The sequence below is a fragment of the Gymnoscopelus microlampas genome (assembly GCF_963454915.1).
Source record: "Gymnoscopelus microlampas genome assembly, chromosome: 6".
Taxonomy (NCBI): Eukaryota; Metazoa; Chordata; class Actinopteri; order Myctophiformes; family Myctophidae; genus Gymnoscopelus; species Gymnoscopelus microlampas.
This window is the reverse complement of record NC_139943.1, coordinates 29567262-29639350: the sequence shown is the minus strand read 5'-3', so window position 1 is coordinate 29639350 and position 72089 is coordinate 29567262. Positions and strand designations below refer to the sequence as shown.

Genomic DNA, 72089 nt, shown 5'->3' with positions numbered 1-72089 from the left:
TCCTCTGGTGAGATTCGAACCTAGGGCCGGCTGCGGCAAGGACTGAGCCTTCCTTGATATCGTTGCTGTGGGGCAGAAACCTCTTATCTCCATATTCTAACTTTTTGTGTTTTTTTCGTAAATGAATGCCCTGCTTGATCACACTACAGCGTCACTCAAAAGCATCAAAAGTAGCAGATCTGCAACCTCGAAACGCAGCGCGAAGTGACACGTTTGGAGCTTGTCAATCTGCAACTTTGAATCCTGAAAAGTAACAGTTTTGGACATACAAGGTTTCCAACCGACAGAGACGATATAGTACATGCTCCAACGGGTGAACAGCCCAAAAATGAGATTCCTATCTCTCTTCCACTCTTCGTAACCCCCCATCTCTCTCTCTCTCTCTCTCTCTCTCTCTCTCTCTCTCTCTCTCTCTCTCTGTCTCTCTCTCTGGTTTCCTCTCTTACATCAGAGTAACCACAGAGCATTGTTGCATCGCTGGGCAATCAAGGGAATAACAAGGATATTTTCTTCTCTATTTATTTATTACGAATGTATACACTGGCAGTAAAGGGATCCACAATCTATAACCCAGGGGTGAAACAGCAGCTTCCGCATGCCTTGCGGGCACGGAACTGTGCCAGTAATAGCTGGGGTACTGGTACAAGTACGTTGAAATATGAGCCCTCTGCCCATTGTCTTTTTCGCCTATACAGTATACCGTTATGTAAGAAGATGGCAAAAAAAAGGCATTGAGAGAGGGAGGTCAGAGAGACAATGGAATCCTCTTATATGAGTCACTTATCCCATTCAATCCGGGAAAGCATCTGTGTCATTTTAGATTTGTGCGTCGAATATTCAAAAACAGCAGATATACAAGCTCACAGCTTTGTGCCGCACTGCAAATTTGTTTTGGAACATTTTTAGAAAAAATCTCGAAAGTGTGAGAAGTGAGAACTGATTTAGGACAGTGGTTCTCAAACTTTTTCATGTCAAGGACCCCCAAATTGACACTTATTAGCCCGCGGACCCCCATTTCAAAAGATATGCCAGGGACCCCCATAAGAGAAGATTTTTTTACGTCTCTAGCAGTGATTCTCAACCATTTTAATTTCAAGGATCACCAGTTTGACATGCATTAGGGCTACAGACCCCCATTTAATGGCATTTCAATCACTTGGACCGCAATTTATATTGTAAAATCTATGTCAATTTAACTCTGAGAGTGTACAAATGGAACCAAATGGACCCCTGGGGGTCCCCGGACCCCACTTTGAGAACCAATGATTTAGGAGGCATTTGTAGAATCGGACTTCAGGTCTTAATGGCTTATTGGGACATAGCCTTTTCTAGGCCAAGGGCTGCCTTCTCAAGATGTCATATGAACACAACAAGAGGGATCTCTCTCACTCACGGCACACACACACGCACGCACGCACGCACGCACGCACGCACGCACGCACGCACGCACGCACACACACACACACACACACACACACACACACACACACACACACACACACACACACACACACACACACACACACACACACACACACACACACACACACACACACACACACACACACACACACACACACAGATATAGTGTTACAGGAACAACAACTAGAGAACGGGGGGTGGGTGGGTGGGGGGGGCAGGCCAACATGGTCACAACAAGGCAGAGATGGATCTGTTGTTGTCGTCTCGTCCAGAGAGCAGGAGGAGGCAGAGAGAGAGGACCAGACACATGGGGGACAAAAAGTTTTCATTTATTGATTTATTTATTTCATTAATTCTCTCCTTCCATCATAAATAGATGGGGGAGCCACTGTGATGATGATGACGCTGGGTGGTCTGGCTCTGTAAGGTCCCGCAGGATTAGATGTTGTTTTTGAACCCCCTCCCCCGTCTTGTTTGTCTCCTGAAGAAGCGTTCCGCCGCGTGGACCAACGGACGGGCAGAGGTGGTGGACGGTGACCACGTTTACTTGAGTGCTGTGCTTAAGTACAGATTTTGATCTGTATTTATACATGTTGGATACTTTGGATGACTTTTCCCTCGACTACTATTCCAAAGACAAACATTGCACTTTGGACTCCACTACATTTCTCGGAAGGGGAACGATACATTTTGAATTAAGCACTTAAGCCTCATTTAAAATCCTACTGTATATTAAAATTGGCTAATGGGAGGCAGACCTCTTTCGTCACTCTGACTTAGCCATTACCAAGGAGTTCCAAATTCAGCTACGCCCTGATATGGAGCGTGTTGTCTAACCTCAATGTGTCGTGGCATCAGCCACAAACAAACCAGTCAGCTCCATACATGGGCACAAAAGGGGGCATGCCCATATATGGGCACATACTGATGACATCAGCAATGTCCATATATGGGCATAACAGGGACAAGGACTGACCATAGAGTTATTAAAAATAATAGAGAGGGCGCCCGAAATCCCCTCCCATCCACTTGCATTGAGTTGCTCACCCAGCGCATGAAGCGAATTCACCCCTTCTTCCGGGTTAAAAAGTGTGATGGGTGTAGCCTATTTGGGGCCACTGTGATACGTTCTGCGTCACAGAAGTGACGCGTTTTACGTCACAGAGGTGTGCGGTCCCGTGCGCAAGCTTGTGCGCAAGCTCGTGAGTCAAGCCCATTGGTCGAAACCGTTTTCGCTCGTACATTGTGCAGTGGCCCCGTCCGTTTAAGCTGCAGTACCTACGAATGGCCAGCATGTCCATTTCGCTTCAATGCAACCACTGGGTTCTGGGGGCTTGGGACTGACAGATACAGAGATCCAGTTGTCCAGAGCCGCAGATCCGACCACTATGCCCAATTGCCCATATATGGTCATGTGCATAAATGGGAACCCGACCGACCAACTTCAAACTTGGTATGCGGAGGAGTGCGGTGTCCGCCGTCAAGTCATCCGGATATCCAGTAGAACCACCGATACAACCATAATGCCCATATATGGGTATTCTAATATACTGTATATGGGCATCCTGATCCCTGATGATGACATCAGGGATCTCCATATATGGGCATAAAAGCGACAAGGACTGAAAGACACAGATATTTCCAAATATGGGTGTAAAAGGGACACAGGTAGACAGACAGAAACAGGCATCTCCATACATGGGTACAAAAGCGACACAGACAGATGGGTACAATGGGTACCCCGACACTATGACTCAGTCATATTGGTCGGATCGGCAGTGCGACGTAGGTGTTATAGTGAAAATAGCATCTACAAGCTTACAAGCTACAAGCCCACAACACGGTGCATCACAGAAAGAGACAGAATGCCTAGATTTATGCCTGAATCATACTACAGTTCCGTGCGGGTGTAGTATGAATTAAGCAGAGGCTGCACTCTCAATTAAAAGCTAATGCTATGGTCTGACCCCACATCTTACTTGACCAACTATTCTGATTTGCATTAGTGCACACACAGGTCTACTGCACAGTAAAATGCTGAGAGTGTATATTAAACATGTAACCAAATGGACCCATGTAGCACACAGATGTCTGTGTGTGTGTGGCGGGGGGGGGGGGGGGGGGGGGGGGGGCAGGCAGGCAGGGTCTCTTTGAAAAAGGGTCTCATGAAGATGCGGCACATGGGTACTACACAGATACGTGGCATTGGGTATACGTGGCATCGGCAGCTGTCCCACTTCCCTCCCTCCCGGGGCTGACTCCGACTCGGGCCCAGCCTTCCGAGACGTCGCACTGCTGGTGTTGATGCTGTTGTTGTTGTTGTTTTTCGTGCCGAGACCAGGAGTCCCGGGCCAAAAGCGTACTCCCGTTACAATAACAAGACCTGTAGGGCCCTGGAGCTGCGCTCTGTGCCAGCCTTTATTGGTCCAGGGGAGCACCGACAAACCATGTCTGCAGACAATCAACAACCAATTTGCTGAACGATGGGACGGGAGGGCAGCCAGAGACTGTACTGTTCCCTTCTGTCTGTTCTGTCCCCGGGGCTGTGAAGCTGTGTCGCTGCCTGGTAGAGTAGACAACCATCTCCTCTGCTCACTTCCTCTCATGTGTCGCCTATCACCGCAAAGCGAGGGCCCACACGTCGTGATAGATGTAAGGGGGCTATCTTTATTAAAGCCCGACCGATGCCTGTTTTTTGGGTCCGGTCTCAATTCTGGAGAGTCCTATTCCACCGATTACAAATGTTTCTGATATTTTGTCAAAAAGAGTTCAATCAATTGTAAGCCATTTGCAAATGTGTTTAATCTACAACTCACCAATGCGTCGTGGCACATTGTGAGCTTGCACATCTGCTATTTTTGAAAAATCTCACCTATAATGACAAGGACACCAGTTTGAAAGAGGTAAAAAGTTGAGCCACATCGGCTGCATAATCGCCAACACCGATGTCGTCCGAAAAGTCAAATAATGACCGACATATCGGCCAAACCAATACACTACATCGGTCTGGCTCTGATCACAATTGCGCGGCGGAGCATTGGGGCCAAGTTATAAACACGCACATGCAGGGGAGTGGACACACTGACATGCCCACACACACAGACATGCACAGGTAAAAAACAAAAGGGGTCTCTCAAAGACATGCCATTGGTACAGTCCTCCAGCCACCTAATTGACAGCCTCGCACCGTAAAGGTGTCATTAACGTTGACGCATAACCGGCTCTAATAAGCACCGTTCACAGTGGACTCCCACGGCTAACATGGGGCTAACAAAGGGGATAGTGATGGGTGAGGTTGGGGATTAGGGACACTGGTATACGGTAGTGGAGCCCCCGACAGACCCCGCGGTGCCCTTCGCATACTGGGGAAAGCCCGCTCATTCCATCACCCAAACTATTTACATAACTTCCACGGAGAAAATTGGCCCCCGTAGCAGTTAGCTTTTCCATGTGCGGTGCACAGTGGAGACACTGTTACGATAATCGTCCTTTTACACGAGCAAGGGGGGCATATACAGTGTAGTATTTACAGTAAGAAAATAAAGATGGGAGGAACGGAGGGAGAGAGGGAAAAAGGGGAGAGGCAGAGAGAGAGAGAGAGATACAGAGAGAGAGAGAGAGAGAGAGAGTGCTGATCGGGAGAGTAGTGTGAGGTTCCATGGATATTCCCCCACCAACACAAACACATCCAGTGTTGATTTTTGTCATTTTCTTGGCTCAGAGAACTACAGTAGTTGGCAGCACGGTAGACTCGCTGATGGTTTGTATGACTGGCTGTCACGGTTTACTGGTGGCCCCCCACTGCCTGAGAGTGTTCCCTTCCCCTCTTGTCTTATTATACACTGCAAAAAAAAATCCCTCAGTGTTCTTTTAACCCTGAGCCTTTGTACAAATGCAACCAAATGGACCCTTGCGGGTCCATTTGGTTTCATTTGTACAAAAGGCTCAGAGTTACAAAAGGCTCAGAGTTACAAATGGTCGTCGGCTGACCCCTAAGACTTGAGCATGGGGAGCCAGGCATTCTGCAAAAAGGCTAGCGCCTACCGGGGCCCATGCGGCATCCATTGCGCGCAATTAGAGCGCCGAGGCATGCCATGCGATGGCATGCGTACGTGCATGCCTGCACGGCCGCTTGGCTTGTGTAGCGCGCTCGCTGACGCCAGCGCGCTCGCATCTGTCTAGTGGCTTGGGAATACGCGGTGCAGGTAAGCACCTGTGAAGCGAGCAATGCGCCTATTATGAGCTATAAATCCCAAGCGGGTTCTTTATTTTCCTTGATTTTACTTTTTTACGTAATCGCCCCCCTATCATGCATGTCTATCGTGGCAGAAAAAACCCCGCAGGCGAGCAGGCGAGCCTGGGAACCCAAAGCGGGCGGCGCAGTCTCGAGCGCGGGTCGAATTATTAAGAACAATATTCGTCATGACGCGGAGCGGGTCCTGGAGCCGGCTCAGCAGAAAAAACATGGCAGTAAGAGGCAAGCGGGGGGGGGTTGGGTGGGGGGTTGGGGGGTAGTGTGGTTCTTACGAGGAGGGAGAGAAAAATCTGTCTTTACAATCCCCCTGCCTCGGCTCGCCAACTTTCTTCTGGCTGTTGGTAGTGCGGAAATTAGAGCGTGCTAGATTCTCCCCTCCCGAGAATAACACAAACCCCTCAAAGCTCAAATCAAACACACAATCCACGTCACAGGAAACCATTTTGAAGCGTAAAACCTCCCAATGGGAGCTCCATTTGAATGCTGCGGGTATGTGCTGCCTCGCTCGCCCCCTGCGCCTCCCTCGCTCCCCCCCCCCACCCCCCTCTCCCTCTCTCAAGGCTTCGACCACAGCCTAACCCGAACCACACCACCTCTCAGACGACAAGACTCCCTTTCTCTCACTCCCCCGTACGTTTAGCTTTTCTTTTTTCTTTTCTTTTCTTTTCTTCTCTTTTCTTTTCTTTTCTCTTTCTTTAAGGCTCTCCGCTCTCAGTTTTTTCATCCTACTATCAACATTTCTGATTGCGTCCTCAACAATGGGAAACAAAAGCAAGGCACTACAAAGCAGCTTCTTGATTAGAAAGGGGCTAGCAGCTGTATACTATATGCTTGTGCGCATATATATATATATATATATATATATATATATATATATATATATATATATATATATATATATATATATATATATATATATATATATATATATATATATATATATATATATATATAGTATATAGATACATACATATATACATACGTGCGTACGTATGTATACATATGTTTGTGTGTGTGTGTGTGTGTGTGTGTGTGTGTGTGTGTGTGTGTGTGTGTGTGTGTGTGTGTGTGTGTGTGTGTGTGTGTGCGTGTGTGTGAGAGCCCCCATTCCCATGCATGCCCAGCTTAGTGCCAGGGACGGGAACAAGCAAACACATATGGAGCATATGTAATGTGTATAAGCACGTATTTTCCTGCACGCACACTCTCACTCTCTCACAAACACACAAACACACACACACACACACACACACACACACACACACACACACACACACACACACACACACACACACACACACACACACACACACACACACACACACACACACACAGCTTAATCAGGCGAAGGGTCATGAGCCCCCCCCCCCTCTCAGTTGAAGTACCCAAGTGAACCCTCCTGCCACTACTCAGCCCCAAACCTCAAACCCACAACCCCTGAACACCCCCCCCCCCCCCCCCCCCCACAAAACCCTCCTCCCCGTGTGTCTAAACCACCTCTTCCTCCCTCTCTCTCTCCCATCACCCCTTTTTTCCTCCGCTTTGCCAAGGCATTTAAAAAGACAGAGGTCAGAAGGGCATATGCGGGGAAGGCAATCAAAGTGGTTTGTTTTGGCTCTGGCGCCCCCCACGCCAAGTCCTTGGCTGTGCAGCGGGGGCCATGCCGCCACCTCGCCTGCTCGCTGCCTGGGAAACAAACACATCCTTAATCACCCAGAGGCCCTCTGTGTCCAGCCAAGGCCACGTCGGTTCAGTCCCCCGTCTGACAAAACCTGGGCCAGACGGATTGGATTGGACTCCGTCTGATGAACCCGGGCCGCTGCGCTGCAGCCGCCGCCAGACTGTCAAGTGACGGTCGCGCCGGTCGAGTACCTTTTGTCGAAACCAGGCCAGTAATGCCACAGTGGTCAACCCAGGCCGTGCTGACCGCTGAAAGCACTATTTTATGTACAAAAGGTGTCAGGTGACAAAACGTGTGTAGTGAGCGTGTAGATCATCTATTTGCTGTTTGCAATTGTGTTTTGAATTTGTTTTCTTGTTTTTTTTGTGGAATAATTACATGTCCTTGGAATTGAATTGAATTGAATTGAATTGAATTGAATTGAATTGAATTGAATTGAATTGAATTGAATTGAATTGAATTGAATTGAATTCAATATGTATTTGGCCACGGCCCCATCTGAATATATTTTGTGCCAGGGACCCCATACAAGATTTGTGTACTCCTCGGAGCGTAGGTCTCCGCCAGGTCAGGTAGGTTATTGTGGGCCAGGAATGTTCGTAATTCAGTCATTATAGAGGTGAGCGGAATGTATAGAAGTTGAGGGGTTAATGTTGATGAAGTGATTGCACAGATGCTGCGTTCATGATTTGAGACATTTTGTTCAAAACGAGCCACTCCTGCAAACTTTTAGATGCCAATCAGGATGGATATTAAAAAACGGACAGATCCGTCTTGATCACATGACTGTGGACATAATGTGTACCAATTTGCGTGATGTTTGGATAAAATGTGTAGGAGTAATATATATATATATGGCTCTATAATAGGCCAATGTGAAAAGGCTGGCAATTCTTCCTCGGCATTTCACACCAATCGAACACTGCGTTCATGATTTGAGGCGTTTTGTTCAAAGTGAACCACTCCTGCAAACTTTAGATGCATATCTTAGCCAATCAGGATGGAATATTAAAATCACATGACTGTAGAGATAATGTGTACTGATTTGCGTGATGTTTGGACAACATCTGTAGGAGTATAGGCGGCGGGTAATGAAGGCTAGGGTAGGGTGAAGGCTAAGGAATTGTGCAAATGATATATGATATATGTGCGCAGCATTATTTAGTTAATTGTTTGATAATAAATCAGCAAAATCAGGCAAAAATAAGAATTAAATAACCTAACCCTAACCCCGAAATAAAGTAACCAAAAACCAAAAAGAAATTAACACAATCTGCCCAGAAACCACACTTTTTTGCGCACACGCGCTGACCCCCAGCCTTCCCAATTGTCAAGCTCACCCACCGCCTATGTGTAGGAGTAATATTTTGTTGCAAAAATCGGCCTGCTGGTGGCGCTTCAATAGGTCAATGAAAAGGGTGGCATTTCTTCCTTGCCCTAGTGGGAATGTGCGTGAAAAGTTACGCGAGGCATTTCGTTCAAAACGAGCAACTCCTGCAAACATTAGATGCCAATCTTATAGCCAATCAGGATGGAAAATGACAGATCCGTCTTGATCACATTACTATAGAGTTATAGAGTGATGTTTGGACAAAATCTGTAAGAGTAATATAAAGAAATTTGTTTTTCAAAAGTCGGCCTCCTGGTGGCGCTATAAATGGCTGATGTGAAAAATGCAGGGCAGAGGTTTTTCCTTGGCCTCTAGGGAGTGTGCGTGAAATATTTCACACCAATCGGTGCAGTTATAGGTAAAACACCGACTGTTGAAAAAATCTGGGTGGCATTTCTTTCCTGGTCCTAGTGGGCGGCAATCGCACACTGTGTTCATGATTTGAGGCATTTTTTTCAAAACAGATCACTCCTGCAAACTTTGGAAGCCAATCTTAGCCAATCAGGATGGAATATGAAAAATCGGACAGATTCCTTTTGATCACATGACTATAGAGATACTGTGTACCGATTTGTGTGATGTTTGGACAAAATCTGTAGGAGTAATATCAAAACATTAGTTTAGCAAAAATCTGCCTCCTGGTGTCTCTATAACAGGCCGATCTGAAAAAATTGGGCCAGAAGTTCTGCTCTGGCATCCAGGGAGTGTGTGTGCACAGTTTCACGTTGATCAGGCCAACGGTGCTGGAGATTAGCTGTTCAGGCGGCAAAACATAGTCTCGGCCACGCCTTCGGCCTGGCGGAGACAATAATCCAATTGTTTTTATTTGATTGAAAATAGCAGATGTACAGACTGAGAGAGGAGAGGGGGGGGCGGAGAGAGGGCGGGGCAGAGAGAGCGACCCAAACAGGCCGGCGGCGTTCTAGTAACCATAAACAAACCTGATTGAGAACCACTGGCCTATTGAACCTGGGTGTTTTTTTAAGCCAGAGAAGTCTTATGGTCATTGTCTCAGTAGGAACATTTGTCGTTACGCGTCGGCTAACAGTGCGCTCCTCTTGAAGTAAGCGGAGCACAGCTAAGGGCCTGGCGGTGAAACCAGACGTAAGAGAGGATTTGTCTCCCGTGAGTTTTTTGGACATCCTGACCTGAGACAAGCTTCGTCTTACAGCACACAGCAAGCTCAATTAGGTTGTTTCTATCTAACTATACTCGTCATACAGCTTGATCTTTAGACACCCCCCCCCCACACACACACACACACACACACACACACACACTCTACCCCCGCCTGGTAATTGTCACCCACATGCCCACATATGAATGACCAGGATCAAATGAATGCATTCAGCATCTCAGATCTGTAAGTACTGTATTATACAGTAAACCACAACATTCTCAGACCTTAAGGAATCTCCCTGTTAGGATGTCCCATTATCATGTACAGTATCGCGCACACACAAACACACACACACACACACACACGCGCGCACGTAACCATCAACACTACACCCGCTGTGTCCTCATTTGGAGGTCAGACACAGGGTTCTTCCTGAGTGATATTGTATATAAAGTGAACTTCTGACAGTGTGTTTTGAAAGTGAAGCTTCATGAACAGAGAGGAGAATCAAGTACAGAGCGCGTTAAGATCTCATTACTCAGAGGAAATGAATTCACCCGTCATCTGAGACCCCGCTTGTTCTTCCTGGGGTGCATCCCCAGTCTCTCTAAATTGCATCCACGTTTCCCCTCACTTGCATCTTTACCCTCGCGCCTTAATAGTCCCATCCAAACCGAGGAAGCATGGGAGAGATGCAAGGAAAAACCACGTGAGAGGAAACGTTGAGCAAATTAATTCTAATGACATTAGAATCAATTATTATTGGAAGAAATTAGACGCTTCCTCTGAAGCGGCGTGTGAAGCGCCCTTTATCTGATTTGCGACGTATGTAGTGTATGCCGTTACCGTTATTCATGCTGACACAAGCAGTCGCATCCACGTTTCCTCACTCCTCACTTGCATCTTCTATCAGGAGACCACAAGGGAAGGTAAATGTAATTTTCCCCATCTCGTCGTGTTTGTAGTTGTTGTTGACGTGTATTATTGTTGATGATTTATCTTCTTCCTGCTCCTTTTCATTTGTGGAACATGTAAAAAAAAAAAAAAAAGGAGCGAAAAAAGGTAAAGTAAATTAATGTAATCATGTAAAACCATGAATGGAATACATAAAATGAATTAATTACATAGGACCACAATGGAAAAAAGTCCCCAGGATCTTTTACCACGTGCTGTTTACACATCAATGAATCAATCAACGCCTTATAGTCCCCTCCAAACCGAGGAAGCATGGAGAGATGCAAGGAAACCACGTGAGAGGAAACCAGCAAATGTTGAGCAAATTAATTCAAATTAAATTAGAATAAATTATTATTGGAAGGAATTACACGCTTCCTCTGAAGCGCCATGTGGAGCGGCCGCAGCAGCGGCCTTTTCCGATTAGCGACGTATGTATGCCGTTCCAGTCATTCACACTGACATGAGCAGTAGCATCCACGTTTCCCCTCACTTGCATCTTTTCCTCGCGCCTTATGGTCCCGTCCAAACCGAGGAAGCATGGAGAGATGCAAGAAAACCAGCAAATGTTGAGCAAATTAATTATAATTAAATTTGAATAAATTATTATTAAAATAAATTAGATGTCGTGTGAAGCGGCCACAGAGTAATTCGATTTTCCGATTAGCGACGCATGTACTGTACGCCGTCACTGTTATTCACACTGACACAAGCAGTAGCCCTCCCCCCACCCCCGTCATTCAAATTTGCCAGATGTAGGGGCGGAGTTGTGTAATGGCGTTCAGTGTAAAGTCTTCTAGGAAGGCTGCTCGTGTGTCCTCATCTTCGCTCCTCGACCCCCGAGACGTTCAGTTCGGTTCAAGTGAGGAGTGAGAAGCAAGGCAATTTAACGCTTCTAATGTTTGTCACGAACACCGGTGAGATGAATCGATAAAGATGAATACACAAATCACTCTTGGTCTGGTACACTTAAGGCATATTTTAAACTTTCTCGTTTGACGGTGTCATGCGGAAATAGCCAGTATCACCAAAACATTGTTTGAGATGTGAATGAGTTAAATTATTTATTTTTTTTGGAAATATTTGACATTTTTTGAAAAATCACCTATAATGACATGCACAAATAGGGCCACCAGCTTGAAAGTGGTAAATGGTTGCAGGCATTGGAAAACACACCACGGAAGAGTGTATCAGTGTCTCTCTGTACATTAGAAAATTACATCATATATACAGTAGATATTTTGGTTTTCACCTGATTTCACCAGCATATCCTAATACCATGAGGCTTACTGTGCAGCCAACCTTGACCTTGGCTGCACAGTAGCCCCAATAGAAAGCTCTGTTGTGGACACAAGATAAGAGAGAACTAACTAGAGGTTTATGTGTCTTGCTCAGGGACACCTCGACACATTGCTGGGGCAGGGGAATCGAACGTGGGACCTTCCACTTCCCAGGCGGCCTCTCTATCCATTCCGCCATGGCCGCCACAAATATCGGTTTCGATGTATTTTCTGTTAATTAGCCCGACCCTAGGCAGGAGCATGCGGCCACTCCGGCCAGGCCTCAAACCACGCGGTCAGGCAGCACCACTTAGTCGAGCACCTACACCACACAGCCCGGGCAGCACACCACACCACACCACACCACACCACACCACACCACACCACACCACACTGTCGGGCAGCACCAGGAGTGGTTGAGCAGGTACATGCATGGAGCTCAGACACAGGGACTTTCTGGAAGTTCAGCATCAGGGATCAGTCTGTTATTGACTTGGCAGAGCCTTGAGCCAGTATGTTTCCACTAGTGAGGGCCTCACTGACTGTACAAGTCAGTGTGTGTGTGTGTGTGTGTGTGTGCGTGCGTACGTGCGTGCGTGCGTGCGTGCGTGCGTGCGTGCGTGCGTGCGTGCGTGCGTGCGTGCGTGTGTGCGTGTGCGTGTGTGTGTGTGTGTGTCCGGACCAAGCGCTGTATGCTCTGTAGACCAGATGGGTGGCCAGGCCCCAGTTGATTTCTGTTATGACAATTGAACTCATTTGAACCATTCAACCCTTCTCTCACGTTCTCTCTCAAACACACACACACACACGCACACACGCATGCATGCACGCACGCACACACACACACCCACACAGAGCACGCACCCACACATGCACGCACATTCAAGATATTTCAAAGTTGACTCCCCTCCTTCCGTTTTTCTCTTCTTAAGTATCATTATTATTATTAGCTTGTTTAAAATGCAAATGTATGTGCGAAGCAGCTGGCGAGAAACAAGAGACCACCCAGCCGGTAGAGAGCATTGTGTTGACTGCAGATAAGCTGTAATGGAGTGTCAGGGGAAATCCCCCCCCCCCCCACACACACACACACACACACACACACACACCCACCCCCGTCTCAGACGGACGGCTGTGCGTAAAGCCTCACAAATAATACAGGAACGAAACAACAATACCCCCCCCCCCACCCCTCCCCCTGTTTACCATCACCAAATCTCTCCGTATGTACGCACGCGTTCGTCAATAAAAACAAAACAACACACGCAAGGGTCCCTTTGAAGCAACAAAGCCGTCGACCCTATTGACAAGAATTCTAATTGATCTTAATTGACGTAGTGACAATAGGATGGGGAGGGGGCTCTGGAGTAGAACAAACAGGGTTCAGCTGTTGACCCGGTGAACGAGGGTCAAGCTGTCAACAGTGCAGCGGTATCGGGGTCAACATGGCGTCCAGAGTTATGTGGAGTACGGTATGAAACGGTGGAAGATATATGACTTCAGATCAATATCACGTGTTGCAATGCGACATGTTGTGAGCTTGAAGATCGGCTATTTTTCCCTATTTTGTATGTCAAGGATAATACAGGCTTAAAAGGACGACTTCGGCCATTTTCAACCTGTCTTCGTATAATTGGTCCTCACTAATGCTCATAATAAAATGGTGCAGTTTTTTTCTACTCGTCTGTGGCTCATATGGGCTGTGGACACTTCAGAAACACGCCTACCGGTTACATCATCGTTAGGCAGGTTTTTTCTTTCAAATTGTTTACTTCCCAGGAATAGAAATTGGTTCTAAATTTCGTTTTTTTTTATTATTTTCTGTCAATTGCCAAGGCCCTAGGGGAAGGTACCCGATCAACACAAGGGCCATGTGTAAACCATACTAGCCACTTAAAGTGCTGTAACTCTTCTACCCCAGATTTGAACCCGGTTTCCTGCTTAAGTGCTGATTTTTTTATACCATTGTGCTAATAGAGCCTGCCTCCTTGCTCAGGGGATAAATTGAATCTTCGTGTACACCCCCCTTATAAATTGTATAAGTTATATTGTATTAACATACTCTACCATACAGATTGGACAAAATGTTAATTTATTAATTAAAAAGGTTACATAGTGCCGCTTTAAGCCCTATTCCAAGGAGCTTGTGAGGTTATAGATCAGCAAAGAAATGTTTTTTTAAATGTAAAAAAAACAAGAAGGACATTTTTGCCTATATTGCCATGCCTAAAATAGGACCACCAGCATGAAAGTGGTTGATTTTAGAGATCATGTGTGTTCCACTGTAAGCCAGCGTCCAGCGGTGACCTTACTGCTAAGATGCTTTGTGGGAACGTGAGCCAGGACAAGACGCGTGTTAACAAACACTGAAAACAGATGTCCAAACGCTGCAAAGTGTTTGATTTGTTGTGCCAGAAAACAAACAGCGGCTCATGCTTTGGAGCAACTGGAGCGTTTCATTCATAAATGAGTAATCCAGAATGTGGGGGGAGAAAAAAGTGACACCCATTGTAATCAAATCGAATAATGAATGCTATACAAATAAAATGGGCTTACACTTGTAAATGATAACACTTTGTTGCTGTCGGGCAGAAACCGCTTATCTCCATATTTCGACTTGTGTTTTTTCGTAAATTAACGGCTTACTTGATCACACTATAGCGTCACACAAAAGCATCAGGGGTAGCAGATCTGCAAGCTCGAAACCTTGTCAATCTGCTACTTTTGCTATTTTTGAATTTGAATCCTGAAAAGTATTTCCACCCGACAGAGACGACTTTCAAAGATCGGCAATTTTCCTGTGAGAATAGAGAAAGGATCCCTGGCTAATGAGCCAAGTATGCCTTAAAGAGGTGGTGCCATGGTTTTGCACTTTTTCTGTTTTTCATGTGTCTATGAGGTTGATAGAACTTCATTAAAGAAGAGATCCGCACATTTTACGTGTTATCCTTGATGTGTCGCTAATCACTCACCAACATTGAAAGGGACGTTGAGTTATTCCCAGAGAGTCCCCTTCGTCCAGTCTAACGACCCCCTCCGTTGGCATAATGGGAGCCCGTGGAAAGCTGAAATTCACCTAATATAACAGATGCAAAGTTAGTTTTTTGACTTTTTTCTCTACTCCTGCTCATTGTTGAGTGTCATGATACTCAAACATGCACTGAATGTCGCGAACGAGCCACCGTACGCTCAGAACGAGATGACGCAGGTTGCTTGTTTCTTCCATAGAACCTGGCGTCTATGGAAAAACAAGCAACCTGCGTCGTCTCGTTCTGCACGAATGGTCGCTCGTTCGCATGGACAAATGACATCATCAACCGTCACAGGTTGTGACGGGGTGTTGTCCCCCTTCAGTAAAAGATGAACTATTTCTAAAATAGATAAAATACTTACGTATTTTGTATGTATTAAGGCACATTTGGCTTATTAGCCAGGGATCCTTTTAACAATTTTGTACTCAAGATGGAATCTATAGACATAATAAATAAAATTGTATCGGCATCAATAGATATTGTCAGTATTCTGTATGATGGCGGACTTAAAGTGGGGATGAAACCCTAGGCTGATTTTGTAGTTTGTTTTCCAGTTAAGGTTAAAAAACTACAACAGGGTAAAAACATGGCAAGGAGCACAGTTGCAGCTAATGAAAATAATAATGGGTGGGTTAGATTTAGCTGTGTAAATGTACATTGAACATGTTATATATATCATATATATAAGATTTGCACACATTTTCAAGACAAAAAAAACAGATCTACAAGTTCTGTGCTTGTATGTCATTACATTATTTTTGAATAGCCAAAGTATAAATTATGGATGAAGTGGTTAAAATGATTGTGATGCTGTATTTACAAATTTAGCTGGGGACCCCTTGGAACCCCCCCAAGGACCACTTTGAGAACCACTGGTCTACAGTGGCTCTCAAAGTGGGGTCCAGGGACCGCCAGGGGTCCTTGAGGAGTAACGAGTCTGTAACTCCAAGAGTGTACAAATGGAACCAAATGGACCCTTACTCTCGGAGTTAGGAGTTTACAGTATAGGCTGGGGTCCCAGAGATAGAAAATTGTATCAAATGGGGTCTGTGGCCAAACGCATAACAAGCTGGGGGTCCTTGAAATTTGTCTATAGGAAAAGTCTGCACTCACAACATCATTTTTCTTTGATTTTTTTTTATTTACCGCAGCAGCAGTCTCTGACAATCAAACGAGTTTCAGCTACTCAGGCCTTCGTTGAAATTTTAAAGTTTGATAACCACTGGTCTACACCTCATTTGGCCAAATGGAAATAGCGATATTCATAAGTAATAAACCATTAACAACAAAAGTGCCTTGCCTTGATTTGATTTATATTTTCAATCATGATCCAAGTTCAGGAACGTCTCACTTTCACCTCTACCTCAACTGGGCAATTTCAGTCTTCAGGGACCAGATCAGACCTACTGTATCTGCTGAAGCGTGTGAGCAAAGACTCCATTTTCTATGGCAGGAAATGTGTGTTCCAACATGGACCGCTCCTCCTGTATTTTCTAGTGTCCTCCTTCAGTTGTTGGTCCTGGCCTGCAGCCAACGTGTGTGTGTGTGTGTGTGTGTGTGTGTGTGTGTGTGTGTGTGTGTGTGTGTGTGTGTGTGTGTGTGTACAGAATGTGTACTGTAAGTCGTGGGGCCACATCAGGGTATTAGTACAGTATGTGTGAGAGTGGAACTGAGCATAGCGGACAAGAACAACGAGCCATGAACATGACCATCACGTGTGTGCGTGTTTGTATTACTATACTTGTGAGTGCCAGATGTCCCCACAAGTATGCTAGAATTTGAGAAATAAACATTGTGATGACCATTTTCCTGGTTCTCACAAGAGAAATTGTTGTTTTAGAGTAGATTTACAATTCAAATTCAAATTCACGTTAGGGTTAGGATTGGGATTACACATCTAGAGATTAGGGTTAGGAGTTAGGGTTGGAGTTATCCCTGATTTATACAAGTTGCGCGCTGGTATTGTGCACCGAAAAATAGCACAAGCTCGTAGATGGGCTATTTTTCGGCTTTAGGCTTACGGTTAAAAATGGCAAAAGAATCAAAATGGCATTCACAAAATTGGCATCCTAAAATGTTGATTGTCCTCACAAGTATAGTAATACAAACGTGTGTGTGTGTGTGTGTGTGTGTGTGTGTGTGTGTGTGTGTGTGTGTGGATACTGTTCTTGGAAAAAAGGAACATGTTGACCGTTTTTCTTTTCTTAAGTACAGTACATGGTTTCACACACACTACAACAGACAGACACACACGCGCACTAACACACACACACACACAAACACACTTACGGCGGGGTGACAGAGTGCACTGGCTGAGCTCAGATGAACCAATGGCAACCTGGGGAAGCAAGAATGTAGTATGGCGCTGGTCCAACGGAGGCCGTCAGAGTCCTCAGCAGGCAACCCCGGTTGTCTTAGTGAACATTAGTGCGAGAGCGTGTGAGAGTGTGTGGGAGTGTGTGCACCCGCTCGCTCGCATGAAGACAGCCTGCTCGGGCTGGTAATTGTGCAACTGTACGAGCAGTGTGTAATTTTACAGACAGTTGGCGATGGATTTGTGTGAAATGTATGCGCTGCCTATACGTTTTTTGTGTGTAATTCTAGCCTTTGTGTGTGGCGGGGTTTGTGAGTGCACATCTTAGCGAAACCTCAGAGAAAGACCATTGTTTTTATGTGTGTGTGTGTGTGAGGCCCAGGCCCTTTCTTTCTTAAGATTCGCCACGCTGCTAATAGCTATTAATAGTGGGGTTGTCTGCGGAGCGCGGAGCTTCCATGGCTGGCCCCAACCCAAGCAGACTGGAGTGTCAAGGCGTGTTCTGTCGCCTCCGTACTGCACTGGCTGCCAGGCTCCCAGCCTTGCTCGTACGAATCCAGAACGGCTCCTAGCGGCCCTCACAACACTACCCATGGCTCAGACCCATCACTGAGACACTGGTCTCAGTTGGAGATGGAGAATGATAATGGGGAACATGTTGGCATGGAGAAGGAGGGGAAAAAAAGGCCTGCACTTCTCCAGTGGTGACTCACACTGTGTGCTGTACTGTATGTCCATCAGTGTAATGTTAGAAGTTGCCGTATTACTGATGTACTGTAAAAAACAGTACATCAGTTTTGACACTAATGTCCTGTAAAAGAAAAAAAAGAATGCAGTTATCTCACCTGCCTTTTCGAAAAGATGTTTGGATGTCAGAAGGAGCATGTATACATTACGTCTATATATCGTTGTTGTCGGGCAGAAACCTCTTATCTCCATATTTTAACTTTTTGTGTTTTATCGTAAATTAATGCCCTATGTGATACATACTAGAGTGTACAAAAGCAGCAGAACTGCTACTTTTTCTGTTTTTCAATTTGAATCCTGAAAAGTAACAGTTTTGGACACATGAGGTTTCCACCCGACAGACGATATGGCAACGCATTGTGAGCTTGTAGATCATCTATTTTTGCTTTTAAAAAAATATATGTTTAAGGGTATATAATTTGCCTCTGCATTGGTTAAGTAATACAATAGTAAATTAAGATAATTCATAACCGTTTGGGTGGAAACCTCATATGTCTTTTCAGAATTCAAAAATGGCAAAAATAGCAGATTGACAAGCTTGCAGATCTACTATTCTTTATACTTTTGTGTGACTCTGTGATCTATCTATCTATCTCATTATATTATAATAGATCCCATCTGTGAGGTTATTCTGGCGATAAATGAAACCAATCAGATATACAGTCTGTATTGTGTCTGCTTTCTGCAGTGGTGGACAAAGTACAGATACTTCTGGTCAAATATATTAATATAACTACAAGTGAAAGTTGCTTTGTCATATTTGTCCTAGAGTTAAGAGTGTTGGAATACCTGCCTTTAAAAGGTTCAAAAGTACAATTTAAGTACATTTTCTTTTTTAATACTGTATCAATGCATTGCTGTATTGAAATCGATGTTTCCAAAAACATTCAAGTATCCAAAAAATGTAAATACCAAGTCAAGTACGGATAGTAAAAAAAAAAAAAGTACATTCAGTACCGTATTCATGTAAATGTACTTAAGTTAGTGTCCACCACTGCCTGGCTCACATACAACATGGCTGTACCGGATAAGAGCATCTGCAAAATGCCTAGATTGTAAATTATACTGCGTTTGAGTGTGTGCAGTCTTGCTTTCTGCTCTGTGAGCCTGGGGGTTGTGTGCCAGTATCAGGGAAGCTACAGTTTCTACTCACAGGTTTCTACTCATCCTACGCCGATCCCTAAAAATAAAGCATGATGTCACCGTGTGGATTCCAAACATGGACTGCAGTAGCAGAAACAGGGTCATGTGTGCGGTGCACTCGACTAATGCAGCGACGAACGAGGGGAAAGAGGAAGGGGTGGGGTGGGGGGGGGGGGTGTGAGTAAGAGAGAGAGAGAAAAAAATGAGGAGAGCGGAGGGCCATTTAAAATATTCAACCCCCCTTCCATTAACCAACCATGTAAGGATGAGAACATGACCTGCACTGTACGAGAGAGAGATGGTGCACTGTGGGAGTGGAGCTCTTTCATCCTGCAGCCTCCTCTTAAATCCAGCTCAGCATTTTCTTCAACGACGTCATCTCTTCTCCACGATCGCTACCCTCCTCACATACTGCCTTCACCTCCATCTGCTCTCTCTCTCTCTCTCTCTCCACCCCTGAATTCTCCCTTTCCTTTTGCATCTTCTTCTCCTCATCTTGCGTGCACAAAGCGCCTCTCACCGGCCTGCGCTTGTCTTACCCCCATATCCTCTCTATACCCCTCTGTAACAAGCCCTTTGTTAAAATGCTTCACATCGATCATCGTAACTCTGCAATGAACCCCCCCCCCCCTCAATCCACTCCCCCCCCCGAGGAGTGTCCTGTCATCCGAGTTAATTTGGGACAAGATGTAATGTCCTCCATGGTCCCCATCGTCCAGTCACCCCATTCAGGACAGCGTCTTCCGACAGGCGGAGGGGGAGAACACTGTGAAAACAAAAGACGGGCCGGGACGTACTGAACAGGGGGAAACGCATTATGCTCACAGCTTTTTTTTATTGGGTATGAGGAGAAGGCAGAGGAAAGGGAGTTTGTGGGGGTGGAGGTTGGGGGTGGGGGGGCTATTGCTTGGCAAACGCCAGGCGCTAGATTTCCCAACTTTCATGTGGGGTCTGTTCAGGCGGTGAGGAGAGCGGACAGGAATTTGGTCTCCCTCTCCTCTCCGTTCACAGCAGCTGTTCCTCTGGAGGTCCAAAAAGGAGCAAGTGAGCCGAGGAGCCACGGAGAGACTAATACACGCCAGGCAGCAAGAGAGAGAGAGAGAGACAGAGAGAGTGAGACAGACAGAGAGAGACAGAGAGTGAGGGAGAGAGAAAGGCTGTGCTAAGGGGAGGTTTGTTTTGTTCTAAATCAAATTGTTTTATAGCGACGCAGGGGGCGAGCGCTTCCAGGCAGAGTACAACGAGGCCAACAGGATCAATATTGACATTCTCTCCTTAGTGATAGTGGTGTTGGCTGGTGCCAGGTCAGCGACTGGACGCTGGAGGAGCAGCCCGGCATTAGTGGTCACGGCTGGGGGACACTTACTGTAACCCTCGGCCTCTCCGCACACAATGGAGGGTCTGAGTGAAGCCCAGTTAAAGTTCCTTCAACCCCCCCCCCCCTACATGGGCCCTATTACCGTAAGAGCACACAGTCCTCAAGTGGCCCGACTCAAACACAGATCATTACTTTGTCAAAACAGCTACCAGACCACATTGGCACGCGCACACTCAGACCGTTACGTGCGGTGCTGCTTGAGGGGCGTTTTTTTGAAGTGCCCGGCATTCTCCAAACGCAGCAGCAGCAGCAGGCCGCGGGAGATGAGGTGATGAGAAAAAATGTGAGCAAGGCAGAGCACTCTTTGACAAGTGAGCTTTTTATTTGTTTGTTTTTTCACTCAAACAGTACTTACAAATGTGACTAAATTCACTGCCATGTCCCATAAGTTACACAAACACGCACGCATACAGTTTCTTCAGAGGAGGTTTTCAGAGCGAAGAGAGAGGCTTTGGCTCCCGCCAAAAAAAAGAAAAAGTGGGACCGAACGCTCCAGCGAATTCCACGTTGTTGCTTTATTGAAACAACATCTCAATTGTTGTTTACCTAAAGTGGTCAATTAATCCAAGGCAAACTCATAAAAGAGGAAAAGGGGGCTTGCGGGTTGTTGAGGCGGCGCGGTCCAACTGGCTACGTGTCAACGGGGGTACGAGGGATCCCACACCAACAACATCCACCAGCCTGCAGGAGAGGGGGGAGGATGGGGTGGGGGGGGGGTGCCAGTGGAACAGGAGGAGCAGAGGAAGGAAGATGTGATGGAGAAGAAGGTTGTGATGAAGAAGCAGAAATAAGCAGAAGAAGAATGAAATCTGCAGGAAGAGGTAAAGAAGATGAAGAGATGGAGAGGAACAGAGATGGGAGGGGCGGAGGTAACAAAGACGAGTATAGGAAAGGAAAAAAGGGAAGGAATTGAGGAGGGCAGGAAGAGGAGCCCGGAGAAGGTAAGAAGAGGAGTGCAAGTAAAGGGAGTTGGGTGGCGGAATAGGAGGAGCAGAAGGGGAGAGAGGAGAGGAGAGGAGAGGAGGAGAGGAGGAGGGGTCATCTGAGGTGATGGAGGTTCGGCACGGTGGGCTGGTCTCTACAAACATGGACCCGAGCCACTCTCCTCCTACTGTGGTTCTGTTCTGGCTCCGACTACTGGACTGCAGCCTCTCTCACACTCTCTCTCACACACACACACACACACACACACACACACACACACACACACACACACACACACACACACACACACACAAATGCATCTCCAGTCTCTCAATCACACTACACACACACCCGCACGTGCGCACGCACACAAACACACACATTAATTTATGTGTTTTACCATGCTCTCTCACACACACACACACACACACACACACACACACACAGACTCATGTCTTACACAAACAGAATTTGCAAATGATATCAACACAGTCACGCCGTAAATCAATAGATCATCCTGTGCACGCGCGCGGCCACTCTCGGGTCAGCGGGTTGAATTTCAGAGTCCGAACCAGTCGGTGACCCCTCCTCGGGTGGGGTCGGGTTTCTGACGCTGCTTCTCGTCCTCCATGAACTTCTCCTGCAGGGCCTCCATGGAGCCCTCCTCCAGCTCCGCGTCCTTCGCCGGGAAGATGTCTGGGAAGCTGAACGTCTGGCCCTGGCCCTGGATGGATGGAGGGAGGGAGGGATGGATGGAGGGAAGGAGGTATGGATTGATGGAGCCCAAAGGGCAAGGACAGAGACAGACAGAAGAGAGATGGAGTGATGAATAGAAATAATTAACCACTTAAGGCTATTCCAAGATGCTCAAAAATTGCCGATCTACAAGCTCACAATGAATATTAATATTAATGAATTAATTAACAATATACATTTTCGCCTACCATGCCCAAAATAAGTGACACTGGGGGGTTAATGTGGTTAACATACTCCTCAGTACCAACCATACTTTGTCTGGACAGAAGTTCTCTGATATGACGTGCCTCTGTCTAAATTTGATTTAGATTTTGTTTTTAAACACAGTGGGATGGATTCACCGGCGGCCTCCTGCAGGTCATGTGTGAACGAGCCAACATGTTGTTTTTAAACCTTTCCTCTCTCTCTCTCTCTCTCCATTTCCCACAGCGGTGCAGCGAGGAGGAGGAAGAGGATGATTTGGAATTCAGGCCACCACTGCCCCCCTCAACCCCCGTCCCCCTCTCTATATCTCTCCTCCAGTTACACAAACGCGCCGCTCTCTCCCTCTCTGGCATTCGATTTCTCGTACTCTCTCTCTCTCTCTCCCTCTCTCTCTCTCTCTATCTCTCTCACACACACACATTCAATATCTCTTCTCTCTCTCCATTTCTCTGGTCTTCATTTATTCAGAAGCACAAGATGGTATCCATTATTTAGTCCGAACCAGCCCATCTCTGGCCGTGCCTAATGCATCACTAGACCCCAGCATAGAGTCTGTTATCAGCCTGCCACACACACACAACACAACACAACACAACACAACACAACACAACACACACACACACACACACACACACACACACACACACACACACACACACACACACACACACACACACACACACACACACACACACACACACACACACACACACACACGCACACGCGCACACGCACACGCACACACACACACGTAAGAGTGCAAGCATAATTATACACATAGCATTGATTATACCTCTTTGTCTCATATCTATCTATCTATCTATCTATCTAGAGCCTACATCGCAGCTTAGGAATAGATTCCCGTCCTTTTGATTAGCGTTTCGGCATTTCCGATAAATACAATATAATGGAGTACGGATGATGTCATGAGTTCTTTGCGCAACTGGGTGGGAACCCTTAAAGGCAGGAACAAATCTTCTCTGCCCCAAACAGCTTATTCTGCTCTTCTTTAGTGTAGTTTGGTGGATTGGATGATTGAAGTCTATCAGTAACAAGGCTTTATCAGAGACTACCTCCAGCATTTGGGAGCAGAGAGAGTGGAATGGCCTGCCAACAGTCCTGACCTTAACCCAACTGAACACTTATGGGATCAGCTTGGGCGTGCTGTTCGTGCTAAGAGTGACCAACACAGCAACGTTGGCCGACTTGTGACAAATCCTGGTTGAGGAGTGGAATGCCATCCCCACTCCCACAGCAGCACTCCCACTGTGTGACTGACCAGGCTGGTGACCAGCGTGATTAGGAGGTGCCAGCCAGACTGTTGTGGCTGTGTATGGTTCTTCCACACTCCTCCTACGCTCCTGACCATGTTTGTTAAATGAACACATTGCAAAACTGCCAAATATGTTGTTTCTTCCTTGTTACTGATAGACGTCATTCATCCAATCCTACCAGACAACACCAAAGAGTGTTGTTTTGACCTTAACCCATTTAGACCGGGAAATTATCTGTGTCATTTTAGTTTTCTTTGGCTATTCAAAAATAGCAGATATACAAGCTCATATGAGCTTGCAGATCTGCTATTGTTGAAAAATCGTGAAAATGTGTGCAAATCTTTGAATACATATATATGTTTTAAAGCCAACATTTGTAAAATATTTAGTTCCAGGGACCTCCAGAAGCAAAGATTTGAGTTACAAATGTTCGCTTGAAAAATATATACAGTATATTAAAAGATTTGCCCAAATATTCCAAGATTTTCCAAAAATAGCAGATCTACAAGGTCGTAGCGTGGCACTCGGTGCAGCACTACGAGCTTGTGGAGCTGCTATTTTTGAATAGCCCAAAAAAACACAGATGTGTTCCGGTCTTAAAGGGTTAAGAGTCAATAGCAACAGCAGAATAATAAGCTCTTTGGCATTAGCAGAGAAGATTTGGCCGATTCCTCACTGGCACAACCCACAACATACTCAGCTGTACTGCTCATTAGAGCTGTGCCGATTACCGCATATGTATTGCAGATTAATCGTCCCCAAAATATGAAATCAATTGGCAATAATTGTCTCACGGGGGGGTATATATATCCAGACTGCCGGAAAATGCGGATGCACATGGGCACAGGGAAACACTACTGTACGTATGTAAGCATGCACCTACATATTACACCCACACTGTACACGAGCGAGCAGCATGCATGTGCATGCATGCATGTACACACCCTGCACACACACACACACACACACACACACACACACGCACAGCTTTGACAAATGGCCCCCACCGATGTGTACATGGGACGCTGAACTGCGTTAGAATGTCTCTCATTTGTGTGATGCGACCACAGAACCAATTGTGCATTTCAGAGGTACTTTAATCCATTTAGGCCGGGAAAGCATCTGTGTCATTTTAGATTTCTTTGGCCGTGTGTGCAAGTCTTTGAATATATATTTTGTCAAGCGAACATTTGTACAATATTTTGTTCCAGGGACCTCCAGGAGCAAAGATTTGAGTTAAAAATGTTGTTTCAAAAAGATGATATGTATTCAAAGGGTTAGGTAAGATGTGCACAAAATGTTTAAAATAAATATTTAAAAAAATATTTTTGATTATCCCAAAGTATAAAATAATGGTTATAGCCGAAAAATCGAAAATGACACAGTATGCGTTCCTGGTCTTAATGGGTTAAAGCCACTTTGGGGGGAGAAACTGGGACAGCATACCTTCACAGCTTCTCACACCATCCCCTCCTCACCGCACGCTACAACATCACACAAACACATCCAGTGCACGCGCTCCAAATACTGTAAATCCGCCTGTTTGAAATTTTGTCATAAATATGCTTTGACCGCCGCAAGAATGTCCCTCGCCACAATTGTGAAATCCACCTTGTGAGATTTCGCCAACTGACATTCTCCGTTTTGCCAGCCGTTACCACTCACCCAGTACTGAAAAAGAAGGGGCCGGCTTGATCCAGCAATTATTTTAGAGCATCATAGATGGGCCAGCAAACATCAGCTAAAATGATCTGAATGTAGGGTTTTTGAACTAAGACAATGTCATACAATGTACTGCCTAAAAATGTGAAATATTTTGGTTGGGGTCAGCGTGTAGGCGTAAGGAATGGTCTGGCTGTGCAGAGAATGTTACTTTGTCTGTCTCCAACCCCCAAAATACCAGGAGAAACATGCATGCATATATTACCACATAGCATGGTTCAATTCTCAAAGGGGGGACAACATCAAGTTTATGTAAACCCTAAGATGCAGATCGGAGATTGCCTCGTCTGCACCAAAACATGCTTCTCTGCACCAAAAAATAATAAACAGTAATGCTATATACTGTACTGACCACAGCAGCAGTATTGCATATGTTACTGTTTGTGTATGTTTGTGTACGTGTGCGTGCGTGTGCGTGTGTGTGTGTGTGTGTGTGTGTGTGTGTGTGTGTGTGTGTGTGTGTGTGTGTGCGGTCCAAAGCGCATATTTGGTTTACAGGGCTGACTAGTATCGTTCCGGAGACCAAGCACAAACACGGCAACATCAATCAATAAACAACAAACAATAACAAAACAAGAGTGCCCCAAACCGAGGCACCGGGCAAGGAGGAATGGCAGCTGGCCATTGGCTGGGGCTTTTAACTAATGAAAGCAATGTTTGGAAGGACACTGGGCATCCAGGAAGGAATTCCTGTGGCTGAGTTTTTCTCTCACACGCAAGTTGCCCGACGCTCACCACTACAAACATCGCCCAAACAGTAAGCACCTACTGTACCGAGTGTACTACACGCAGGTCGATGAAAAAACTAAAAAAGAAACGTTTAAGACTAGCTAAACTGTCAGAATTAGCACTGAACTCTAACAGCGTCTGGCAGCACACACACACACGCACACGCACGCACGCACGCACGCACGCACGCACACATGCACACACGCGCACACACACACACACACACACACACACACACACACACACACACACACACACACACACACACACACACACACACACACACACACACACACACACACACACACACACACACACACACACACACACACACACACACACACACAGCTAGCCTAAACATAGCTGCTTTGAATCATCTCAGATAGACATACAGTACAATAGTCATGTTTTGATTGAGACCAATCGATTGCCCTGCTCGATGGGTTTTTCTTCATGACCGTTTTGGTTTTGTAAACAGGAACGTATTGGGGCGTTACCTTTTGAGAGCTTCCAGCCAATAACAGCGCAAGGGGTGTGTCCAAAAGGATTCCATTTCAAACTGAAAATTCAAACTCAAAATTGAATATTTGTTAATGGGAATGCAAGCTCCCCCAGCCCCTCCCCCCTCTCTCTTTCTCTCGGACAGAGAGAGGGGGGGGCAAGCTTGAATCCTTGTTTACAAACAGAAAGCTAGAGAAGTTACATGGTATACCTTCAAACATACTTTTCTATCATCTACACTACAGTATCGCCACACCCTGCTGAGGATTCTAGTGCTAGGCCAGCAAGGTTGCAGCTAGCTTACATGGCTCAAGAGTTGGGGGGTATTAACTTACAACCTGCCACCCAATCTTTAGGCATGTGGGCTACAATCAAGGCTGAGATGTCCAACCTGACTTCTCTCCACAATACCGGCCAGGAGCAGACACCAGGCTGCATCTATCCAAAACATAACTATTAGGGAAACTACTATTGTGAGTGTCAGACTGGACACAGGTCTGAATATTAGTTAGTCGATAAGCCTGGCCATTTGGCTCTCAACTCTCTGATACCAGTTTTTAGGGAGCAGCTAGGGATGAAAACTGCATAACCTTCAATCAAATGAAGGGAGAAAAAAAAATCCTTGCTTTCTCCCCCTGCCTCGCGGTGACAACTGCAGCGCAAACCACAGAGGGCTCTCTAAGCAAGCGAGTCACGGTAACACGGGAACAGAGACGGGAGCATAACCCGAGTCGAGAGGGAACCGGCTCGGCCAGGCACAGCGAGATAGCGGCTAGAACCCAAGAAAATCACCTAGAAACCACAGAGACTGCCAAGGACCTCAGTGTCGCTCGGCACTCGCCATTGAGGAACGCACAAATCCCAAATTCGATTCAAGATTCAGTGGAAGGTTGGAGGAGGCCTGGTGGAGAGGAATGAGGGGGGGGTAATTGAGGATGAGGGTAGGAAGAGATGAGGAAGGAGGTGGAAGATAGCACTGCTCTGCCATGTCGGCATGGTAACAGGGGGACTACAGCGATGAGCCAAACAAGCCTCCAAGCCAGTGAGAGTGAATGCTGTCGCATGACAATCCCCAGTTATACGGCACTGTTGCTGGACACCTTGCGTAAACACGGCATGAAGATTAATACCGGCCTCTGAGAGCGCGATTCACAAAAACAACAAAGCCCAGAGATTGGAATCAACAAAGCACTGAGACATGTTAAACAAGTCTTCTTATTGTTGGCAGCAGGCCACACCCCGTGTGAGTGTGTGTGTGTGTGTGTTTCTGTGTCTTTGCGTCTGCCGGACACATTTCCGCAGTCAGAGAGAGTGCTGGCAGAGAGCGTTCATATTTTCGTTTGTAATGTATACATCACGCCGCAGCAGAGCAAAGCCTCTCCCCCTTGGCCTCAATGCTGCGCCGTGAGCCAAAATGAACTTTCCTGCGGGTCTGCCTCTATTTCTGTGTCCGCGCGTGAGAGGCGCGTACATGCGAAATGAGTGATTTATGGAAAACACTGAAGACCAGACAAAAAGGACGAAAACAGAGAAAGTCTGGCAAAAAAAAAAAGAAGAGAAAAAAGATACAGTGCCTCGCGAAGCTCTCTGCCTGTTAGCTAGCCTGCACCCTAAACGACAAATTAAAGGACTGGCCGAGTTTCCATCGTTTTGGCATCGGCCTCGCCATGCTCTCAATGAAATGGAACCGGCATCTAGGAATATTGGGACGAAGCCCCATACTTTGAGCCATGTAAACATATGCCTCTTACGCACATGAACGAACCATTACACCCACAGTTTCCCTCTCGATGGGCACAGAAAGACACAGGCAAGAAGGGGGGGGGGGGGGGGGTCAAGAGGAGAAGGCAAATGTTGTCATTGACTCTGTACCAGCCCTTCTCATTTTCCCCCATCTGTGTGTTTATGTGTGTGTTTCCTTATTAAGCTCAAATTCGATGCCCCGGTCGGTTCCAGGAAGGAGTGTGCATCGGGTGTGCATGTGTATGTCTGCATGCGCGTGCACAAGTGTGTGTACACGTATGACAGTCAACAGTGGAGTCATCTATAAGCCCCAGAAGTAATCCTGTTTGCAGAACCAGAGAGGGAAAATCACACAGAGAGAGAGAGAGAGAGAGAGAGAGAGAGAGAGAGAGACTGAGAGGACATGGACATAGAGATCCAAAGAAAGACGTGTGACCTTTTTTGTTTTCTGCTCTGTGACAGTCTGAGCATGCAGCCACTACACTCAAATAAAAACAGAGGGGGGAAGAAAAGAAAAAAATCTCCATATTGAACAGCAAAAGAATGTTGTTTGGAAAAATGTGTGTCCAGCAGGCTTGGAAATGCAAAGTGAAATCACCATTATTCATAAGGTCAGATTATAGTAGAGAAAGACATAGTTGTTCTGGCTTGATGTGTTTAAAATGCCTTTGATGAAAACAAGGAAGGTGCCAGTACAGCGCACGTCGCTTTTCCACGGAGCGGGAGATGAATAGAACATTGTGGTGTGTGCATGGGCTGGCAGCTGAGGACACAAAAGGCTGATTCAACCTGCCGCTCCGAGAGCTGCACTTACGGTGCAAGACTGGACTGGACTGGACCGAGACCAAGAGACGGACATGATCGGGCCCAGACATGGACATGTGACAGACAGTGAGGATGCTTTTTGCCTCCATCTGTGGTTAATGACAATCCAGCGGGCTACAAGAATGCGCTACTGACCTCAAGGACAAAAAAAAGAAGCCAATCTGACATCCAAGAGGTAATTGAACTGCAGGCTTTGTAGTTGTAGTTTTGAGTTTTATTTTACATCTGCTGCACCGAGTTATTTTCTCTCAGTAACCTAAACGGACAGAACGCAATTGGTCTTCCTGGAATCAGATCTTATCCCCTCTCAGAATGACAGTAGCCAGGAGGAGTGACATTTTTATTACTTTCGAGACGGGTTCGTGGGTTCGGACAAAGTTCCGCCGCAAAATCGTAACGTAAGCGCCTTCAAATGGCAACTTCCATTCAGAATAAAGAGAAAAGAAAAACACATTGTAAGGCCCTCATGTGCGCACCTAGGATCACCTTTCTTTTTCCTCCTCATCATCACTCAGAAGTTAAATCGGATTTGACTTTGCATCTGCGAGGGGTAACCGCGCTACACTGGCCGTACTGTACTTGAGCTGTGTGTACTGTAATGTGACTACACCCCCGGGTGACCACACTTCAACTATGTTCAGTCACGGAGAAACTCGCGATGCGGCCACCTGCTGGGAGCCTTAAGACGCCGTTCCAAGTGGTACCAAAATGCAAACGTAAACTTGTTTGCTGTGAGGCGGGAGTGAATTGTGTGGCCTTTGCCACCCCCTAAAGTTCACATTTAACCACAAATTCAATTAGTCCAAGGATCATTTTCTCCACTTTTTTTTGGCAACTTAATCTGGTTTTAGATCGGCAATGAGTGCATCCCAATCAATGCCAGTCCATCTACATGTAACGTGTTTTCTAGTCTGTAACCATACATCAATTTGATTTCTTTTTTATAGCGATAATAGACGATCTACAAGCTCACAACGTGTTGCAATGCGATGCGTTGTGAGCTTGTGGATGGGTTATTTTATGTCCATTATATGTTTTTCTCTGAATTGGGCTTAATTGGTCACTTTTTTGCCACCCTCCAGTTTCTTTCTGAAACAACGGCTCTGGGCTTTTCTGACGAGGCAAAGGGACAAGTTCAGTCCGTGTGCCCCGAGGAGGAGGAGAGCACTCCGCCCCGGGAGCAAGGGGGGGAGATAGAGACATCCTGAGAGCAGCCAATAAAGATCAGCCAGATGTGGGTGGGTGTAAGAACAGAGGGACTGCGGTCACGTCTCTTCTGGGCTCTACACTGATGGGAGAGAGGTGTTGACGATGCGGTCGCACTCCCATGCGGCCGAGGCGCATGCTGTGGTGGCCCGCGTGGTGCTGCAGCGGTGGAACAGTAAAAAAAACCTGCTGAAGCCGAGGGAACAGGAGGGCGACGCGAGCACGGACTGTCTCTCCCGCTGTGAGCCGTGTGTGTGTCTCTTTGTCTCATCATCATCAAAGTAGGCGTGTCATGGGTTATGTCTTAATAAGAAAGCATTCATTGAAAAGAAGCCTGTTAGGATAATTGCCCCCTTTTTCACATGCAGTTAGGATTTATTTTAGTATACAGAGCATAACGTTATTGTCGGCAAAAGTATCAAAAGTGTTTCGAGCTTGCAGATCTGCTACTTTTGCTATTTTTGAATTTGAATCCTGAAAAGTAACTGTGTTGGACGTGCGAGGTTTCCACCCGACAGAGACGATAAATTGATTTATATTAAAGCTATGCTCCATGCCGCTTTGTCCTGTCACTGTAAAGGTTTTGTTAGCATTGGTAAGTTATATTTTCGGCCATCTGGATCCATTCCGTGGGACAAAATGACATTGTGTTTATGTGTTGAGGTGACGGCTGTTATTTCATATTAAAAATCAATTATTCACAGGGAAAAGTCCCAATAATTGATGTTTAAAAAGGGCTATACTTAATTCTGTTAGTGCCAAAAAACACATGGATTCAGTAGGTCCCCTGGAACTCTATTCAGTGTGGAAAAGCTCCTGGAACCATGTTTAGACCGTCGTGTGACCCAGAAACTTTCCACTGAGGTCTGTTGAGGTGAATATAACTACACAAAACACACTACTACGAAATCCATAGTGTTCATTTGGAATTGATTGAAACACTGGAATTAATGATCGGTCAAATCATGGTTATAAATCAACGTCAATCAATACTTTTAAATGAGGAATCTTTCAGTCAATGTATTCACCAATAAGCTGCAACTGACATGCCTGCCGAATGCAGATTTGTTTTAACTAAATATCATCCTGGCATCCCCAGTATTTTGGGCAGCAAATACAAATACACTCAAATATAACATTGCATCATGATGTGTTGTCAGCTTGTATATCTGCTATTTTCACTATTTGTTGTACGTCAAGACAATATATACGTATACATATGGCTTAAGAAAGTATGGGGCTGATATATTGGTTCGGCGAAATATGGCTCTAACCCTAGAAGAGATGCCGACTGATTGTAAACAGTTCCTGCTGCCAGGCCCTTGGGTGGGCCGCACGCACGCACGCACGCACGCACGCACGCACACACACACACACACACACACACACACACACACACACACACACACACACACACACACACACACACACACACACACACACACACACACACACACACACACACACACACACACACACACACACACACACACACACACACACACACACACACACACACACACACACACACACACACACACACGATTCTCTGCCCCTGTGTGCCTCTTGTCCAGACATCTCAGTCCAACCATTCCAGGAATAGGACAGAACGAGGAGACAGACGGGGGAGGAAGGAGTTCACAGAGGAGAAAGTACTTCTACCAGGGGAGAGACATGAAAGCACACTGCTGATCTCACACAGAGAGGACAAACTCTAATCTGATCTGTTTAACATTCAATTAAATAACAATTCAACCAGGTGATCCAAGAATCAAAGATGTCTCCTTCAGCTGACTTATGACTAGGGATGGAGCTCGTAAAATCTCATGGATAATGAGCACCTTATCGATCCAGGCTTTTATCGAGCCCACAACTGAGCTTCTTCTATTATTTTGTGTAAAGACGTGAGATGAAAAAATCTGAACAGAACCGGTATCTTTTTGTATTGGCCATCTAAAATTAAATGAAGATGACAAAAGTTTAACATATTTTTGCCTATCATTAAAACAAGCATTCATTAATGTGCAATAAGTGTTAAATGGCTTTATATTATGAATAGTACTGTAATAATTACTATAACATTTCCACGTCTTTTCAGCTCTTTATAAACAGAAAATGCATATGTATTATTTCTATTCTTTTTTCTTTGTTTTAACCAAGAAATATCACTTGCACCAAATGTTTTTGCACTGCAATTCCTCTTCCTTTGGTTGGCAGGTATCAATACACCTCTAGACCGACATGTTTGTGCCAGCGTGGGTGATTAGATTTATTTCTTGATCGCCTCTTGTCTTGATCGTTTAGACATGGCGTCATGGGCCTCTATACCAGTGTTGCAATGCTGAATTGGATTTTAATGACGTGACGCGCACGTTGCTTAACACCTACACTACAGGTCACACAATTGATATGCATCTAGGCTCATTCCTATGTTAATTCGCCTGGTGTGAGTCGGGAGCCTTTGTAAACTTTGTTGAGGTGTGGATTTAAAGTTGTTTTAAATATATGCATGTGCCTGCGCGTGCTCCTGGTCAAATAGGTTCCTGCACGGCGTGCAAGGCCGTCCCATGAGCAATGCAACCCTGCGCTATACCCGGATAACAGGCTCAACAAGCCACAAGCTTATTGATACCTTGGTCTCGATAAATTCAGAACCGGGTTTGTAATGGGCTCGGGTTTCGAGCTCCATCCCTATTAAAGAGGAACGAGGGAACAAGAGGCAAACAGAGTTAAAGACGAGGGAACAAGAGACATACAGAGTGGAGGGAACGCGAGGCACACAGAGTTTGTGTGAAACAGAGATAAGTGGCAGTAAGAGCAGCAGACCACTAACCAGCAGCATCCTGCTGTGGGGTTCACTCAGGTCATGACCCCAGCCCTCCCTCTCCAACAATTACACTCTCAATTACAATGACATCCCTTCCACAGCCCGCCAACAACCAAATAACTTGGTCAGCGTTGGCCAGCAACACTGCGTGTGTGTGTGTGTGTGTGTGTGTGTGTGTGTGTGTGTGCGCGCGCGCGTGCGTGTGTGTGTGTACTTACGCACATGCGTGTGTGTGGGTGAGTGTGTGCGTGCGTGCGTGCGTGCGCACGCGTACATGTGCATGCGCACGCGTGCATGTGCGTGTCTTGTGGGTGTGTTTGTGAGTCTGTCAGTCGCCGTGTCATTTGTCATCATTAGTTAATATCACTGTGTGAAATATGACCTATTATGACCAGAAAGCTCAGGATTATATAGGAAATAGGTCAAAAGTTGGTTTGAGTAGGCACACCGTGTGTGTGTGTGTGTGTGTGTGTGTGTGTGTGTGTGTGTGTGTGTGTGTGTGTGTGTGTGTGTGTGTGTGTGTGTGTGTGTGTGTGTGTGTGTGTGTGTGTGCTCTTGTTACAGAGCCACACGCATGCACGCATTAGGGTCTATCACAGTAAAATATGTAACTCTGAAGAGAGTTACATGAACTCTCTGCATCATTTCCAACAGGGGTAACCTCTCTGCCTCTGGCACTGCTACAGGGCAGGGCACCCAATATTACATACACACACACTTCTACCCGGAGACTAGCAAACACGTGCGAGTGTTTGCAAGTGCGCACGTGTGTGTGTGTGTGTGTGTGTGTGTGTGTGTGTGTGTGTGTGTGTGTGTGTGTGTGTGTGTGTGTGTGTGTGTGTGTGTGTGAATGCGTGCATGCGCCGTGCATGCATACATGTCTGGGCATGTCTGCGCCCTGTCTGCTACTGGAGACGCCGGACCCTGGTAACAGAGCTCTCAGGAAGATATCGTCACTATTTAAAAAAAAACACCCAACCAGCCACAACCACGTACACACACACATCTGCTCCGACGCTGGGGGGCCACGACGACAACAACAACAACAGAGGTGTTAAGCCTGAGTTATACTGTATATATCGTCGCTGTCGGGCAGAAACCTCTTATCTCCATATTCTAACCTTTTGTGTTTTTTCGTAAATGAATATACTACAGCGCCACACAAAAGTATCAACAGTAGCAGATCTACAAGCTTTCGACCTCGTCAAACTGCTACTTTTGCCGTTTTTGAATTTGAATCCTGAAAAGTAACAGTTTAGGACATTATGGGACAGAGACATGTATGAATCCGGCCTTAAGCGATCGCTGTGCCGACATCATTGATATTAGAAACACTTGACTGCAAAGTGCATCAGGATGCTTCACGTCTGGCAGACACAACGCTACCCATCCTCCACACCTCACAGTCCCTCCATCATACCTAACTGTCCTCTATATCAACCCCCCACGCCCCTCCAATCTCACACGCATACAACACACACACACACACACACACACACACACACAAACAGCTGTCTACCATCATTATCCCTTCCATCCCTCCCTCCCTCCCTCCAAAACCCCCACACACTACGTACCCCATTTCTCTCTCTCGCCAAACGCACGTAAACAACTGCTGAATAGTGTTACCCCTCCCCCATAGGCCTCAACTATCTAGGCTACCCTATACACACACACACACACACACACACACAAACGCAGCCTCACGCAAAAAAACAAACAGGCTCACCCCTACACGTACGTGCAACATAAACAGCCCCCCCCCCCTCCCCCAGCCCCAGCCCCAGCCCCATCCCCTCCCTGGCTCCAAGGAATGCGAGGACCAGCTGGTGGAGAAAAAAGAGAAAACTAGGAAGCATACCAAAACAGGAAATGCATGGGCAGGGGCCTATCAGAGGGCTTTATCAGGCCCAGTGGCAGCCCTGCTGAGAACCTGGGTGGCGCCTCATGCTGACTGGTTGATCAAAGTGGCAGCCGTGTCATTACAGGTCAGGGGGTCAGTCGTAATCAAGGGGGGGGGGGGGGGGGGGGTTACGAGTGCACACATAGTCTATGTGTGTGGACACACACATAGACAAACTGTGTGTGTGTGTGTGTGTGTGTGTGTGTGTGTGTGTGTGTGTGTGTGTGTGTGTGTGTGTGTGTGTGTCTGTCTGTCTACAAGGGTTGCTATGGCTATCTAAAAACGATGGGGACCTGGAGGAAATGTGGGAGAAAGGAGACATAAGGGATCGGGAAAGGAGCGAGACAGAGACAGAGAGAGAGACAGAGAGAGAGAGAGAGAGAGAGAGAGAGAGAGAGAGAGAGAGAGAGAGAGAGAGAGAGAAACAGAGAGAGATGGAGGGAGGATCAATTAGGTTAAAAAGAATAGAAGAAAAGAGAAGGAGAAGAGAGAATCAAATGGAGGGAACGGTTTGCGTGAGATTCCAAACCGGATGCTTAAAGACCCTGCTCAGCTCTGTATAATTCATGTTCCACTGAGCTGTTATGAAACACACACACACACACACACACACACACACACACACACACACGAGTACTCGGACTGAATTCTCCAAATCAGGAGACAGACAGATAGGGAGATGGGGCGGTGGGCTTTCAATGATGCTTATCACCACATTGCCAGGAAAGCCGCTCCTTTTATTAAAGACTCTCTCCCCACACACACACGCAGCCACTCACAACCACACACTCACTCACTAGCACACGCGAGCGCGCACACGCACACACGTGTATGTGCATGTGCGCGCACACACTAATTAGCCAGTGTATCAGCCCAGTCCTTCCTTCCTAAGATTTATACGCCTAGAATGCTGACAGATCCATTATATGGGAAGAAAGACACAGAGGGGGGGAGAGCGAGAGAAGTGCAGACCAACGTCAAGAAGTGGTGGGACTTCAACATGTTAATGAAGGGGTGAAAGGAAGCGTAGAGACAGACAGACTGACAGACAGACAGACAGACAGACAGAGGGGAGGCTGCAACAGCGGCCTGTGTTCGCGTGACAAGGTGAAGAGGGGAGGAAGAGGGAGGAAGGGAAGGGGAGCCGTCATGATCCAAAATGGTCGAAAATAATAAAATTCCACACCGATAAGCAGGATTTCCCCCTCGGCCCAACCGCCTGATTCAGCACCTACAGTTCCAGAGAGCTGGGGCTCCACTAAGAGTGTGCGTGCCGTGCATGTGCGCGCATGTGTGTGTGCGGTGCGAGAGAGTGTGAGAGAGAGAAAGAGAGAGGGGGGGGGGGGTGTCTTCCTGCTTTGGCCTGAGCAGGGACAGAGGGGGAGAAAGCAGCCCCCCTATATCCTGCACCCCTCTCGACCCTCCCAGCCTAGCCCCCCACACACACACACACACACACAACAAACCCTAGAGGGTCTATAGTTGAGCAACAAGGAGGCAATAACAGATAGGAGATGAATAGATGCTACAGTAGTGCTGCTGCAGAGTGAGACGTGAGAGAGAGAGAAAGAGAGAGAAAGTGAAAGAGAGACAGAGAGAGTGAGAGAGAGAAAGAGTGAAAGAGAGATGGAAGGACAGAGACAGAGAGAGAGAAACGTTGCCACCTAGTGTCAGTCAAACAGAGGGGACGGACAGACAGAGTGGTCCTCAGCTAAAGGCCTCTCTCTCTCTCTCTCTATTCCTTATAAACACAGCTTTGCTGTGTCACAACCCTTCCAATGGTTGTGACCCAGTCCCTCTAACCCCCCCCCCCTCCTCCTCCTCCTCCTCCTCCTCCTCCTCCTCCTCCTCCTCCTCCTCCTCAACTGTGGGAGGTGTAGAGAAGTGATTCTCAACCTGCGGGCCGAGGCCCACTGGTGGGCAGTGATGATACTAAAAGTGGGCGCCCAAATAATTGGCAAAACACTAAGATTTTAATGATAATATTAAAATAAATAAATATATATATATTTATATATATATAAAAAATGTCATGGTATTTTGTCTTTAAAACCTTGAAAAGTGAGCTTTCATTGTGATACCAATACATAATAATATAAGTATACTATGTTGGTCCCGTTGATCCGAGCCGGAACACAATCGACTGATTGATCATTCAAATAAATATGCTCTGAAAATGCACACAGCCAAGTTACGTGGTCAGATGGGTGGGCCGCGAACACTTTTGAGATGCAGGGTGGGGAGGGGGGTTGGGGTAGAGGAGAGAATACGGGAAAAGGAGCAGTCCAAATGAAGCTGCCACTTTACTCCACACGTGTTGGTCCAACCCCATATCTTGTTTTGCTCTGCGGTTGTCGGACACAAATTGCTTCGGGCGTTAAGCAATCCGATTGGTGCTGCCGGTCCTGGGGGGGGGGGGGGGGGGGGCGGGGGGGGGTTCGATAACAACCACCCCCCGCGACAGACACCTTGACACCTTATTTACTTCTCGAGGAGAAACCTGGCAACCAGGGTCTGCAAACAAAAACAATAAGTTACTGGCGACCAAACCAGTGTGTGTGTGTGTGTGTGTGTGTGTGTGTGTGTGTGTGTGTGTGTGTGTGTGTGTGTGTGTGTGTGTGTGTGTGTGTGTGTGTGTGTGTGTGTGTGTGTGTCACAGGGGTGTAAATGCCACCACAAGAATAGAAACTCCAGAAAATTGGTGACTAGTGAGTGCCATTTTCTGGACCTCATTAGGAGAAGGGCTATATTTAGGGGTGAGGGTTAGAATTAGAGGTTGGTTAAAGTTAGGGGTGAGAGTTAAAGTTGGCATGTAGCGGTGAGGGTGAGGGAACCAGTGTAAGTAAACAGACAGTCCTCACACGTATAACAAGCATGTGTGTACATGTGAATTTGTGTTCCCTGTGTGACACACAGCCAGACAGGAGCCCTATCAACGAAAACGGACAAACAACTAACAATACAACGCGTTTTGTGTCCCGGAATTGTCCCTAAAGCCATGTGACCTGCTTTCATATTCCAGCCTTACATGTAATATTCCAGTTCTTACATTAAATTATGTAAGAACATAATTTAATGTTGGGGGTTCAGTTAAAATATTTACTCTGTGTTACTGTGTATACATAACGTTGCTGTCGGGCAGAAACCTCGCAACTCCAAATTTAAACTTTTTTCCTCCCATAAAGGAATGCCCTATACTTCGTCATACAGTGTCACACAAAAGTAGAAAAAATAGCTCTACAAGCTCAACGTTCTACAAGCTCCACATTGTGAGCTTGCATATGTGGTATTTTTGGAAAGGATTGATTTAACAAGAGGTTAAATAATATCAACAATTGATCGATTAGAACACAGGTTCTTTCTCTAATGTTTTTTTGACATAATGAGGTTCCCACCCGACAGCCACGATAACTAACTTCATCATGAAATCTATCGGCCAGTGTCATGACAACAGATTGGACCATCTGGATGCCTGCTCTCCTCTCCGCAACTACAATGTTTTTACCCATCGCTTGCTCCCCTACTTCAGAAAGAGAGAGGGGCAAGAGAGACAGAGAGAAAGGGGGAAAAGAGAGAGAGAGAGAGAGAGAGAGAGAGAGAGAGAGAGAGAGAGAGAGAGAGAGAGAGAGAGAGAGAGAGAGAGAGAGAGAGAGAGAGAATGACACTCTCCTCTGGGCACATGAAGTGAGCTATTGTCTATAGATAAACATGGCAGAATGGGCTTTGGGTGGAAATTTATATGACCACACCCTGCAAAAAATATATATTTCTAACCACGCTTTCTAGACACGCCGGCTATTTTTAGATGCGCCGGAGTGCACCTAAACAACCATTTTGTGCTTTCGCTGAGACTGTTGTGATGTTAACTGCAAGAATTCACAACACCGTTATGGTAACAGCCATTAAAAAAAGAATGGGAAGGGAGAAAAAAACAACCTAAAAACAGTAACATCGCTGCTAGCCAGTTTGCTTTGAGGCACCAAAGATGGTGCCTCCATGCACAGTAGCATATATGTTTGTATATAAATCCCTAAGTTCCCATAGTAAAATCCATATCCGTGATCATTTAACTCAGGGGGTGTACAAATAGAACCGATGTGGTTCCATGTATACACCCTCCGAGTTAAATGAACACCAAGCATTTTACATAGAAGTATCTTCTGTCTGTATTACACAGATGCAGATTTCCAAATCAATACCATGAAAACATTATTGTGCTCTGTAAATGTGGCCAATACTAACTAACACTACGTTGCCTAGATGGATGACACATTTGATTCTGAGATGTTGGCTGATTGGGAAATCATTTCTTTGTACCAGTGTGTGGCTTCATGTAAAGCGCTTGGAAAACATGGCCACATGCGCAAAATTGACATGTCGACACAAGGTTCCTGGCATTGGAGCTGGACCATTCACAAATTTTAGAGAGCGGTCAGAATTCTCATTCATATTATTCAGAGTGTCACCCTCTAGGGAGTGCTCAGAGAGCGCGCTCCAGCCAACAGAAGAGAGGTACAGCTGGAACTAACCAGCTAAGTTGGCTGGAAAGCAGGCTGCCATTCCACATAGTGAAAATAACTCTTCCTCGGGCCCAAGCCTCACCACAGCCTTATAATTTATATGCTAGACACAGGGTGTAGTTTCATCAATGTTTGACATTTTTTTCAATCATCCCTCCTTTCTACCTGCCCACTTATAAATGCCTATAATTTTGGACGCGGGGCACTTTCTTTTTCAAACAAAGCACTAGCATTGGATTTACAAAGGCACCAACAAGGTTTAACTCAAAATGCTATTTGGTGCATATTTAACTGTAGGCTGGGCGAAAGAAAAAATGGACTGAATGAGGTAATCATCCACAAGGCTGGCAATGCGTTGTGAACATGAGCTACAGTGAGGAAAACATCTGCCTTGCCAGCTGCATTGTGATTTCACTGAAAAGTGAACATTTATGAAAGGCATTCTTAATAACAGTCGTAACAGGCATCCGAAATAGGAAAGTTAATACGACTGCATTACTTTTTGAACGGCCTTGCCGCACGGACAAAGGTTTACTGAACCAAGTAAGGAATGTAAGTCTGCTAAGTGTCTGCGGTAGCATCGACCTAAGTCGGAGTCCAAACTAGGACTTCAACCCCACCCCAAATCGATAAACGTTTCCAACGTCACCTTGTCCGGAAATAAAGCAGTTACAAAACTGAAATACAACCGTCACCCCATGAACCCTTGAATGCCAGTGAGTCGTTTACAAGTGGAAGGAGTAGTGGTATTAGTGGAATTTGAAAGAATCAAGAAAAAGAATCCATGCGGATTTATTAGGTACAAGAAGCTTAATGCAATTTTGTGCGGTCCACAAAGTATTGTGCTACAACAACGGCAACAGTAATAAGACTAGAAAATGTGCTCCTCGGAGCACAGGTCTCCGCCAGTACTGTTCCTGATTAATCCTGTCTTACCTCACTTCAAAAGATATAAATGATCTTTTGAAGTGACACACCTATTTATAGGACTCTATTTCATCATGCGTCTCGCTAGCCAATCAAAGCACACCCTTTTAACATAATGTCACGTGTCACGTGAAGCTTGACCAATGTTAGCTTGGTGGACACACAGAAGGACGAGAACGAAAACATAGTCTCCTGGCGGAGACAAAAAATAAAATCACACCCAGTGTGAAGTGAGCGGTGTGATTTATGAGTTATTAATTTCATCATGCGTCTCGCTAGCCAATCACAGTACGTCCTGCGAAGTTTGAAGTTAATTTCATCATGCATCTCGGTAGCCAATCACAGCACATCCTGCGAAGTGACACCATGTTGTGGCGTCACGGCATGGATCAATTCACTCCTAGTGTAAATTGAGCGGTGCTTACATTTTTTACATAAAGCGGTTGCACCGCTCAAAAATAAGAAAAACTAAGCCTTCAGCAGTATCCACAATTAGGGCAGGGAGAAAAAAATATATAAAAATACAAAAAGTTAAAATATGGAGATAAGAGGTTTCTGCCCAACAGCAACAATATGCTATAGCAGAGACCCATATCAATAGTAAGAGTACCTAATATTTATACTAAAGCAGCAAGGACTCACAATACGGCTCTTGCTACAAACACACCGGGCTCACAGAAGTCACAAAACTTGTGATACAGAGACAGTTATGAAGGGGTGTAGGGCTGCAAATATCGATTATTTTCTTAGCAATTATTCAATCGATTGACTTTTCTATACTAGTTCCACTATTTCGTTAAAAAAATTGGCCCGGATCGCTGACCTAGCAGTCCGGGCACTTGGGCTCTAATGTAGCCTGGCAGTGCATCGCGGGTTCGAGTACCGATCCCGACGATCTTTACTGCATGTCTCTCCCCATTCTCTCTCCCTGTTTCCTGTCCATCTCTACTGACTGGCAGAAAAGCCCCAAAAAAATATTTTTAAAAAAAGAAAAGAAAAGAAAAAATATATTTTTTAAGTATTAAATCATTTAAAATGTCAGTAATTTCTTTGCATATTTAAGTTACTTGTCATATCTGACTTTGTTTATTAAGACTAAAGGCCAAACAGCCAATTTAACAAATTAAACATGAGTATATTTTTGCATTCCAAGGATCAATGCCAAAGACACAATTAAATCGTTAATAATAACAAATATTTGTCCGGCAATTAATCGGCAAGTAAACATTTAATGAACGTGACAGCCCCAATGTGTGAGTGTGACGTGCGTTTCGCTGCTGCTGCCCCCCCTCTCCCTCCACATCCCATCATCCCCTCCCCACTCTTCCCCTCTCTGGCTCCCCTTGCCCCGTCTCTGGACCTCCTGGCTCTGGCATGACTCCATCATGCCCTCAGTCACCCCCACTCCCAGCTCACCCCTCTCACACACACACACTTTCTCCCCACACACAGTGCATATTTCCTAAACACACACACACACACACTAGTTCTTCCCCACAGTGGGGTCCCCCCTAAGCCTGAGGAAAATGGCCGTCACGGAACCCCGCTAACGGGAGGCCTCCCCTCAACCACAAACCAGGGGTATGAGAGGGAGAAAGAGAGAGAGAGAACGTATTACTGCTGCAATATTAGCTGATGGAGAGAGCAGGGTGCACGAGGAGTAGAGGGAGGGAAAGGGGGGAGTGTCTGTGTGTGTGTGTGTGTGTGTGTGTGTGTGTGTGTGTGTGTGTGTGTGTGTGTAGGAGGGGGGGGTGCTGTGAGCATCGACCCACAGAACACTCACCCACATGTGGTGTCAATTAGGAACAATCTTGTTTTCTACCCACCGCTGCAAAAGAAAGAAGGGTTTTTCTGGGGCTGTGTGTGTGTGTGTGTGTGTGTGTGTGTGTGTGTGTGTGTGTGTGTGTGTGTGTGTGTGTGTGTGTGTGTGTGTGTGTGTGTGTGTGTGTGTGTGTGTGTGTGTGTGTGTGTGTGTGTGTGTCCACACACGAGAGAGAGACTGAGGTAGAAGAGGGGGTGAGAGGAGGAGGAGAGCATGTTTTTCTGCAAAGCAGCCAGAGAAATAGGCCGGATATTCGGTTTTATATCAAGCCGTTTAAGCACAAAGAGGCTGCGTTTGAGCGTTCCTGCCCGCCGTTCACAGTCAAACGAGCATGACTTCACAAAACCACGACGTGATTGCAACTACAGAGGGAATGACACTCAGCAAAGTGGAAAAAAAAACAAAAAACAACATAAGCTCTCTGGGGCCGAGCGTGAATGGTGCACACATGTCACAGATAAATAAGTGTGCGTGCGTGCGCACGCGCGTGTGAGCGTGTGTGAGTGTGTGTGGACGTGTGTGTGTGTGTGTTCTGCATCCTCACACCTCTGCAGCCTGAGTTATACTTAGCTGCACGTGGGTGTCACTCACCAAAAACAGAATATCGTTGCTGTAGGGTGAAAACCTCATACTGTACAGCATGTCCAAAACTGTTACTTTTCAGGATTCAAATTTAAAAAACACCCAAAAATAGCAGAGCTACAAGCTCTGCTTTTTTGTGTGACACTGTTGTATGATGAAGTACAGCATTAATTTACACCAAAAAAAAAAAAATATGGAGGTTTCTGCCCAACTGCAATGATATCTACAAGCTCGTACGCTTGTAGATATGCTGATCGCGACGCATTGTGAGCTTGTAGATCGGCTATTTTCAAATGGCCGAAATGTATATAGGGCTGAAGTGGTCAATGTAATGTATGTTTTGTAATAATAATCCAAATCTACAAAGTAACTAAAGTTTTCAAAATTGTAGTGGAGTAAAAGTACAATATTTGCCCTTGAGATGTAGTGGAGTAGAAGTAAAAGTACGAAAAATTGTTAATACTCCAGTACAAGTAAAAATACCTTGTACTTTAGTCACTTTACACCACTGACACCGGGCACACGGGTAAAAAGTATAAATCAGGCTGGACTGTTTGTGCGCAACTGGTTGTGAACAGTAAAGCATCACCGTGGGCTCAGCTGGGACAGGGAGTTCCACTTCCTCTGTGTCAGACAAGAGGAAGTCTGTCCTTTGAAAGATTCATGGCCGCTTCAATTATGTATCCTCTTTCAAATTGTCATGTTTAGACAATTTCCATTATTCATCCGTTCGGGCGAGATTGATGGCTCCCACTCGGGTGGCTGTGTGGAGTAAACAAGTGTCTACACTACACCACTGTTGATTTATCTGGGACCAGATCAAAACGGTGGCCATGTAAAACAAAAGGCTCCTTTTTGCTTTTTGCTTTTCACGTAGTCATCAAAAGGAGTACATTAAAAACATTTTTGTTTGTTTTTTGTTTGTTACATTTTAGTGTTTGTTTCGGTTTAGAAGAGACTCAAAATCCAAAAACCACATGCCACGTTCACACCTTAAACGCAGGTGTGAAGGCACACATCTGACCAGTGGTGGAAAAAGTACTCAAAGTAAAATGTTCGGAATTATACATTTACTTGACTAAAAGTACAAAAGTATTTGTATCAAAATGTACTTAAAGTATCAAAAGTAAAAGTGCTCGTCACGCAGAATGTCCCATTTCACAAGTTTTCAAATGTATAATATTCATAAAAATCCTTTGAAAATAGCCGATCTACAAGCTCACAATGCGACTTGTAGATCGGCTATTTTCAAATTGCCGAAATGTAGGGCTTAAGTGGTTAATGTATGTTTTGTTATAATAATAAATAAAATCTACAAAGAAACTAGTAACTAAAGTTTTCAAATAATTGTTGGGGAAGCAAAGGTATTGAAGATTGGAAAAACTCAAGTAAAGTAAAAATATGCCAAAATTGTACTTAAGTACTGTACTTGAGTACATAGTACTTAGTTACTTTAGACCACTGCATCTGACACGATGAGGTGGTCAGATACAACTGCACCACACACAAAATACAGATATACACAGATGTCATTACACCACAAACAAGGTATTTCTCTGAACTATTTTTCTGGAGGGGACGTCAATAATATCACCAACCTAGTGGTCGTGCTAGAAACCTGGAATGTCTAGAAAGATTACATGGGTTGTTGGACATAAAAGGTATAAAAAGCGCCATTTCCATTTTCAATGCATGCCATGAGCGTTAAAGTGCTGAATAATAAAATCAGAGCTCGACATTACATTACATCACTGTTTCTCAACGTCAGGTCAGGTCCGGGGACCACCCAGGGGGTCCAAATAGACCCTTATGAGTCTGTAACTCTGAGAGTTAATTTAACACTGAGGATTTCGCAGTGTAGATTGGGGTGCCAGAAATAACCCATTGTACACCCTTGGAGTTACAGACTTGTAAAGGATCCATTTGGACCACTGGTGGTCCCCAAACCCGACGTTGAGAACCAGTGCATTACATCACTTAACAACCAATCTGGGAACCCATTCGGTAAAAAAAGAAAAGGGATTTATTTTTTTTCTTAGGTTTTGCCTCTGGGGGCCCCACCTCATTTTTGGTGTAGAAATGGGAACTTGTTTTGGCTCCTCAACTTTCTTAGTCCACTTCCTCCCAGGATCTTCTGTGTTTATTCCTACTAACAACAACACTACATGCTTAAGGCAGTGGTGTTGACAGCAGAATCTGTCTTGAGAGATAATTTAACAACAAACACATTAACATAACCGCATGCTTAAGTGCGGGGCTTACACACATTGGTACATACTGTACTCAGGGCTGGACTGGGACCAAAATTTGGCCCGGACATTTTAGCCTCGACCGGCCCACCACAACCGGAACGCAGATACTCTACCGCCCCACTCTGTCGAGGCACATACAAACGCACATGCCCTTAATACCACCACTTCTACTGAAAAGCATCCCATGTTCTGGAGCCTTGAGTAAAAATAAATTATAACTACACGCGACCCATACATAACTACACAACCCATACAGTTAGCCAACAGTACTCACAAACAATGAGAGTGTGTTGCTCTTATAAGGAGGATGCAAGCTAAAGCACATCATGGCACTAGCAGCAAGCAAGCCTACTCTGGGGAGATCATCTCCACTGGACATTATATAATGGACCTATTACAAACCTGGACATGAGCAGTAGAGGACTATTACGAATGGGTGAAGTATGAACATGATTGCACGCAAAAATGAGAACTTATACTGTACATAGCGAAGGCTGTAATTTGCATACTGTGTGTATGCAAATAACTTATTTAATTGTAACAGCAAAATCATTCAGTGTTTTTAATAACAGCTATGTACGACCCTGTTAACATTTTGAACAATGCACTCTATACGTCATGTCCAACTTCTTTTCAATTTTCATACATGTATTGCCGGCAGGCATACACTTAGTTGTCCGTCTTTTTTTTTCCTCCCCTCTGCTTTTTGCCCTCCATCTATCATTCATTTCCAGGTCCAGCCCATGCACTCATCACTCCATCATTCAATTAACATTCAACTCCGCCTCTGACCACCCAGTTGGTTCTTGAATCATCAGGACCACAGATATAGAAACCTAGATACCTCATTGGCCTCTGCAGTTCATTGGAGCGTCATGCTTGGTATGGTGACCGCCATATTTCCGGGGGGAACGGGCACTGGCCAATCACAGCGTGTTGACTACTGGCCAACCACAGCGCATCTTTTCCAGGACTTGTCAGAATCTAGTTGTCCCGCCCCCAACTACCTCTGATTGGCCTACTGAACGCCCCCTTCTGTGACGCACACAGAAGTTTCCAGCTTGCCCCCCAGAAGCGGAAGTGCGTCCGAGATGCATACGCTTCAGAGCCAGAGGAGGCGTCTACCTTTATATGTCTATGATCAGGACCCCAATCATTTCCAACGACCACCAATAAATACACCTGTGTACCTGCTAGTGATGCGCGGTTTTCATAACCCGCCCTGCCCGGGAGCCCAACCCGCCCCAACCCGTCCCACAAAATGAATATAAATCAATCCCGTCCCGCAACCCACCAAAAAAATATGAAAAAAGAATAAATGACGGCTTCTCAACTCACAAGCAAGTCCATTCAATTGCTTTCCAGAGAGAGAGAGAGAAGGGGACAGAGAGAGGAAGAGAGAGAGAGCGCGAGAAAGAGGAGTGTTGTGGTGGGGTTTTTCTTCTTCCGTGGTTTGACCCGCTCCGCCCGCCCCGTGATAATTGCGTCGTAATCTATAACCCGTCCGCCCGCCCCGCGGTTCAACCCGCGGGACCTGCGGGCTACGGGTCGGCCCGCGCATCACTAGTACCTGCCATCTGCCTCCCTTCTGCCATGCCCCCACTCCACTCAGTCGTAGTTCTCAAACAAACATTGAGTGTGTTTAGTCCAGTAAGTCTATCCTGTCCCATTGTCCCATGAGTTTTTAACTCATTGAGTGCCACAATCCGTCAAATCCGTCACGTGGCCTGACGCCCAGAGCGCCACGATCCGTCAAATCCGTCATAAAAAAAATTTCAAAATATTTTTTTTTTTTCAAAATAAAAGTTTTTTTTTTTTTTTTTTTTTTTTTGGGAAAAACATGTTCAGAACCCAAGATATGATGATTTGAAGATTTGCTGCTCCATCCACTCCTTGTTTAACCTATAACTTAAAAAGGCTGTATCTCGCTTCCTAAGCACTTTTTTTTTTATAATGAATTTTGGCTGTGGCACTCAGAACCAAAATTCCATTAACATGAATAAATAAGTTTGGCACTGAATGAGTTAAGGGCAACCAGACTATAGTAGACTATAGTAATAGTCCCACAATTTTGTGCCATATGTCAAAATGACCGGCTTCACCGGGAATCGTGCGCTTGTATTTTGCTAAGAGATTGGTTAAATAGTTTAATTGTTATTGATTTATTAGTGCATTAAATTTCCCCATGCACTTTAATGGGAAAATGAAAAAACTCAATTTCAAGTATTTTTTTCTCAAAAACCGTAAGGGCTACAGTTACATGACTTGGAGGGAAGGTTCATAATTTAGTGCAAAATGATAAAAAAAAGAATTAAACCAGTCGGCCTCATGGTGGCGCTATAACAGCCCACTTTATGTTTTGGCCTATAACTCTTGAACCGTAGGTTGTAAAAAAAAATTTTCCCCTAGATTCCTTGGGTCACGACGCAACTCCCCATATAGGCCACGCCCATTTGCATCAGGATAGATTTTCCGCCATTTTGAATTTTCTTCAAAACACACTTTTAGCTTCTCCTCCCACATATTTTGTCCAAATTTCACAAAAATCGGTACACGTGATCTCTGGACCCATGTGATAAACATCTCCAAGCGGAGATTTTGATAGTCCATACCGTTCGTCCGTAAATGGCTTCCAAAGTTAGAGGGAGGGGCCTGTTTTACAAAAAAGGCCAAAAATCACGAACGAAACGTCCAGTCAATCCCAAATTTGAATCCCATGTCAAGGGTGGTTTACTCAACAAATCCCCAAAAGTATTTCCACTTTGATCCATAGGGGTGCCACAAATGCTCAAAATGTAACCGTTTGATGCAAAAACCTTATTTTGGGGGGATCAATCCTCTCAAAATGAAACGCAAGTGATCTAAGGAGTGACGTGACATTGTAATTGGCACAGCCTCCGAAGGTATTCCTCCCAGCGTATTCCTCGAGTCCCGGCGGCAGCGACCCGCGACTCGCGTTGGCGCAACCACACTTTGCAATTGCCCTGAATTGCGACGCGTCTAGTTAGTTTTAATGTAGAGAGTGCACTTGGGGTTACAACAGTGATGGGATGAGTAAGAAATAAGGCCATACCAACTTAAAAAATAAATAAAGAACAAAATCTGTGTCTTAATTTGGGCATTTGAAATATTCCTTGTTAATCTTTTTTTGTTTTTTGAGTCTTGTTTTTGAGCTCCACGATTCACTCATTAAACTCTCAGCAATGTTGACTGTTGACCCAAACGTCTTAGCTCGAGACCCAAAAGAGAAATGTTATGTCTCCAAAAAATTATACCTGTATTTTAAAGTACATAATGTATTTCTACATGTTGTTTTGGAGGAGATCATTTCATCGTACCCCACCAGGGTCTGCACCTATGCATAGATAATATCTGCACACACAATCCTTAACCTTCCACCTATGGCCAGACACACACACACCACACACACACACACAGAGAGGAGGTCTGAGCTGGCCCAGATGATAGCCATACCTCGATATTTCCTGTAATAAGTCTGGCATGAAACCAAAGACGACCTCTTGCCCTCAGGCCCGGCCAGAACCCAAGCTGCTGCTTTCTCAAGAGGGCAGCCAGAGTGTGTGAACCACACAGGACTCGGGAGACATGCAACACAGGGATGTGTGCGTGTGTGCGTGTGTGTGTGTGTGTGTGTGTGTGTGTGTGTGTGTGTGTGTGTGTGTGTGTGTGTGTGTGTGTGTGTGTGTGTGTGTGTGTGTGTGTGTAAACCACACAGGAGGCATACAACACAAGGCTGTGTGCATGCATGTGTGTGTGTGTGTGTGTGTGTCTGTGTCTGTGTCTGTGTGTGTGTGTGTGTGTGTGTGTGTGTGTGTGTGTGTGTGTGTGTGTGTGTGTGTGTGTGCTTGTGCACGCCTGTCTGTCTTTCTCAGGATGGACAGCAATTACAGTGTACAAATGGTTCACTGCACGAACTGTATATCAATGCAACAAGTCTGAGTTGTTTGTGCTTTTGGAATAATAAGGTGTGCGTGCGTGCATGTGTGTGTGCGTGCGGCCGTGCGCGCGTGTGTGTACGTGTGCAAGCCAGGGGACCGAGGGGACTGAGGCACAATAAGGTGAAGGGCTTTGAGAGCTCACCTTCAAAGCCTACCTGCGCCCGAGGGCTCCGTCGGGGAGACATCAACGAACCCCTCTCACCTCTCTAACCCGGCAACACCCCTCACCCCTCCCCTCCAAAAATAACCCGACAACACAAAGGCCGAAGGCTCAGGGGTCGAGGAACTGTTGTGTTTAATAATGCAGTCCTATGATAATAAAAAAAAACAACGAGGTGGGTGTTACGGAGAGAGAGAAAGAGAGATTCATGGGTAAGGGAGGCCATTGTGGAGAGGTCTCCACCTCCCACTGTGTGTCTGTACACCACCAGTCCTAAAACAATAACACTAACCAGGACAGACTGGGAGCAGGAGAGGGCGCGTGTGTGTGTGTGTGTGTGTGTGTGTGTGTGTGTGTGTGTGTGTGTGTGTGTGTGTGTGTGTGTGTGTGTGTGTGTGTGTGTGTGTGTGTGTGTGTGTGTGTGTGTGTGTTCTCACCATCTGAATGTAGGCAACTTTGTAATCTGGCTTCTTCACCTTCTGGTTCAGGTGGTTCCGCTTCTTGTTGCTGCCTGCAAGAGCGCACGCACACGCACGAACACACGAACACACACACACACACACACACACATACATTGAATTGGCAGCGTTTTGCACTGAACAAGGACAATGTAAATACATAATAATAATATTTATTATTAGCAGCATTATTATATACTGAATATACCATATATTATGTCGATGAATAACCCAGCGCATGGCATAGATACATGTGTGTGTACAGTATGTCTTCGTTTCAGTAAACAAGCTGTCAAAAACGAGAGAAGAGCTTGCACACGTGTGTGTATGAGATTCTGTGTGTGTGTTTGTGCGTGCGTGCGTGTGTTTGTGCGTGCGTACGTGTGTTTGTGCGTGCGTGCGTGCGTGCGTGCGTGCGTGCGTGCGTGCGTGCGTGCGTGCGTGCATAGTTAAGTGGAGCAGAGGCTGACCCTGGTGACTGGGGAATGCAGGTTAACCTCTCTACACCAGCTGGAGGTGATGACATCATTCTAACTCCTGTCAGACCGCTCCACCACTGTCTGGCTTTTATGTGTGTGTGTGTGTGTGTGTGTGTGTGTGTGTGTGTGTGTGTGTGTGTGTGTGTGTGTGTGTGTGTGTGTGTGTGTGTGTGTGTGTCTGCGTGTACTATACTTGCGAGGGCCAAAAGTCCCCACAAGTATAGTAGAATTTGAGAGAGCAGACTTTGCGAGGACCATGTACTTTCCTGGTCTTCACAAGCAAAATGGTTGTTTTATGGTTTAAAAAAGATTTTTAGCGTTATTCGGTTTGTGGGCAGGGTTAGGATTAGGCATTTGGAGGTTAGGTTTTCCCTACTTAGTTGTGCAGGCCATGTCACGCACACAACACATTGCGTTGCAACACATAGTGAGTGAGCTTGTAGATCTGATATTTTTCACCCATGTTGCGGCTATTTTCAGCTATTTTCAATGCCGCCCTAAAATCTTTGAGGCCTCTCAAGTATAGTAATACAAACATGAATGCGCGTGCGTGCGTGCGTGCGTGAGAGTAAGTTACAAAGTCGGTGGCTAGGCTAGGGGTCGGCCCGTTCATAGTAACCGTTGCATATCCACCACATGAGCAGAACGTCTCGTGTTTAAATCCAACCAAAACAAATAAACGCAGTGCGGTGTCGACGGAGGAAGAAGGACCTCCGCATCACACGGTTCCTCTCCACCTTAGAGCTTCCCAAATCTCAACAAGACCCCGGTGGTCGAGTCAACAGGCCCTCTCGATAACTGCCCATTGCCATGGGAACAGTTTATGACATGAAAAACGAGAGAAACATTCCACTTTAATGAGTCATTTTGTGTGTATGTGTGTATGTGTGTGTGTGCGTGTGTGTATATGTGTGCGTGTGTGTGTGTGTGTGTGTGTGTGTGTGTGTGTGTGTGTGGCTAATAATCACCAGTCAGGCAGCCCACTGCTCAGGGAAAGCCCTTAGCAGAGTCGTAAAACGCCCACTCACCACCCCACCCCCCCCCCACTCCCCCTGCCTGACTAGAGGCCCCTGTGTGGGTGGGAGGCAGAGGTAACGGGGTGTGTGTGTGTGTGTGTGTGTGTGTGTGTGTGTGTGTGTGTGTGTGTGTGTGTGTGTGTGTGTGTGTGTGTGTGTGTGTGTGTGTGTGTGTGTGTGCGTGTGCGTGTGCGTGTGCGTGTGTGTGTGTGTCTGCGTGTGTGTGCGTGTGTGTGCAATGCATGCATTACGAAATTGGCAAGGGAATCCATTGGGAAATGCTGTAACCTTCACAGGAGCCAGGTAAACAGTTAAGTCGTAACCCTCTCAAGGCAAAGACACTTGTATGTAATATAAATCTTGTATCTCACTTTATATTATTTATTGCAATACATGCACTGCCATTTCCCTCATCACTTGCCTAGCTGCCATTCTATTGTTGCAATAAGCTTGTTCGTATTATTTCTGCTCAATGCACTGTGTGTTTTGATCCAGGTTAACGTTTGCAGGGTTTTTCTCTGCACGCCGTGACCCCTTTGCGTTGCATAAGGTGAATCGACAATGAAGAATTGAAATGGACTCAAATCGAAAAAGATGTGTTTCTTTCATGCAGACTCCCCCTCTCCACCAACCCCCTCTCCGCCCACCTCTTGCCCCATCGACACACAGAGAACTTTCACATAACACTCGCAAACGCAAGCACAAAAATTTCTCCTGCTTTGGGATTGTGGTTTGGCAGTCGGCTATCACGTTACAAATCCCAGGCCAGAGTGGTAGCCATGGCAACGTCTTCCAAAATACCCCTGCCGCCCAAGGAGGGAAGAAAGGGTCGTTTTGCGCCCCTCTCGCTCTCTCTCTTCTCCCCATTCGCCGTCTTTTATGCTGCCAATGGAGTGGAACTCCTGACGCAGGCAGGGATACCTACTCTGACGCACCTCGGGATCGCCAGGGGCCCCGGAGTCTCTCGCCTTCTTTTCTCCCTCTCTCCCTCTCTCTCTCTCTCTCTATCGTTCACTTGCTTTCTTCCCTCCCGAGGGGCTTTCCTTTTCCCCGAGCTTTTAAAGACACAACCCTAATAAACACAGCCTTAATGGGTCCTGCACCATGTAACAGGGCTAGGCGCCTCTCGCCCTCCCCTCCCGCCCGCCTCACATCTCTCGTCTCTCTGTCTCCAGAGTTAGAGGGGGCTCCTCGTGGCCCTTCAAGGCCCCAAACTGAGGGGGCTCGTGCCTCGCTCGTCCGGCCCGTCCCTCTCCTCCTCATGCAGACACCCCCTGTCCCCTCTCTCTCTCTCTCTCACTGCTCTTCCATGAGCTTGCAAATTCCTAGCCTTGTAAAAGAGCCTGCAAAAAAGCCCATGCAAAACCCAAACCGTTTCCTCCATCGTAAAAAGCCAAGAGGATCATTTAGTCGATGACATAACACGGGCCAAGCTCTATGATCATCCCCAACTGTTAAAAAGAGAGGGGAGGGGAGGTTGGGGGTGGGGGGTGGGGGGCTGTAGGTTGTGTAACTCTGTTTTGCCCACTCCGGCCCTGAAGCCATACATTTAAGTAAGTACCATATGCATGTGTGGAGAGAGTGTGGAGTGTCCTGGGACGTTTGGAGGTCAGAGTGCTAGAGCAGCAGATTGTCAGATAAGCAGCTGTGTGTGTGTGTTTGGGGAGGGGGTGGTGGTGAAGGGTGGGGGCTGGGTCAGGCACGCTAACCACCGCCGCAGCTAGCCCCTTGAAGACACTCCCGTTGCTGCGTGTCAATGGCAAAGCTGGCTAGCTTGAATGCTAAATTAGCCGGTAGCTGCTAACGCCTGCTGGTGTGGCCTCTGAGCAGAATTAATTTGACATCGTGCAGCTTAAAAACATGCTCCCATCTGGGACGCACTGGGGGCTCAACCAGTTTAATCTCAACATACTGGGTTCGATTCCCGGGCTCAAGACCGGCGATGTGCTTCATCCGTGCTCTCTATCCTCTCATACCTCAGTAAAAAAGAAAAAGCAGAAGTGCCACACAAAGAAATGACTCCATCTTCTCTGTGCATGCAGCAAACTGGAAAAAAAAAGCAGTTGTCTTGTAGTCTCGAGTCTATGAGTTTCCCGGGGGTAGTAATATTCCAGTGTTGCATCTTACCTACCTGTAAAGGTCTGTGTCAAAGCAAAACGGTGGATAGATAATCACTCACAGTACTCTCAATGTAGCGTGTATTTCAGTAGGCCCTTCTTTGTTGAGGAAGACAGCTCAGCTCTGAGGGACACTGGTGGCATACTCATGGCTTTGTCAGTACCCCATCTGCCTGTGTGTGTGTGTGTGTGTGTGTGTGTGTGTGTGTGTGTGTGTGTGTGTGTGTGTGTGTGTGTGTGTGTGTGTGTGTGTGTGTGTGTGTGTGTGTGTGTGTGTGTGTGTGTGTGTGTGTGTGTGTGTGTGTGTGTGTGTGCGCGCACTGGGCCCGGGCACACTCACCAAACTGGATCCGCGTCCGGACTGCTCCTATAGGAACGTTGTAGATCTTCTCCAGGTAGTTCCTCACGTCACACTTGGTCATTCTGTCCAGACGTGAACGGGAGACGGAGACAGAGAGGAGGACGGAATCAGGGAAGAGAAAACATGTGAGCCAGAGAAAAGAGGACAACAGGAGTTATGGATACTGGCAAATGCTGTGTGTGTGTGTGTGTGTGTGTGTGTGTGTGTGTGTGTGTGTGTGTGTGTGTGTGTGTGTGTGTGTGTGTGTGTGTGTGTGTGTGTGTGTGTGTGTGTGTGTGTGTGTGTGTGTGTGTGTGTGTGTGTGTGCATGTGCATGTAAGGGTGTTTGTGTCAGGACTCTACATAGCTGGACTGCTCGCAGCACATAACTCTACGTTCACTTCATTGACACAGGAATGATATATATTATGGCCAAACTGACAAGACACTCCCCATAAACTATGCTATTATTTCCCCAGCTGTAACTGACAGGGCACTCCCCTTATATAAAGCCATATTCAGCTCTTATTGTCCAAGTCGAAGAGAGAGATGCGAGTGTTGGTTCATCCAATTAGCTGTCTGGATGCATCGATCGCGCCCAGTGAAACCCTACACAGGAAGCGGGGCCTGGCACCAGCATACGGGCCCGGGGACCATCCCCTGCTCCGGCTTGGCCTCCTGGGCCAAGCAGCATGTGGAATGGATTGATCTGGCCAGAGGAAGTAAGGCTTTTAACTGCTAATCAATCTGGCCAATTGGATTAGCTCGGTAGACAGCACTTCCCAAATGCGTCTGACAAAGTGCTTAATAGCAACGCTTGCGGTTTGACTTGAGTGCCTCAGATATGGGGGTCTTTCGATGATCTATCACCTCATATACGTTCCATTGATAGAAGTGACTTCACGTAATGGGTCCCTCTTTTTTTTCCTTTCTCAATGGGAACAACGTGACACCTCGAGTTGTAACGGCAGAAACGTGCGAGCCGCAAACATTTTTTCCCTGAGAAAATCCCTACAGTGAACACAAGGGTTTCCTTGTAGTTAAGCGGGTGACGTAACGGCCTTAGCTGCATGCCCTATGAACAATAGCCTTAAATAATGACACTTACGCAGACATAATTCACAATTAGGACCAAGACACAAAGTCATTTCCTGTAGTACAACACAGGCTACACTTACTGACATAACAAAGCTGGCATTGAGACCAGCTAGACACAGTAGTAACGCTGGACCAATAATTAGCCAGAGACTTTGTGATTTTTTCCAAATAACCCAAACCCACATTAATGCCCCACGGCGGTACCGCACCGCCAAGAGAACAATACACGTTTGATTTCACCATTTCAGGAAGCATGCGGCTCCAATAACGTGACTGCTCTGGGGCAGAGAGCATTTTTTCTCTCTCTCTCTCCCAGACACACCATCTACATCCAAGCTCGGCATTTCCCACATTAAGACAGTGGCCTTTCAGACAAGAGGAGAAATAAGAACCCCCCCTCTCCTCCTCTGGAGGTGGGGGGTAAAAAAAAGTCTCTGCGCCAAAACCGGCTCAACTGAGGGAGACCACATATTTGAGAAAATGGGTGAAGTGAACTCATTTGGGTCTCTTTGGCCATTTCGTTCCCTTTGAACCGGTCCAGAGGAGAGAGAGAAGGGTTTCCTAAGCGACGCCACCAACAGATGCACCTCCGGGGTCCGTTTGCACCCGTCCCACCCTCCCTCTCTCTCTCTCTCATCTACCCTGTCTCACAGTGTGTGTGCCAGGGGGGCGGTGAAGCAGAGCAGAGTGACTGGGGGTACTTGAGCTGAAGAGAGGTGGAAAGAGGAACATAGAGAGAGAGAGCAATTGTGCAGAGAGAGGGGGATTCCTAGAAAGCAGAAAGGGAGGGGGGGGAGGAGAGGAAAGGAAAGGAAGAGAGGGGAAGTGGCTCAGGGACTACCAAGTCCCCTCTGGATCATTAGAGAGAGAACACTGATCCTGATTAAAGAGGGGAGCGATCTCTAAATCCCCGCTGCCACTGCTACTACGATTAGCCTGCTGCCACTGCCACCACACACGCGCATGCCACACACACACACACACACACACACACACACACACACACACACACACACACACACAAGCCACATCACACACAGTATCAAGAAAAATGCACAGGCACAGTCATGTTTGCTGCTTGCTTATGTGTGAAATGTCACACAATTTTGCACGTGCTACAATCAATAAATCCGATTAAGTGCTGCATGAATTGAACGTTCTAACGCATGACTTTCTTCCAAACAACAACCTGGTATCAAATCATAATAACAGGAAGCCCCCGAGGCTGAAAGTCTGGCAGAGATGTCAAGATATATAAGATAAATCAGGCTAAACTTAGACAAAAGCCATGGTAACTCCAGGACTGAAGCAGGAAACATTTGATCATCATCATAATATACACACCCATCTGACACCAGAGGCTAGCCTTTCACACTGTTATTCTGCCTCCTTAACTGCCCGGCCCTGCCCTCTCAGGAAGAATGAATACCTGTCTTCTGCAGCTGCCACGGCTAAGGGCATCGGTCCTTGGCAACTGGTATATATTTATACACAAATGCGCATGCTACACACATTCCCCGTGGTAACACAAGCCAGGGATGAGGAAAGGACTGCACAAAGACAAAACGGACGAAGGGCATCAGATAACACACATGATGGTTTTAGGTTCACACATGTTCCACTGTTGCCGAGCAGTTTTGAGAGGGATAAAGCTGGCAATCGTTTGTGGCGGAGCCCCGAAGCAAAGTAATCAAAAGTTGTTGTTTTGCTGGGCATTGTGGGAGGGCGAGGTGAAGAGAAGACATAGGGGCCCAAATCTGATCTGAAAAGCTGGCCAAAAGGAAAACTGACGCCATTGAACAACAGACAGTTTTTCGGAAGGAAGGAACACGGTGACCCTTGCGTCTTTGTCTTTGCCCACCTGTGACACCGTCGTGCTTGAGAAACAACGTAGCAGATTTGTCGGGAGTGCAGCTTAACAAGGCACATTTCAAAACGTGAGCCCTCCCCGTGCCACAATGATACTTGCTAGATGTTTCCTATTGTCCGATTTAACCTACACCGTTCTGAGCCAAAAGGGATTGTGAGTATCAGTTCCAGTAGGTTAAGATGGTCTGTTGTTTTCACCTGTGCTGGGAGAAAGCACGTGAGAGAAGTGGGTGAAAGGCCACAGGTGCACAGCAACATTTTATTATTCGTACAACTCAAGAGTCTAAAGAACAGTCCTATACGGGTAAATGTTTGAGGAAAAATAGAAGTGGATAAGAGGGAGCAGACGTAGCTTTGATGGTGCCTGAAGAAAAGCTCAAAGATAATTCCCTTTATTCATTTAACAAGACACAAGAAGGATGCTCCTTACAGCAAAATCCATCCAAAATACTCTGCTCTTTCTCAAATGAAACAAATCATCCACACACACACACACACACACACACACACACACACACACACACACAAAATAACAACAACAAAAAAGACTAAAGGGACTACACGCTGACTCATGTCACTAAGTGATAAGCATCACATAGCATCAGTAACACTCAAAAGGCAGTTCATGCAAGAGCGCACAAGCTGCATGGGGCATGATGGGCCTTCCCAGTGCGTACTAGCAATAATTTCATTTTCGCTAAATTTTTCCGGTCCCAACCATCGAGAACTTGATGCGAGTTCAAATGCCGTGAGATGTCTATCCGGGCCTCGCATTAATAAAAGGCAGAAAAACCTCAATAAACACACACACACACACACACACACACACACACACACACACACACACACAGCTGGAATGTCCTGGTCGCTCGCAATGTTGTGGGTTTGAGCGAGCCTCGCCTCCTTTGTTCGACGTAAACCCCTCTCTCTCTCTCATCTTAAATCTAATCTTAAAAAACCCACAGTCGGGTAAACACGCGAGGCAAACGGAACAAGCGCGCACGCACGGGCATGCGAGTGCGTGTCCATGCGCAAAAACCTGCGCGCGAGCGCCAACATCAAAGTGCATTGTGTCGCAGGGGCTTAGCGGTGAGAATGAAACAGGAGAGTTGTTCTCTGCGTAGATGAAAGGTGAAAGAAAGCCGCTCCTCATTGTCAGGCCAGCCCATTGTCAGGTTCAGGTTAGGATTCGCGCACTCCACTACCTTAACCCTCCCATCCACCCACACAATACACGCACAAAACTTGCTCAACACCAAATATCAAGATCATAATAACACAACTTTGTATGGACGGGAAGACATTAAGGAACCTGAGACCGGGCAGGGAGAAGGGACCGCTGAGGCGCTGGGACTGTTACCCTGTCGAAGCATACGAGCGGTGTGTGAAGGATTAGATTTATTGTTCGGGTTCTTTTGGTCTGACAAAAGCACCGAAATAGATCAAAGAGCAGGTCACCAGGAGTCACTTAGCTCCTTACACAGAGTGAGAACAGTAAAAAAGACTCAAACAGTTAGTTATATTCCACGACTCGCTCCGCTACATGACATCCTATGACATACACGCAAGTCAATCTGTGTAAAACAAGACCAAAAGCAGTCTGTTTATGGAGTGGAGCAGGGGAAGGGGAAACAGAACGATTGCCATGGCGATCAAAACGCTGTTTGGTCCACTAGGGACAAAACAGTCAGCAGAGAGTCCATGGCCCAATGTCTGAGAAGGGACAAAGTTATATTGTTATGGTGTTGAATGCTACTGGTAGTAGCAGATAGGCAACATAATACTGTGTTGTATATCTGTCTGCTAGCATTCAACCTGTGTGTGTTACTGTGTTGTATATCTGCTAGCATTCAACCTGTGTGTGTGTGTGTGTGTGTGTGTGTGTGTGTGTGTGTGTGTGTGTGTGTGTGTGTGTGTGTGTGTGTGTGTGTGTGTGTGTGCTCCTCTCCACGCCAGGTGAGGCCTGAGATGTGTGTGTCCGTCTGTGCGTGTGTGTCCATGTGTGCGCACACGCGTGCGTGCGTGCGTCTCTAAACCCTAGAAACATGATGTTCCGCCTGTAGGGCATAGGGAACGCTGAAAGACCACAAGAGATTGGAGGAACAATCAAAAGGACTCAATAATACTTCCCTCCAGCAGACAGAGATGGAAACGAGAGCGCTGCACACAACCGACCTGTTTCTCAAACAACAATGGATACAACCAAAGAAGAGGGGATTGGTTTTGGATGTGTGTTGCAAAATTAAGTGCTCAAAGGAGAACACAATAAACAGAAGAGCTGAGGGAGGAACCGACTGTGTAGGTGCGCGACTGCGCGTGCGTGTGTGTGGGTGCGTGCGTGCGTGCAGGGGAAGGCAGATGAACAGAGAAAAGTGGAGAAAGCAAGGAGGATTGAGCATAGTGTATCAATGCCTGGTCCTCCCAGGTGCTTCTGAGACAAAGGCTACGTTGTTTTGTTGCTCCCGTGTGAACGGCACCATTACTGCCTCTCATTAACAGCTGTTCAGTACGTTCCAACACTGCCCACCGGCCTCCTAACCTCCTCGGGACATACAGTACATGTATACCTATAGGGCACAAAATTATTTTCCAGACAGATGACCGAAACATATTTTTTAATTGCATTTCTTTAATTTATTTTTTTACAATACTGTGTTTCCTCTTATCCTCTTTTCAATACAGTAGCAAATGACTGAAAACTTTTGATCAATTCTCTTTGTATTTTCTTTTGCACGTCTTTTCACATGTCAGCGACATCACTGACGAATCCTTGGTATCTTTGTAACCAGCTCGAACATAATGGCGTACTACGTCCGTGCTACTTCCGTGTGGCATAACAGTGACATTCACTGTCGAATCCTTGGTATCTTTATCGTAGCTTTGTTTCAACATGTGTTGATCAGCAGCGTCACTACCAGCTGTATTTTGATTTTTTTCACGCTCTCGCTAATGAAACACTAAACGGGATTATTATTTCATGTCAACATTCAAGTATAACTATCAGAAGATATAACCCAGGTAAAGTAATGTGTCACTCTGCAAGTTTAACGAAAGTTTTCCACCTGTCCAAATTTTCTTCTGGCTATTTTTTGCATCGCGATTACATTTTTATTTAATCGATTTAAATCGTCACCAGTTTGAATCAATTTTAATCGATTTACGATAAATCGTTACATGCCTAATACATATATACATATATATATATATATATATATATATATATATATATATATATATATATATATATATATACTGTACCTATAGGGTTGCCCAGACCTCAGACATACATAGTATATACCTATAGGGTTGCCCTGACCTCAAACATACAGTACATATTATATACCTATAGGGTTGCCCTGACCTCAGACATACATATTAAATACCTATAGGGTTTCCCTGGCCGTCAATCTTCAGTAACCTGTGAGCAAGGGAAGGGGGCGGGTGTAGGGATGGAATGGGATAATAGTTATTATCGTTTATCTTGATAAAATAAAACCAGATTTAAAATTTCCGTGAAATTGTCCCCCCATCATACACTTGGATCAATTCGTTTTGCTGAGCTGCATTATCCGGTTAGGACTTAAACCCTCTATACTTAGTAAAACTGACCATTTCTCACTCTACACCAAATCTCTTAATCTACAAGCTCACAGCTTGTATATCGGCTGTTTTTGGCAAACGTTACACTCCAGAATATGGATGCCAGAGTTAACAAAAGTAGCAATCGCAATTATTTGGCCACAATAATCATGACATGAAATGTTCATATCGTCCCATCTCTGGGCGGGTGGGGGGTTTCTGGCTCTGTAAGCGTGCGTCCCTCAGTGCTCTACGCGGACGACCGAGGACGATGACAAGCACTAAAAGTGTGTGAAGCACACGCTTGGGGTTTCAGTAGCATATCAGTCAGTAATGCACCTCTCCCAGGCCAGGCATCAAAGGCTGTAGGGAAAACACCCATACGCCCTTATATACACACATGCACCCTGCACTTACCCATTCGCTCACACACCCTTCTCCCGGCTCACACCGACCCAAAGCCACACATGTATGCAATGCACACACACACACACTCACTCACACACACACACACACACACAAACACGAGCGCATGCACGGACTCACTGACACACACATGGACACACGCACAAATTACATAAGCACCCTAGGAGTTTGGCAGCGACGTCGAGGTAGGAATGAGAGTGGGAGCCCACGCACCTGGATGAATACATTACAGTGTAAGCCCCACTAGAGAAGACTCAAGACGATCTTGCCTCGAACTTCAATTTATCTCCCCCAGTGTGGGCTGTGTGGGCCTCCGATCGCTTGAGGGGAACCGCTAGCCTCACTGACCTTGGCTGGAGGGGAATGGTCACCGTCGGGTCATCCCTACTTAGTGGTGATTAGTATGGGCTCACTCTAGCACTTTATGACAGAAGATATATCAGTCAAAAACCACGGGGTCCTACGGAGAATAACACCACATCTTGTGAGGGGAACATTCCCATGCAAAGTTAGTGGGCAGTTAAGGGGTGTTAAGTGTAACGCACTCCCCTGACCTCGAGCCTTGGATCCATATCAAGAACATTTTCACTTCTTCGACTTCTGTGTTTTTTACTGTACCACACATTAATACTGTTTTATCTGTGTGACTAACGTCTAACGTCTGCCCGTTGATAGCATCCTCCCACTCTTTTGCGCGCTATAATAGCCTAACAGCCTCACTTTTACAAATACCACCTCCACGTCAATGCTTCCCTTGTCATCAGTCCCACACAAGTCCTACTAAAGATAGCAAAAGAGGTAAAAGGAGCTGTCTAACAGTGTGGGCTGATGACTCACATTTCCTTTTGTGAGGTTGGCACACCACCCGGTGGCCAAGATGGTCAACTACAGCAGCAGCTTAAAAGGACAAGGCTGGTGTTTTTGTTTTGTTTGTTCATATTTGGATCTTTACATTAAATACATCATTGTCACCACAGGGATAATATAAACATGAAGCTTATATAGATATAGATATAGATATAACAAATATTGCACAGATTAAAGTAGACCAACTTCGAGAGATGGGCAGTATTTACATTAACTGTGTTTAAAATCCATATTTAATCACTTTTGAGTGTTTTGTCATTTACATTTTGCTGGGTGGAAAACGCAATTTGTAACTAAATTCTTGGAGGGATCGCAATGTGTGTATTTAAAATATTAATGAATTGTGTCATTTTATTAAATCAGATTAAATCAATTAAATCAATTCAGCTATTTCTCACTGAACGTCATTATAGGTCAGAAGAATAGAGCAGTGGTTCTCAAAGTGGGGGTCCTTAGGGTGGTTCCAGGGGGTCCCCAGCAAAATGTGTTAATATATCATCATTTTAACCACTTCATCCATATTTTATACTCTTCTATTCAAAAATAGCAGATCATATACAAGCGCGCTATGAGCTTGTAGATCTGCTATTTTGGAAAAATCTTGATTTTTCTTTTTTTGAAGTATATAAATGCCTGGAAGAAAATATTTTGAGATGGGGGTCCGTGGCAATTCTCAGCCTGTGGGCCAGGCAGTGACGGCTCGTCTATATGTGCGATGCGGGTGCATAAAAGGGACACAGGCAGACAGACGGATACATTGATCTCCATATATGGGCATAAAAGGAACACAAGCAAACAGACAGACAGATACAGAGATCTCCATATATGGGCATAAAAGGGACAAAGCAGACAGACAGACAAATACAGACATCTCCATATATGGGCATAAAAGGGACACAGGCAGACAGATACATTGATGATGTCAGAGCGTGACATCAGCTGTCACATCAATAGTGTCAGCAGTGACAGAGTGTGACATCAGCAGCCATATAACCGACCACTCATCATGCAGTGACAACTCAACCCTGATATCAGATGAGGCCTTAAGCAGCGTCCGACGAAAACATCCATATCGACTTGACACACGTCATCCCTCATCCGACCGACTTCACTAAAAACAAGTCTTCAGTGAGCACCGAATACAACCTTTCCAGAACCTCTCCACAGTAAAAGAAGATGGAGCTGTACTGCTGGGGAGATAGACAAGATGGACAACAGAAGGCATTAACCCCTTTCCAGTGGTCATGGAGCAAACCTGAAAAACTCGTCAGCATCGCCTGCGGGAAGCAACACACTTTATTTCTCACTGGTGAAGGCAATGTTTTGTCACATGGAAACAATTCCAACGGACAACTTGGTAGAGGGCACATTTCCAATCCAAAGTCACCAGGACGTGTGGAGGGCCTTAGTGATGTTGTGGCAGTTGCTTGTGGTAAGGATCACAGTCTAGCTCTGACCCGCTTTGGGGTTGTGTTTGCCTGGGGGGCAGGAAGTGATGGACAGCTGGGTGCATGTCCCAGTTGTCTGTCCAAACTTCAAACACCAAGGCCTGTCCCCATGCCACTGGACATTGTGGTGGTGCAAGTTGCCTGTGGAGACTCCCATTCTTTGGCCTTAACTCTAACGGGAGAAGTCCTCTCATGGGGCTTGAACAGTCATGGTCAGTTAGGTCTGGGGAAGGACATTGCACTGCAGCCAACACCTGTCCCAGTGCTCTCTCTTACTGGGATAGCAGTGAGCCGGATCTCAGCAGGAGGATCACACAGTCTATTCCTCACTCTTCCAGGCTTGGTGTACTGCTGTGGTGCCAACAAAGACGGCCAACTTGGGCTCAACAGGGTAGACAAGAGGGGCAGGTTCAATGTCTGTGCAGTACCTGCCCTCAGAACATTAGAAGTGTCCCGCATGAGCTGTGGAATGGCCCATTCTGCTGTTTTAACAAAGAATGGCAGGGTATTCACCTTTGGAGAGGGAAGCCAAGGTCAGCTTGGGCACAATTCCACTGCTAATGAACTGATACCCAGACAGGTACAGGGTTTTGATGGCCCTGCCCTACAGATTGAATGTGGCAGCTACCACACTCTGGTGTTGGGGTCCTCTGGCCAGCTGTGGTCTTTTGGAAGTGGGGGGGAAGGTCAGCTTGGAACTGGTAGCCGCCTGGAAGGCAGCTTGACACCCAATCTGGTACAACTGCCGCGGCCCATTGATGAAGCAGAAGACATCGTTATAGCATCTGGGTGGAATACAAACTTTGCTTGTGCTGCATCTGCTGAGAACTATATAAACTATAAGGACTTAATATATAATATTAGGATATTGAATTTGCATTTGGAGAAGCCAATCGAGAGGTTAGACAAGATGAAGCTGCAGAAATGGCTGGCAATGGACAAACCTGACGAAGAGGCAATTGTGTCTGTACAGATGATGTTTTTTAACAGTTCATCCCTTGTTGCACACTTCACAAAACACAGTGGCCCGCCACCATCAGCTACAAATGCTTTAACAGTGGACGTTGACACTGCTGCCCAGACATTTGACCAGTTGCTGAGAGTACCATGGTTCAAAGAAAGTGTAAAGTTTGAAAATGTAATCAAAGGCCTCATGGCTTCAAGAGCTGTCCTGAGATCACCAGATATCTTCATGATTCTTCTGACATGTCCACTTCTCCAAGAAGAGGAGAACATCATGAAAATCGTGGTGCCCCTGGCAGTCTGTATAACAGAGCTGAATGAGAAGACCTTAGAAACACTAAGAGGCTGGTGGGCTTCACTAACGCCCTCAAACTTGAGGAAGCCCATCCTGTTGTTCAAAAAGGCCCTGTCCTTCATGCTGAAAAGTGGTAATTTGCACACTAACAACCTAGGGATCAAATACCTGCTTGAGGTCCTCAAACTGCTCTACAAAGCAAACAAATCTGGGAAGCCCCCAAAGCTCCCACTGAGTACCTTTTATGTGGAGGTAATCCCACTTTATGTGAATCCATATGAAGATGTATTTTCTTGGCGTCAGTGTGCGAGGTGGGAAGATGAAGAGACGCCAGCCATCTTTTGCCGCTACCCATTTCTGTTAACCCCTCGTTTGAAGCTTGCACTCTTTAATGTTGATTTACACAGATCAACGATATACACACACCATTTTGACAACTTGTCTTCATTGTGGCCTGCTGGAACATCGCCAGATATCCCAGACGCTACCCCTAGCCAAGACTTACAGCTGAAGGTGAGACGGACACACCTTGTGGAGGACACCTTCAGACTACTAGGTGCAGCTGGCCACCGATCTTTCCGGAGTAAACTAATGGTGCAGTTTGAGGAGGACTTGAAGCTGACTGAAGTCAACAGAAGAGATTTTTTCTTCCATGTGTTTGACGAGTTGATGGCTCCTGAATCCCAGATGTTCATGTACAATGAGACCCAGACACTAGCCTGGTTCCCCTCCAAGCCTAGAGTTGAGGTGAAGAGCTACTACCTGTTTGGGGTCCTCTGTGGTATGGCTATGATAAACAACATCATCAACCACCTGCCCTTCCCATTAGCCCTCTTCAAGAAGATGCTGAACATCAAACCCTCATTGGACGACATGGAGGAGTTTGAACCTGGAGTTGCAGAGAGTTTGCATTGCATCTTGGAGGACTACACTAATGACAATGCCTTCAATGACATTCTGATGACTTTCACGGCTCAATGGGACGGCAGAGATGTTGAACTTGATCCAAAAGAAAAAGGAAAGTCTGTCACAAGCTTAAACAAGAAGGAGTTTGTTGATGCCTATGTCAACTATGCATTCAACACATCTGTGGGGAGAGTGTTTGAGGAGTTCAAGAGAGGCTTCTACAAGGTGTGTGACAGAGATGCAGTGGAATTATTCCAACCAGATGAGTTACAAGAGGTGATGGTGGGACGAGAAAACTATGACTGGAACATGTTGAAGCAGAACACTGTGTATGAAGGGAAGTATCACGCCAATCATCCCAACATTATCAACTTCTGGGAGGTGTTTGAAGAACTGACAGACGATCAGAAAAAAGGCTTCCTTTTGTTTGTTACAGGTTGTGACCGTGCACCTATTGTGGGTATGAACGAGATTAAGATGAAAATTGCTGTCCGGCCTCAGTCCAACGAACTACATTTCCCAGAATCCCTCACCTGTGATTCCCTGTTTCTACTGCCCACCTACCAGAAATACCCAGCTAAGAGGACACTACACAACAGGCTTATGGTAGCCATCAACCATAAGAGAGGCTTCTGGACGGAATGATGAAATATAGAATAAGTCAAATTACAACCAGTTGAGAAAACACATGATGGAAGCTAGCTACAACTCTTACAGTAAACCAGCCATTTGACACTCCAGTTACAGGTCTCACAGGTCTCTCTTAAATATGAGACCCAGTCCCTTTTTTCAGTAAAAACAAACACTAGATGAGGGTCTCACTACTTGACTGTTTCAATTATCCTGAAATATAATAATTATGAAGTAACCAGGGTCTCACTATACAGTTTGGTGAGGGTTTGAGCTATACTGAAATAGGCTATAAATATGAAGTGGAGTGTTAGAACAATACTGAAATAGGCTATAAATAAGAAGGTGAAAACTATACCATTGGATGACGGTTTGAACTTACTGAAATAGGCTATAAATATGAAGTAACAAGGATCTCACTAAACTGAACAACCCTCAGATATACTGCAAATATGAAGTGTGTCCGGATCTGAGTTGTCCGTCCACAATGCCATTTGAACATCCAATTTGCTTCACTCTTAATTAAATTCCTTACAATCAAAATAGTTGTATTCCCAAACGGGTGCAAAGCAGTGTGCAGATCTCGACCAATAAAAATATTTTGGGTGAGGGACATGGCCACAAAACCATGCTAAAAGAGACAAGGCGAGCAAATATTTGATGGTTGGACGTCATCGCTTCACAACATTTTGTCACTCTGACTGACTGAGGACAGTCTGGTTGAAACACATTTTTTCTCGCTCGCGTCGCTGTACGTTTGTCAGGATGGGGTGTGAGACGCAGGCCCCGTTTAGACGACAACGGGCTCTAGAGAAAACGGCAAAATAAAATATGAGATGTGCCTTCCGTTTAGACCGCAACGGCGTTTTCGGGGGAAAACCACAACAACGTAAAACCCCCTTCCAGAGTGGAGATCTTTGAAAACGCTCCGCCTCGCGTCTCCATGTAGACATGCAATACGGGGGAAATGGCAAAACGTGACATTATGGCTCACATCACATCACATCGGTGTAAACAAACATAGGAAGTAGAAAGGAAGTGGTTCTACGCATGCGTGACTGGCCTATCTGGCAGCGTGTCTCACCGCCACCAAGCCACCTGGCATGCACACTACAGCGTTTTCAATCACTTTCAATCTGTGTAAACGCAGAATTTAAAGTGAAAACCCAACGGCACATTGTCGTTTTCTGTTAAGATCGTTACCGTGTGAATGTAGCCTGGAAAGCATCTAAGCTTTGACCCATAGGAGAGATTCTGAGCACAGACTTACTCCATGGGGATGCGGAACTGGGCCGTGTCTGCAGGCTGCTCCTTCCCCGGCCGCACCAGTGTCAGGAACCAGTTTGGTCTGAAGATCCTCAGCTGGGGGTCTCCCAACTGGTAGATTGGGTACCTGGACGGGGAACGTGAAACAGAACATCAGCATATCAATTTTCAGGCCCAACCCCCCCAAAATAACCATATTTGAACTGCAAAAAACAAACCATGTCACTCTCTGCCTTTATACTGTAGTAAAAAGCAGAAATGATAGGTGTGTGCGTGTGTGTGTGTCTCAATTGTGTGAGGTATGCTTACGCATGTGTCATTCCATTGATTACAGTATATCTCCAGACGTCACGGTCAGGAGGATCAACAACATTGATCTTAAGATAACTAATGTGTCCTCCTGTGTCTGTCTGTCCATTGATTGCTACTGCGCTCAGTGCGCTGCCAAGAGCAGACAGTTAAAAGGGGGAGGGACCTTTGGATGCATTCGTGTGCAAAAAGAACAGATCTTCAAGCAAAAAGACGTGTCTTTAATTGCTTCAGTCATCAAATCAATTTCTCTGTTTAGCTTGTTAATGGATGAAATTACAACATTTACCCATAATGTTCCCATGTTAGTAAAGCCTGATAAAAGTATCAAACTCCCTGTTAAAGTGCACCAGAATACAGGAAATGACATCTGCTCTGTTAAAAGGTTTCTGGGGGGGACCCCCAGACCCCCCCACCAAAATGATCACACCCACAGTATTAATCTCCATCTACCACCAGTTTCTGCTTTAAAATGACCTGATTTCATTATTGAGGGTTAGTTTCGGAATATTGTAGCACACCCACCCAGTGCAACATACCAGATGTACCGGGTTGGGGTATTACAACTGGTATGTTGCACTGGGTGCAAGCAACATCAAGTACAATAATTAATACAAAAATACATTTATTTGGCATGCAGTGGTGACTCCATGGGTCGATAAAATAATAACGCCACGCCACCAAATCTCACTCCAAGGTTTTCTGAAAAGTTGGCAGCCCTGCCATTATACTACTGGGGTGGGAAGATCCTTTTCAATAAGGATATTTAGGCGATTTTACTAGAAGTGGCCAGTGTCATGAAGAGCTGATTTAGGAAAATTACATTTTCCTAAAAACATTACTTGATGGCCCGGACCGCTGGCTAAGTGGTCCAGTGACCTAGGCTCCAATGCGTGTTGCGGGTTCGAATCTCGATCCGGACGACCTTTGCTGCGTGTCACTCCCCACCACTCTCTGCCCGTTTCCTGACCTATATACTATCAATAAAAGGCACAAAAAGCCAAAAACAAATCTTTAAAAAAAAAAAAAGACTTATACCATTATTTTAGGAAGGTGACGGTATGTCACTTAATTTTCCCTGTGTTTACATAACAAAACAATAAATACATTTGTCCCTGCTTCACTACATATTGTATAAAATTATGTTGCAGAACATTTTCATAGATAGCTTTTTAGACTTGTTTGACAGCACTATCTATCATCAGTGTCGTGTAAATTGATGTTCTTTGGTTTGTTGACTTATCTTTTCTATTAATATGTTGGATTCATGATAATGTGAATTTTCAAAGATTTAATCACTTAAACCCTCAATACTAGTAAATAAAGTAAATAAATAAATAAATACTAAGTCTTCTGCACCAAACCTCTCCACTCTCCAACGACAATTGCAGCGCGAGGCGTAGTGTGCTTGTAGATCTGCTATTTTTGACTAATGTTCCCCTCAGAATAGGGATTCAGAATAGGGATTCTAAGTTCCAATCACACGAAGGTTTGGAGATCCCCCTGTAATATCTCTGAGGACCCCCTTGGGGTCCAGGACGGCCGGACCCCCTGAAGACCCCTGCCCTAGTGCAGTGGTTCGCAACCTTTTCAGACCGCGACCCCCAAAAATAATCATATTTGGACTGGGGACCCCCCAAAATAATCACATTGGAACTGGGGACCCCCACCCTGAAAAACACTTGGAATTGTAGGAGTTGAGGCATTACATTTAGTTTGACTCAGGTCCCACAGATAAATATTGTGAAGACAGCAGATCTACAGCGTTGTGAGCTTGTACAGTAGATCTGCTGTTTTCCCCCAAAATACGCTTTCTTATATTATTTGACAATTTGGCCACAAATTTGTTTGACCAGTTTTTATAGTATAGTTTGTTGATTACTTTTGATGCAATAATGGTCTTTTTTCTGTTCTTTCTTTTTTTAGGTATTAAAAATGTTAAAAGTCCGACCCACAGGTTGAGAACCAGTGCCCCCTACTATAACCCAATCTCACTCAACAGTCAAGTTACAAGTACTGTAGGTGCTCTGTCTTTGGCACCAACCAAATGCACACATCAAAATAAAAGTTAGCTGGCTAATAGCTACAGCTGAATGTAGTAGTCAACCAACCACAGAGCAACAGCTCTTGTGTCTGCAACGGCTGTCTTGCGACGAAACGTAACGTTATTAAATAAGACAAAAAGTCACGGTTGTTGTGTAATAACAAGTACATAAAATAACGACATCGTTTCCAAAACAAACCAGCAGCTAGAGGGAGCTAAGGTTGCTAATACCAATAAAAGCCAACGTTATCTGGGTGAAAATGTACTCATTTGCCCGCATACTCAGCACTGTACTGACCCAAAGTGTCACTTACATGACTTTTCTGGACGTCCTGGCTGCCATGTCTGATAGTGAAGTCAGTTGTTGTGACCATAACACGTGAAAATGTGCTTTGTTGTTGTTCTTCTCAAGGACTAGCTGTCACTGGCTACACGTGTAGAGTTCTACTTCCGGGAGAAATCCCCTCCTACTGCGCACGCGCACTACTGCTAGTGTTATCAATGAGGGTTAGCTTATGCCATGGGTTATGACCTTGAGAGAGAGAGAGAGAGAGAGAGAGAGAGAGAGAGAGAGAGAGAGAGAGAGAGAGAGAGAAGAGAGACTAATGAGAGAGGGGGAGAGAGAGAGAGAGAGAGAGATGGGGGGAGATCATAGAGTTAAAACATATTTTGATATTTAATTATGTTATATACTATATTTAATAAATACCCTTTTTTTGCTGTTTTGAAAAAAGAATTGATACAGAATCAAATGTTTTATGGTCATGATTCACGAGAATCCTGGATGGCTTGGTTCCAGACTTAAAATAAATAATTTAAATATTTTCTGAAATCTCTATCGGAAAAATTAATAGAAAAAAGAAGGGGGGGAAAAGAACACATTTACTTTCTCACTCAGACCCAATCAAGTGTCTCATTCAAGTCTAGACTCCAAGGACAACAAGAATGGTGGATAAGGTGGATTTCCTCTTTAACCATGCCCTATTTTATACTTTGCAGTATGATGGTGATCTTCAACTCGTCATGACTCATGAATGAGTGATGCGTCGTGCACTTGTAGATTTGCTATTTTTGAAACTTTTTAAATTGTATTTTAATGTATTACTATTACATTTTGTTACATTTTATGAACGTTTCTGAATTGTTTTCCTTAAATCAAGGTTTCCCAAACTTTTCAGGCCGCGACCCCCCAAGATTATCATATTTGAACTGGGGTCCCCCCACCCTGACAACAAGAACTTGGAATTGTAGGTATTACGACTCGGTTCCACATATAAATATTGTGAAAATAGACAAGCTCACAACGACTCACACTGCAAGGCGTTGTGAGCTTGTAGATCGGCTATTTTCACAATGTTTGCCTCTTTCTTGCATAATATTTGACAATTTGGCCAATTTGGTTTTAAAAAGGTCTTAAAAGTCATTAAATTGTCACTTTAGAAATGTGCAGATACCCTGTACACACTTATACTGTATGTTTTGTTTACTGTTCAGTGAGAAAACAATGTTGCACATTAAGCTAATCATGGCGACCCTCCTAAAATAATTTGGGGACCCCCCCGGCCCCCAGTTTGGGAACCACTGCTTTAAATGACATGCCCAAAATAGGTCCAAGAGGTTAAAAGTGGTTAAGTGCTGTGCTGCTCTTGGTGTGAGCATTATTCTGGGCACATAACATCATACAATCAGCAGAGGGAGATATTGTCCCACCGCTGTGGTCTCCTCTGTCCTTCAGGCCCCAGGCTGTGTGCCCCATGCAGCACCTGACCTCACACCCACTACGACATGCCTGCCATGGGGGTAGAGGCATGATTGAAGGCCCCCGGAGAGGAACATGAGGCCCTGGCTCAGCTGGTTCCGGGCTGGCATGGGCAGGATAGCTTTACAGCCCACACTGACAGCTCGCAGTATGCCAGCGAGGGAAGTTTCCACCCGTTAAGATGCCATACTGTCTGTGTGTGTGTGTGTGTGTGTGTGTGTGTGTGTGTGTGTGTGTGTGTGTGTGTGCGCGCGCGCGTGCGCGTGCACGTGCACGTGCGTGCGTGCGTGCATGTGTCTGTGTTCTCATTTGGTTCTCACATAGTGATACGTATACACACGTATGTGTGTGTGTGACACACACACACACACACACACACACACACACACACACACACACACACATACGTGTGTATACGTATCACTATGTGAGAACCAAATGTCCTCACAAGTACAGTCAAGTTTGAGAAATAAATATTGTGAGGACCATGTTCTTGGTCCTCACAAGATTTTTTTTTTGTTTCATGGTTAAAATAGATTTTTGAGTTAGCCTTACAATTAGGAAAAGATTCAGGTTGCGGTTAGGGTTAAGATGAGTCATTTAGAGAGGTTAGGTTTAATGGTTGGGGTTAGAGTTTTCCCTGTAGTTGTGTCACACACTGAAAAGTA

At 45.7% G+C, this 72089-nt stretch overlaps 2 protein-coding genes across 2 annotated transcripts; one reads left to right on the top strand and one right to left on the bottom strand.

Annotated features, from left to right (window-relative positions):
• Nucleotides 1-21016: 21016 nt before the first annotated feature.
• mrpl23 (mitochondrial ribosomal protein L23) lies at nt 21017-70115 on the bottom strand. The gene is made up of 5 exons (XM_084059377.1): nt 69977-70115; nt 67314-67436; nt 53963-54045; nt 49990-50063; nt 21017-22364 (listed from the first exon to the last, which is right to left on the bottom strand). The coding sequence occupies exons 1-5, from the start codon at nt 70003-70005 to the stop codon at nt 22200-22202; spliced, it is 474 nt and encodes a 157-aa protein (XP_083915503.1). The 5' UTR covers nt 70006-70115; the 3' UTR covers nt 21017-22199.
• Nucleotides 62978-66058, top strand: LOC311047876 (putative E3 ubiquitin-protein ligase HERC6; the record flags this gene model as incomplete). The annotated part of the gene is made up of 1 exon (XM_084060825.1): nt 62978-66058. The coding sequence occupies one exon, from the start codon at nt 62978-62980 to the stop codon at nt 66056-66058; it is 3081 nt and encodes a 1026-aa protein (XP_083916951.1).
• Nucleotides 70116-72089: the final 1974 nt, after the last annotated feature.

What these genes read in the sequence shown, in the direction of transcription:
- mrpl23 (XM_084059377.1), bottom strand. Translation starts at nt 70,005, where the DNA reads ATGGCAGCCAGGACGTCCAGAAAAGTCAT. An exon ending in CAGTTCCGCATCCCCATGGA is followed by an intron (nt 54,046 to 67,313) that starts GTAAGTCTGTGC and finishes ACGTCTGGACAG; the next exon opens with AATGACCAAGTGTGACGTGA. An exon ending in CCGGACGCGGATCCAGTTTG is followed by an intron (nt 50,064 to 53,962) that starts GTGAGTGTGCCC and finishes GCGCTCTTGCAG; the next exon opens with GCAGCAACAAGAAGCGGAAC.